The sequence below is a fragment of the Zingiber officinale genome, chromosome 6A (genome assembly GCF_018446385.1).
Source record: "Zingiber officinale cultivar Zhangliang chromosome 6A, Zo_v1.1, whole genome shotgun sequence".
Classification (NCBI taxonomy): domain Eukaryota; kingdom Viridiplantae; phylum Streptophyta; class Magnoliopsida; order Zingiberales; family Zingiberaceae; genus Zingiber; species Zingiber officinale.
This window is the reverse complement of record NC_055997.1, coordinates 138258070-138330158: the sequence shown is the minus strand read 5'-3', so window position 1 is coordinate 138330158 and position 72089 is coordinate 138258070. Positions and strand designations below refer to the sequence as shown.

Genomic DNA, 72089 nt, shown 5'->3' with positions numbered 1-72089 from the left:
GAATGTAGCATGTAGGTACAGCTCAGCTGTGTGCATTCTATATGATTCAGGGTTTCGGTCCTATTAGGAATTATTACCAACTAATTCCCGATTCTGACAGTGAGGGTTGTTGGACTTGAATAAAATAATAGGAGTTATAAAAGACCTTTATTAAATAATTCCACAAATACTAAAACTCTGCTTAAAATTTTAGATGGCAAACACAAGTACCTTATCGTTGCGAAGCATTCTCGAGAAAGAGAATATCCTCCTCGGTTCCAACTACCTAGATTGGTATAGGAAACTAAAAATCGTCTTAAGACATGAGAGAAAAATTTATGTGCTTGAAGACGAACCACTGAAAGAGCCTACACTCGATGCTTCAGAGGAAGATCAGTCATATTATTCTCAGTATATGGAAGATGCACTGGATGTGCAATGCATCATGCTGTCTTCTATGTCTCCCGAGTTACAGAGACAACATGAGAACATGAGTGCTAGGGAGATTGATCAGCACTTGCGTGAGCTCTTCCAAGAGAGTGCGAGAGTAGAGAGGTATGAAACCTCTCGAGCACTGTTTCGTACCATGCTGGAGGAAGGAAACCAAGTTGGGCCTCATGTACTCAAGATGATCGGGTACATAGAGAGGCTCGAGAGCTTAGGTTCCAAGTTAGACCAGGACTTGGCTGTTGACCTAGTCTTATCGTCACTACCTCCATCATTTTCTCAGTTTGTGTTGAACTTCAACATGAACAGCATGGACAAGAGTTTGACTGATTTGATGATAATGTTGAAAACTGCTGAGAAGGATATGAAGGTAAATCCTTCACTGCATGCAATGATGGTCAGAAAGACCAACAAGCGTCCAAGCACCGGGAAGTTCAATCCCAAGGCTAATACAGTGAAGAATCCTAAATATCAAGCTCAGAAGAAGCTTAAGAAAGGGATGCAGGTACCCCAATCTGATGAGAAGGAGGCAATATGCTTCCATTGTGGCAAGAAAGGTCACTGGAAGAAAAACTGCTATATTTTCATGAAGAAGAATGCCAGTGGAGCGGATGCTTCAGGTATCTTTATGATAGAGTGCAATCTTTCTGTTTCTTCATCATGGGTCATAGATTCTGGAAGTAGTTCTCACATTTGTGCGAACATGCAGGGTCTAAGTGACTGCAGACGGTTGTCCAAGGGCGAAATGGACCTACGAGTAGCTAATGGAGCGAGAGTTGCTGCGTTAGCTGTAGGAACATATTCAATAAATTTGCCTAGCGGACTTGTTTTGAACTTAGAAAATTGTTATTTTGTTCCTAGTTTCTCAAAGAATATCATTTCGGTGTCAAGTTTAGACACCAAGGGATTTGTATTTCAATTCAAGGACAAGTTATGTTCCTTTTATTTGAATAATATATTCTATGGGAATGGTTCATTGAATAATGGTCTTTATGTTCTTAACTTAGATGAACCGATCTATTGTATTGAAAGTAAGAAACAGAAATTACATGACTCAAACTTAACATACCTCTGGCACTGTAGACTTGGTCATATAACCCAGAAACGCATCGCTAGACTACTCAATAATGGGTATTTGGACTCTTTTGAATTAGAGCCCATAGATACATGCGAAGCGTGTTTACAAGGAAAAATGACCAAGAAGCCATTCACCAAGATAGGTGAACGGGCAAAGGAACTACTAGAACTCATACATAGTGATGTTTGTGGACCATTGCAAGTTCAAGCTAGAGGAGCGTATACCTACTTCGTGACTTTTACTGACGATTTAAGTAGATATGGATATGTCTACTTAATGAGACATAAGTCTGAAACTCTAGACAAGTTTAAGGAGTTCAAGAATGAGGTAGAAAAACAACTTGGTAAGAAGATTAAGGCCCTTCGGAGTGATCGAGGTGGCGAGTATCTAAGCCAAGAGTTCATTGATTACCTAAAGGAGTGTGGGATAATTTCTCAACTTACACCTCCTAGGACGCCAGAGTGGAATGGTGTTTCGGAAAGGAGGAATCGCACACTCATGGATATGGTTAGATCAATGATGAGTCATGCAAGTCTTCCAATGTCATTTTGGGGCTATGCCTTAGAAACAGCAGCATACACACTTAACCGAGTTCCAACTAAGACAGTAGATAAGACTCCTTATGAGTCATGGTTTGGAAAGAAACCAAATTTGTCTTATCTAAAGATATGGGGTTGTGATGCTTATGTGAAGAATGAAAATTCTAATAAGCTTGCAGCAAGATCCATAAAATGTATGTTTGTAGGTTATCCCAAAGCTACAATGGGATATTATTTTTATCTCCCAAGTGAGCACAAAGTTATTGTTGCTCGGTATGCTACTTTCTTGGAAAAAGAATTTATTTCTAAAGAAAATAGTGGGAGTAAAGTAAGTCTTGAAGAAATTATAGACTCTACAAACAGGTTGGAAGATGAACAGTTGGACAATGAGACAGTGCCACAAGCACAAGTGTCTCCTTCATCCGGGACTGCTCAAGAAACGCGAGATCAACGTAAGTCTACAAGAATACATCGAGAGCCAAACAGATATGGTTGGCTGGTAACCCAAGATGAGGAAGTGCTACTCATCGAAGATGATGAACCGTCGACTTACAAGGAAGCAGTTGCTTCAAATGATTCTGAGAAATGGCTGGAAGCCATGAAATCTGAAATGGACTCCATGTACACGAACCAAGTTTGGGAGTTGGCTGATGTGCCAGTTGGGGTAAAACCCATAGGGTGTAAATGGATTTTCAAGAAAAAGATTGACATGGATGGGAACATAAGTACCTATAAAGCTAGGCTTGTGGCAAAGGGTTTCAATCAACGTCATGGAATTGACTATGATGAAACATTTTCGCCCGTTGCAATGCTTAAGTCCATTAGAATTTTGCTAGCTATAGCAGCTTACAAGGACTACGAGATTTGGCAAATGGATGTTAAAACTGCTTTCCTAAATGGAAGGTTACAGGAGGAAGTATATATGGTACAACCTCCTGGTTTTATAAAATCCGAGAACGCCAATAAAGTATGTAAGCTCAAGAAGTCCATTTATGGACTAAAGCAAGCATCTCGGAGTTGGAATCTGCGATTTGACGAAGCCATTAAAGATTTTTCTTTCGTCAAGAATCCAGAAGAACCTTGCGTTTACAAGAAGGTTAGTGGGAGCAAGATTACGTTCCTAGTGTTGTATGTTGATGATATACTTCTTATAGGCAATGACATCCCTAGCCTAGAATCTACCAAGACTTGGTTGAGAGAGTGTTTCTCAATGAAAGATCTTGGAGATGCAACCTATGTCTTAGGTATTAGAATATACCGAGATAGACAAAGCAGGTTACTAGGGTTGAGTCAAGGTGTATACATTGATAAAATGCTGAATAGATTCGGTATGCAGGACTCCAAAAGAGGATATTTACCAGTGTCACATGGTGTGCATCTTTCCAAAGCTATGTGTCCAGGAACACAAGAGGAAAGAAGTAGAATGGACAAGATACCTTATGCTTCGGCTATAGGGTCCATAATGTATGCTATGATATGCACTCGACCAGATGTCTCGTATGCATTAAGCATGACGAGTAGATATCAGTCAGATCCTGGAGAGGGTCATTGGACTGCGGTAAAGACTATCCTCAAGTATCTTAGAAGAACAAAGAACAAAGAACATGTTCTTAGTTTTTGGAGGAGACGAGGAATTAGTCGTCAGAGGATATACTGACGCAAGTTTTCAGACAGATCGAGATGATCTGAAGTCGCAACAAGGATATGTGTTTTGTCTGAATGGTGCAGCTGTTTGCTAGAGGAGTTCCAAGCAAGAGACAATTGCAGATTCAACAGCTGAGTCCGAGTACATAGCAGCTTCAGAGGCAGCAAAGGAAGCTGTGTGGATTAAGAACTTCATAGCGGACCTTGAAGTGGTTCCTAGCATTGTTGATCCAGTTGTGCTATACTGTGACAATAATGCGGCCATAGCACAAGCAAAGGAGCCAAGGTCTCACCAACGATCCAAGCATGTACTAAGGAAGTATCACCTCCTTAGAGAGATTGTTCAGAGAGGTGATGTGTTGGTTAGCAGAGTAGATACCAGCGAGAATATCGCAGACTCACTTACAAAGGCCTTACCTCTACAGAAACATGAGACCCATGTGAGGAGCCTAGGACTGAGAGTCCGTAGTGTTTGGCAATAGTGCAAGTGGGAGATTGTTAGTGTATGCACTTATGTGCCAAGACACTACTTATGTATTTTGTGGATAAATAGTAATTATTTAATAAAGGCAAGAATTTATCATTAATTATTTACTTTTCTGTACGTATATGATTAATGATAAAGTCCCACAGATTAATGGGTATATTAATCTGAAAGCAGTCCTTGATCGGATAGATATCTAGAGGGGACATGGATATCTAGATCAACGCTCAGTATGACTAGGTCGAGATAGACCGGAGGGATGGATATCCAAGTTGTACTTGGGGGTGCCTTGAGTTTAGAGGTACACTGGACACGATCCGCTCAAGAGGAGACCACATATTATGCATCATTGGTTATTCCTCTTATGAACGAGTGTAACTGATCTTTTGACTTGAGACCTTCATTTATTCTATGCGAGTAGTTATGTGCTTTGACGCCGTTAAAAGCAGTCTTTAATCGGATTGTGATTAATACGGTAGTTGGGTGTATGACAAAACGTAGAGATAATAGTGTTGAGTCAATAGAGGATTCATCGCTCTCTTGGATTAGGAGTTAACATCCTGGCCGCTTGATAGAGATATTAGTGACTCAAAATCCATGGCCATGGGAGGAATGATTTATCATTCAAGAGGAGTCTATTATATCTTGGAAATCAAGTAAAACAATTAATTTGATAATGATGCATAATGTATCGAATTAACTGGGATGTAGGCTTTAGATGAAGAGATTGAATTACACAGTAATCGGTTCATAGTGGTTTACAGTTTATGACTGATATTAATTTTATCGCGTTGGGTGGCTAAAAACTGTTGCTAGACGGTTACCTTAGTCTGTGTATGGATTTACACTGCCTTCGTGTATAAAACCTAGAGGGTCGCACGCATAGCACGTAGACATGAACAAGAGTATCGGAAGCGAGTCGAGATCAAGATCAAATATGGATTTATTTGATACAAAGAAGAGAGAATTCGAATAGCCATAATCATGATGATTAATGGAGAATTCGAAAAGTCATCATAATGATAATTAATGAAGAATTTGAAGAGTCATCATAATGAAGGTCATAAATGAAGAATTTATGGAGTCTATAACTCTTCATCTTCCTTATTAATGAAGATCATAAATGATGAATTAATTGAAGACTTAACTCTTCGTATTCCTTGGAAGCTATAAATAGTCATCCTCGGAAAGATTCAAGGTAAGGATTTCATTCTCTCTGTTTCTCCTTCGTCAACTTCGTCTTCCACCGGAAGAGATCGGTAGTGCTTCCAAGACTTTGTCGATCCAAGTGGCTAGCACCTAACGGATCGTGTCGAGTTCGTGATCTAGTGCGCGTGGATACCGCTAGAGGAGTCACACGTGGGGCTCTTATCTGTCTTATTTGTCTATCTGTCTGTGATATCATTCACACCTATCGAGGACTCGAGGTATGTTTTATATTATTTTTGTGTAAAACTATATGTACCACGAAAAGATCCATGATTTATTATATGTCTTCCGCTGCGCTCCGATCCCAACATATTCTTCCTCCAACCTCCCTTTCCATTTCTTCTTCCATCTCTAGTTCTCATTTCCGGACTTCCAAAACCATCAGGTTTTCCATCCTCAATCTCAGATTTGTTCCACTTTTAACGCCAATCTGTGGTTTTTCCTAATGGATTCGCAGAGCAGCCATGTCGTCGACATCTCCACTGCCGTTATATCTGGCAAAGAGTCGCACAAGCAAGCCAACTCCGGTGAACTAGCGCTGCAGTATCATCCTTTAAACCAGATCGTAGAGAGCCCCGGCCATCTCCTCCTCTTCAAGCTCTGGCAACGAGAGGAGGACCTCCACGGTCGCCGTGCCGCAGCCCTTGAAGCCCGCATGGACGCCGCCAAGCGCGCCGTCTTCCACCTCTCCTGCCTCTTCCTCGCCTTCCACGGCCTCTCCTTCATGCTCCTCTTCAACGCCTCCGTCGCCGGCGCCTCCTGCCACGGCTGGTGGCTCCCCTGCAGCCTCTCCCTGACCACCTCTCTGGCGGTGACTGTCGCAGTGCAGGCCGTCGTGCACACCTACTGGCGGATATCGCGGCGGCTGCAGAGGGAGCGCGAGGACGGGCGAGCTCTCGCGCGGTGTGTGCGGGAGCTGCGGATGAAGGGCGCGGACTTCGACCTCTCCAAGGAGCCACAAAAGAGCTCGAAGCGGATGAAGAGCTCAAGCGTGGAGGTCAAGTGGCGGCCGCTCGCTTGGTGCTCGCGCAACCTCATCACCATTTGCCTCCTTTCCGTCGCCGGAATCCTCTTCCCCGCCTTTCGATTCGTACTCTGCAGTTGATGCTCCATCATAAAGTTGTTCTTTTCCGTGCTCCAGCGCTCTATTTTGCTCGCAACTACGACCATATTTATGCTATGTTGGCAATTTCGATTGTCAACTTGTAATTCTTCAACTGTTCGTTCTCAATTTATGTTCAATTAGACGATCTTATCCAAAAAAACCCCCCTCAAATTTTTATCAATAAATATATTCTTGTTTATCTTCCGCTGTTGCAGAATTGATTATAGATCGAGTCTCTTCTTTGTTGTTCAACAGCAAGCACTGCACACTCCGACAAAAGACATATTGCAGCAATAGAGATTAGAGAAAAAGGTTTTATACTAGAGAAAGTTTTCTATATTTATCTTCTATTAGTATACGAGAACTGATATACAAGATGACCTCTTTCATGTGATCTGAAGATGAACCAACGCATCATAATAAAACAATTCGAAAACAGATGAAATATAGTTAGCAAATATAAAACTTTGATCAAATACTTAACGTAAAACTAAGGAAAGTCAACACAAATCGAAAACGACATCACACTCAGAGATGAACCATCATCTATTGAAACAAATTATGAATCAAACTGAACAAAAATAATAATTAGGAACCAAACTGAAAAAAAAACGGTCTGAAGCTAATATTTACAGCCACCAATATTAAAAGAGAAGTATATTTATTCTTGTAAGCTCCGCCGTGTATTTGAGATGCTGAAATCACTTGCAGTAGGAGAGTCTACACTTAAACATGTAACAGCATGGTTCTGTATATCATGAGTTGAAATATCTTGGCATCATTACCAAACGAGATTTCAGGATTGAGAATAAGATGCACTCACCAAACATCATCTGATTATTTAGTTCCTCTTTAGCTGGTTGTGAAGTGCTAAATCTCATAAACACGGTTTTAATTATCCCACGATCTTACTGGTTGGAATGCGATTGACTTTTTGGATGATCTATTCCTTTCAGCCTCCATAACCTCTGCAGAAACACTTCAGGCATGTCGAACAAAATGGAGTTCCTTGAGATGTATCGACTCATCAATTCCTTGGGGAACCATCTTTAGTTGTGCACAAGATCTGTACATGATCTGAAGGTTCAGCATTGCACCATCCAGGATAACATAGTTCAGGCTGTCTAACTGTTCTAAATCTAGGACCTTAAACCTTTGAAAGCCTCCTTTGCGAACAAACAATTGGACACCAGCATATTCATGAACAAGGATGAGCTCAAGTAGATTTGGAAGGGCTTCAAGAAATCCAAGCGAGTTCTCTGGCAATCTAGACCACCTTAGCCTCAAACTAACGAGGGAGTTTAACGAGCTAATCCAATTTGGTAAACTCTTGGAGGGCCCTCTACAATACAAACGTTCGAGGAAAAGTGGAGGGGACTTCAAAGCCTCCAGATGGAGAAATTCATCCATGTGTAAAGATGTTGCTGAAAATGATTTTAATTGTTTCATTTTCTCCAATGAAGAACAATATTTGCTCCATCCTATCTTCTTAGTTTCACAATGGCCAACCTCTTTACCTGTGTTAGGTTTCCTAGCTCTTTAATTATGCCACCATCTTGATTCATCTCCAAGCATGGCAAGAAGAAACCACAGTCATTGAAGATTCAGGATGGTCTTTGGCAATTCAGTGACATAGGTACCTTTTAGATCTAAAGTTTCTAGGTTCTTGAGCTTTCCCAAAGATTTTGAGAGCTTCTTTATCCTAGTGTTTCTGAAGCTCAAGTACCTCAAATGAGGAAGGTTCCCAAACTCAAATGGGTAGCTTTCGATCGGTGCTCCACTCAAATCCAGAATTTTCAACAACTTGAGTCTATGAAAAAGTTGGCCTGGGAAGAAATAGCAGAAGCATTTTGTCTAAACACAAAAAAAGCACGCAGAAGGGAAGAAAAATATCCTCTTGACTTTCTAGAGGAGACAGGTAAGTTGGGAGCACTCAAGGCATTCTTTACATATGATGAAGGGAAGGATAAGGATGAGTCCTTCACTAACATACAGATATGTATCAGAGGTTGGTTGATTGACAGACTCCTCTACCCCTGTTTCATAGTACAGTTGATGAATGACTAGGTGACAGTAATTAATCCGACTTTTTATAGGAGGTTATTTTTAAGATTCGAACTTATGATTTTTTTAGTCACAAGTAATATTTTTACCGTTGCGCCGCTTCCCTCTAGTAATTAATTAATCCAAGCATGGCTAGTAAAAAAGACTTTGAGTCTTTTATCATCATAGACTTTCCTAACAAGAGTTGTCTTGCCCAAACCACACATGCCCGCCACTGAGATTGCCTGCAGATTTGATTTTCCTTCTAGCCATCTGATGATTTGTTCTCTAGGTTTGCTAATGCCCTCACGTTCAGCTTCATCAGGAAAAGAGCTCCTACATGTCGATCATGCATATAAAATTGAGCAACAAAAACTCTTCCAAACACTCGTATGTTAATTCACCCACCGTTTTCTTGCGATCTGTTAAATCGACTACTGCACAAAAGATCATCAAAGGACAAAACTGAGTTGGGTATCAAGATCTTACACATTAAATTAAGCTGCCACATCATTTTCAGAATGATGCGCCAAAACTGGTCGTGGATAAAGACTGCTTAGGTTAAGCTCCATATCATTTTCAGATTACAGAGAGTGCTTAGATACATAGCGAACAGCTGTCAATGCAAACAAGCTCATTCGCTCATGTCACTTGACAATGAACAACCAGTTCATTCACCATTGGTTGCTTGAATATATAACCATAAACTGAGCCCAAAAAAAGTCAAGTTACTTGTAAAAGACATCCCACCAAGCTTTTTCAGAGAAGCCTCCTTGATTAGCAATGTTAAAGACGAGGCCAAATATGACATCACTGAGCTGTCTGAGCGGAGAGCTTAAAGGTATTGTAAGTTCTGATTTTTCCTAGTTTGCTTCTTCGAACTTTCTTGCATTTATATATATCTTGGTCAATGTTGAGACAAAAGCATCCACCAATCATAAAAACACCACGATAACTCAAATCTTTTATAGAGTATATATAGTCTTCAGTTGTAGGAAAGTAACTTCGAATTCTGGGTAAGCCCTTGGCTTCTGAAACACATCCTTTTCAGTAACTGCAGGTGAAGCCTCATGGATTGAAGTAGACGATAAACCAAAGCCAATTTAAAGGGTTCTAAATCATTTTGGAAGAAGCATCAAAAATTCAACAACTTGAGATGAAGCACCATTGATCCAAGTAGAGGAAAAATTGACACCGGAGAGGATAGTGAGACACTCAAAAAAACGAGAACGCCAAAAAACAAAAAAAAACTCATCAGATTTATTAGAAAAGGAAATTTTATTAATAAAAAATAGATTAATTCTCATAGATAAGTATTTAAATAAACTCTAGATCCTAAGACAAAGAGAGAAAGAAAATCTAAATATATTGACTTTAATTCTAATCTTGTAAAGAAAAAAAATATCTTTTCGAGAAAAGCATTTTTTTTTTTGATAAAAATTAAAATTAATAAAACAAAAACTTGTTATAGACTAATTACGATTCATAATTATCAGAAATACTAAAAATGCCCTAAATATCATAAGAGTATAAATTACTAAAAATAGTAATAAAATCTTTGGAGGCTCAATTGAGGGCCTAAACGGTGAAATTTTGGCCCCAAAATTAACGATTACTGGTACCCCTATAGTAATTGTAAATTTTTAAATTATGCACGCGTGACAATAGACAGAGTATGATTTCGAGTCTCGAGTCAAAAGTTATAACCGTTTGAAGTTCAATAGGTCATGTTAGGTTAATCCTGTATCAGTCTTTCCAGGTTGAAAAGAATTTGACATCGAGTTCATAATAACCTCATCAGCATCCACCGAATAACGAGTCAAGTGCTTCACATTAAAGACATCATACGTTTTCAGATGACTAGGAAGACGCAACCTGTAGGCATTATCGTTGATCTTTTATAATATCTCACACGGTCTAATTTTTCAATCCTTCAACTTATTATACTCGCCAATAGAGAAATGATCATGAGTTAAAATAGCCCAGATAAAATCTTCGACCTCAAAAATCATCTGACGACTATGACTATCAATCCAAGTTCTGTACTTAATATTGATATCCATAATTGTCAGTTTCAATATTCTGAAGATGTTTTACCATTTCATCTACTTTAGGATTAAATCATCCTATACGTGGAACAGGGGCTAAGTTCAAAACCCCCGATGGGTACCGCCCATAGATAATCTCAAAAGGACTCAAAATTGTGGTCCTGTTTCTTGAATTGCTATAGGCAAACTCTACTTGATGTAATGTTAAGTCACATTGCTTTAGCTTAGTTCCTATTAGACACCTCAAAAGATTGCTCATACTTCGATTCACCACCTCAGTCTGACCATCTGTCTAACGGTGATAAGCACTGCTAAAGTTTAATTGTATTCTCAATTCTCCCTATAAGTTTTTCTAGAAATTGCTGATAAACTTGGTGTCACGGTTTGAAGTCATGAATCGAGGTTTGCCATGAAAGCATACAATCTCCTTGAAATAAAGATGGATAATTCGGACAACATCCATAGTCTTCCTGCAAGCTACAAAGTATGTCATCTTTAAAAACCTGTCAACGACAACAAGAATAGAATCTGAGGTTTATTGGGTACGAGGTAATCCCAATACAAAATTCATACTAACATTGAACCAAGGAACTTCAGGGACAGGTCAAGAAGTGTATAAGCCTGTATTGGTGAGCACCCCCTTAGATTGTTGGCATACAGAATATCGGTCCATAAAGTGCGTCACATCGTTGATCAACTTAAGCTAATAAAAATTAACAGAGATGAGGCTCAATGTCTTATCATGTCCAAAGTGCCCTTCATTATGAAGTTGGCTCATGATATGCTACCTCAGAGAGTAAATCTGGAACGTACAACTATAACCCATGAAATAGATAACTATTATGCAAAATAAAATCATGTTGGTGTCCATCATGTACCTCCTGAAATATCCTTCTGAATGATGGGTCAGCTACGTACATATTTGGAAAAACTTCAAAACCCACAACACTGGTACTCATGGTGATGAGTAATGAAGAACGACAACTCAAGGCATCTACGACACGATTCAGACTTCCAGCTTGATGTCTTAGTGTGAAGGTGAACTTCTGTAAATAAGCTACCCACTTGGCACCGCCTGCTAAGTTTGTGTTGACCATTGATACATTTCAATGCTTCATGATCAGTAAATAAGATGAATTCCTTCTGTACTAGGGTAGTGACGCTAATGCTTTAAGGACTGAACAATGGCATAGAACTCCAAATCATAGGTAAAGTGATTCTTCGAGGACCTGAACAGCTTCTCACTGAAGAAAGTAATTGAATGCTCAAACTGACTCAGAACACCTCCTATACCAATATTAGATGCATCATAATTGACCTCGAACACTTGGTCAAATTCAAAAAGTACCAGAACTGGTACATCAGTCATCTTCTGCTTGACTAGTTGAAAACTAGCCTCTACTTCTTCAGACCACTTAAAATCTCGTCCCTTTAGGCACTTGGTGATAGGAGTAATTAGAGTGCTAAAACTTTTTATGAACCAGTGATAAAAAGAAGTCAATCCATGGAAACTTGTGGCGTTGTGCATGGTCCTCGATTGTGGCTAGTCAAAGACCATGTTTATCTTTGCTTGATCTATGTGCACAGCACCAATAGACACAACAAAGCTAAGGAAAGTTATCGATGTAGTAAAGAAAGAACACTTCATCATGTTAATAAATAAACACTCTATCTTTAGCTTTTCAAAAACAACACAGAGGTGATCAAAGTAGGATACTCATGTCAAACTGTAGATGAGAATGTCATCAAATTAGACCGCCATAAACTTTCCCATGAAAGGACGCAGAATATAATTCATAAACCTCATGAAGATGTTAGGTGAATTAGATAATTCAAAAGGCATGGTCATCTACTCATATAGTCCATATTGCATCTTGAATATAGTTTTCCATTTATCTCCAAACCTTATTCTAATCTGGTGTACCAACTTTTAGGGCACAAGTAGGGCTGGAACTATACATGGGCTCATGCTCTCACAGATATAGTCATTCTCCAATAATTCCACCACCTGTCGTTATAATTCTTCAGCTTTCTTGGGACTGAGACGATATTTTAGTTGATTAGGCAAGCTTGGCCCCAAAATAAGGTCAATCTAATGTTGGATATCTTGCATGGATGGTAGCCTAGAAGGAAGATCTTTTGGCACCAGCTTATCATAATCTGCTAGCAGCTGATGTACTTCGGCTGGTAACTCAACACCTGTGGCTACGACTTTGCTTTGTGGCACGGTAGTAAAGTATAAACAACGCCTCCATGCTCCATCTCATCTTAAAAACCTAGATATAGAAAGTAAATTAGTATTCTTGGCTATAGGAATCAGTTTAGTTCCTTTCCATCATGGCGCGAACATAATCTTTTTTCTCTTTACCTAAAGGGTATATGTATTCATCCGCCCATTATAAATAGCACTGTGATTATACTACTAAGGTCATCTCAATAATACATGACATGTGTCCATGGCTAACACATCACACCAAGCATTGTCAAAATATTTTTCAATTGAAAAGGACACGAGACATCATCGATCTATAGTTACCTCACTATCTTTTTTCAGCCAGTATAATTTGTATGGTTTAGGATGATGATCTATTTTCAGCTATAATTTCTGAACAACCTCAACAGAAACTACGTTCTCACAACTACCAATATTGATGATCATCTTACAGACTTTATCGGCGATAGTGCAGGTAGTATGAAAAATATTGATTCTCAACCAATTTTTCTCCGAATCGCTCTTAGAAGTCAGCATACTTTTATGAATGACCAATGTCTCTTGGTCATCACCATAAATCACCTTGTCAGATGCATCATATTCCGAGTCACCATTTGCTTCGGTCTCTTTTTCCATGTCATCCTCGATCAACATATTTTTTTTCCTTTCTAATTAGCAGGAGCAAGTTTCCTGCATCGGTTAGCCTTATATCCCTATTCGCCAGAATGATAATACGTGACAAATTAACCTATGAAGGCTGCTGCGATATAGAATGTGAGCATTAAGAGTGAATTAATATATTGTTTTGGTCGCCTCGCACCACTAACTTCCAATTCTATTATTTTTCAACAACTAGTGTGTACTTGTAGACTTTAGAAACCGTAAAAAAAAAAAGAATGAAGGCTGAAGATATCTTGTAGGGGCTAACACAACCCTTAAGTATCATGTGATTGTCTGCTTCTCCATCTCAGATAGGTCATTTCTAGTGATCAGCTCGTGGAATTCTTCCGTATAATCATAGACCAATCTCGCACCTTGTTGCAATGAGTGAAATCGCTGAAACATAGTTTGGGTGTTGTTGAAAGGTAGAAAGTGACTCCTTATCTTCTTTCTCATCTTCTTCTAATCATTTATTTTGGACTTGCCTTGTTTGTTCCGTGAACGTCGAATCTACTCCCACCACATCGATGCTCACCCTTTGAGCCTGATGACAATTAGCTTCACCTTTATCCGATCTGAAACGTGCTTATATTTAAAGACTCGCTTCACTTCGTTCAACCAATCGATAAAACTCTTTACTTGTAACGTATCAAAAAATTTGGGCAGTTCAACATGAAAACCAAGGTCTTCATAAGGCTCCTCTCGAACACAACATTCTTAGTTAGCAGTCTGACCGTAGTAAAGATTCTCAAAGATAGATTCAGATCCTCGATCTGAAATCTTTCGACCATCAAGATTTCACGCCGCCATGCCACCATTGTTGTCATCTACTGAGTTAACTCTGCAATTTACCTCCATAAATCTTCAATCATCATTATGTTCTAAACGTTATGTCCATGGTGCTTGGCTTCCTCAATCGAAACCTGCATGTTGTTGTGACTGTTACCACAAGCATGACCACAACGACCCTCCATTGTATCTAACGCTCGACTTTCTCAATCGGATAATGCCGACTATGATACCAACTAATGTCGAGCAGGATAGCGATTATCATGCGGACCAACAAGAGAGAAGATTGGAAGAGAAACTCAAGAAGCGAGAACTCCAAAAACAATCTCGTCGAATTTACCAAAAAAGAAAACTTTAATAATAAAAAAGAGATTAATTCTCATACAACTAGACACGTATTTAAATAGACTCTAGATCCTAAGACAAAGAAATAAAAAAAAATTCTAATCTTTTAAATAAAGAAAAATACCTTTCTAAAAAATAAAATCTCTTGACAGATGATGTTATAGAGTAAGTATGACCTAAATTATCAAGAATATCAAAAATACCCTAAACATTATAAAAATACAAATTACTAAAAATAGTAATAAAATTTTTAAAGATTCGGTTGAGGGCATAAATGGTAGAATTTGAACTTGAAATTAATGGCTACGGGTACCGGTAATAATTATAGGTTTTTAAATTCTACACGCATAGGCATGATTTAAGTCTCCAATGAAAAGTTATAATCATTTAAAATTTAAAAAAAAAAACTTATATTAGATTGATCATGTATCAGAAACCAAAGCCAAGCCCAGGGTTCTAAAGTATTTTGGATGAAGCACATCAAATGCTTGCAACTTCTTTTACATGCACAAATATGTCCGGTAAGTACAAACTTCTTTATATTATATATATACTACAGTCTTTTGTTACTGACGTGCTAAATTCAACAATGATCGTCATCGACTATTGGATAGGTAAGAGCCTTTGAGAATTTCTACCAAATTAATAAATTTTATTCTAGTTCTCAACAGTAGATGTAGTAAGTCTGCTTGATCTCTTTCACACATTTAAACTATTTTACAAAAAAGAATTAACATATGTTTTTGTATTTTCCTATCGTTATTTTATTCGTTAGATATCTACTCGCAAATGATTTGCAAGTAGATCTAATAATTTAAAAGAATATTAATTTAAATTTATTCACATACAAATTAATTTTAGATAATTATTTTTTATAAAAATTAAGCATTTTCAATAATTGAATGTAAAATTATTCTAAAACTATACTGAAACATTCATAAAATTAATTTGAGTAAGATGGCATATAAATTGATTATTAATTTTACAATATCTCTTTCAATTTAATTAGACAAATCAAATTTAATTCACCTCATTAATTAAATTATTTAATTACTTAATATTTGATTAATTTTACTTAATATTTGATTAATTTTTTAATTTACTAGAAGTAAATTAAAAATCTCACCACTCAGAGAGTATTTTCGCTAGGGGTGTAATCGAGCCGAGCCGAGCCGAACTCTTAGATGTTTGAGTTTGACTCGTATATAATCGAGCCGAGCTCGAGCTTTATTTAACGAATATATTCATGACTCACATGTTTATTCAAGCTTTTATCGAGCCTAAACGAGCTTAATAAATATAAATTATAAATTTAAATATTCATTAAAAAATAAATTATATATTTTAAAAAAATTATAATATTCTTGTTAAAATTTGTAATTTTATTCTAATAAATAAATTTAATATATTTGTCTATGTTTTTCACAAGTAGAGTGTAAAATCTATAAATTCAATATCAAAACTATTATTTTTTTATTTTAAAGTTGATTCATGAGCTTAACGAATATGTTCACGGGCTAACGAGCCAAATATTATGAAATTTGAGTTTGATTTGTTTATCTTAACAAACCTTATTAAATGAGCTCAAATGAACATTTATCGAATCGAGTTTCGAATAACTCACAACCAACTTGACTTATTTATACTCCTAATTTTCGCATACTTTATTGAGAATCATTACTTTTAATTTGTTATCACCTTAATACGATCACAATTATGTACGCGTTTACCACGCCCTTCCACATGGGTATGTGGGTCGGGCCCACCGGCTCGATGGAAGTGAGTAGCCGCACTTCCCGCCCACTCTCGTGGAATTCCGTGGCGCAAGTTAATGAGCTGTCGCGCGTGCGCCAGCACGGAGAATATCTCGTCGAGCGTGCTTCTCTATGCCTCCCACGTGAGTTAATGAAAGCCCTCGGTCACGACGGGCGCTTCAGTTCCCTAGTCCTGCCCCATCACAGCAGTCCATTCCTACATCAAAATCTCACATATTAACATTCGCATTAATATGTGTTCGTGTTGTATTAATTGGATATCATGATTAACTTTATGTTTACTAATCGATACACTTAAGCTAGTTTGTTTGAAGTGCCAAATGATTAGCTGTTGTTGGAGGACAAAAGATTAGTAAAGAAAGATTGTTTTATTTCTAAAGTGTATAAGCACATTCTTTTTAGAAAAAACACTACAGAAGTTGACAAATAAAAATTGATAATTAGGCAATTTCAAATGAGTTAGTCTGTTTTTGATTATATATTAGCAAGTTTAAGACAAGTGGTAACAATGTAACTTGTAGCTACGGGAAATTATGTTATGAATGTAGAGAGTTAGAGAGAGGTGAATAGTTTCAATCATTTTTTTAAACTTAATGTACTGTGAAAAATTTGAAGCAATGTTGACATCTCTCGTTTTACTTAGTATCGATCTCCTTGAAGTGACTATTTCAAAGTCTACTCCTGACTCTACCAGATGCACTATGAAAACCTCCTTCTCATGGAGAAACCTCGTATAAGCTCATGAATGAGAATACAAAGAGAGAACACGAGAATATAACAAGAACAAAGAAATAAATATAAATACAATGAACACCTTGCTCTTGATCTCTTGTTGTTCGAAAATACCTCTTTTGACTCGAAAATGCAGCAGCATATTACTCCAGAATCACCAAGAATCAGTGTAAGAAATCCTACTTCAAATCTCTCGAAAACCCCTTTTTTAGGGTATTTTGACACCTCTAATTGATTAGGTTTAACCCTAATCGATTGTCACGTCGGCTCGACTATTCAAATCCTGCAAAACAACTCTTTTCTCCCATCAAATTGTTGGTGAGTTATACCAATCGATTTGGTAGCTTCTAATCGATTGCCCCAATCAATTCTCTATTTACGAGAAAAAACTACCTAATTGATTGCTCAATCGATTCCCAAACTCTATGTTCTCTCACGAAAAAGACCCCCAATCGATTAGCTTAATCTATTGGGGAATGCTGAATAGATTGTTGCAATCAATTTACTACCTTTTCTGTGCTCACAATTCACCATCCAATCAATTTACCTCAATCGATTGGGTCATGCTAAATCGATCAGCTTAATCGATTCAACACTTTTTGTTTTTTACAAATCAACTTCCCAAGCCTAATCGATTGGAACATGTCCCAATCAATTAGGCAAATCTGCCTAATCAATTAACCTTGGGCTTAATTGATTGAGCTAATCAATTGCACAACCCTAAACTCTAAACTCGAGTTAAGAATTCCTTTGTCCAACCCTAAAGTCATTCGTGACTCATTGGAATTTTTCGTTGTCTAGTATCTAGTCAACCTTGACTTGCCAAAGCTTTTTCACCAAGTGTCTAATTAATTTTTGACCCACTTAGACTTTTCATCTTGTGTCAACTTCTGTTGGACTTTCAATCACTAAGTGTTCTGTCAATCTTTGTTCCACTTAGATTTTTTCCTTGTTTAGCCCGGTTAACACTTCCATTACATAGTTTCCAACTAGGTTTTCACTATCTAATCCTATTAGGACTTCCATTGCATAGTTTAGTTCTCAACTAGGTCTTTAATGTCTAGCCTCGCTAAGACTTCCACTATCTAGGTTCACTCATTAAGATTTTTTCGTTGCTTAGTTCCTAACCAGATCTTCACTGACTAACTCTACTAGAACTTCCACTACCTAACTTCACTTATTAGGACTTTTTCGTTCATTGCCTAGTTCCCAACTACGTCTTCACCGCCTAACCTTGATAGAATTTCTTGTTACCTAACATCCAGTTAAGACTTCCCGTTGCCTGACCTCCAATTAGGATCTTCTATTACCTAACCTCCAGTTAGGTCTTCCATAGACAAGTATCTGGTCCTTCCTTGGCCTACTTAACTTCTCTCTCACATATTATCAAATATCAAGACTCAAGATTAAGTCAATCCGAATTTAGTCAAACTGGTCAATTTTGAATCGAAGACGATTGTAACAACAAATTACACAAACTAGTTAATCTCTATGAGTTGGATTAGACTGCGAAACTAGTCAATGAAACCCAAGTTAGTAAAAAAAAAAAGTAGTGTGATCTCTTAGGACATCACCAATGCGAGATTTTTAAAGAGGTCAATGAAATAAAAAAATTGAAGAAAAAAACTCTAACCATTATAGATGTAAGATTTAAGGTTTGTAATTTAAGAGCGTGAAATTTTAAATATGTTCTTTCATATCAAAATTAACAATATAGTTTAGACCAATAATTAATGATGTATAAAAAAATTGATAATTTTGGGTCTAAAAAAAAGTTATAGGAAAAATTTTTGATTAGGGAGAGAATGATAAATTATTGTATTTTTGATGTGACACTAAGATGACATAGTGAAGATTAAAAAAAACTTATATAGAGTTCTAACTATTGATATACAAGTTAAAAGAAAGAAAGAAGTCCTACAAGTATAATGTAATTGTAAAATATTTAAGAGAAAAAAAACCTAAGAGAATCAGAATTTGGACAAATATTTTAAAGGTCAGCCTTGCTTCAGATTTACCTAGGCGAATCAATAATGAAAATAGATAGGGACTTACATATAAATATATATATGAAGATTAGCAAAAGCAAAAGATCAAATAAAAATAAAAAATAAAAGTCTCCACTAGAAGAAAATAGAGCATACTATATCATCTGTGAAATAGCAACTTATTTAATTGCTGAAAATGATATCTCACTTTGTTTGTATGAGTTCATTACAATTTCAACTTTCTAAGAACGGCAATCCTCATTATTGTATTTGCATTTCATAAAAACTGCATAATTAATTTAAATATCCGTAAAGGATTCCTCTTCAATTCAATGTTCGAGGAAGCAATTAAACCTGGGACTATGGTGAGAGATTAGAGTTGGGATGCACTCAGAATTTAAATCTAGAAATTTGAAAATTTTGTGATTGAGCAGTCTATCAGGATTTATCTGTGTTTCTTAATTTATGTTGGTGACGGATAGAAAATTTATATGGAATGAAATTAATCACCTCTAGAATTAATTGAATATCTAAATTATAAAAAGAAAAAAATATAAAAAAATTAAAGATCCCAATTAACCATTTGATTTGCCATATAATATGCATATATGAATACCACAAATGAAGCCCTTAGAGGAAGGATGTTATGGTTAGACTCTTGTGATATACTAGATATCAAGAGTTTGAAATTCAGCTGCAGAGTATTACGAAAGATTTTCTTCCTAATGGATAACGAATTTAATTGTTAGGATAGACTTCTATGTGTATTTTTTTTTATTTTATCTACATGATCGATGAAAAATTTTCATAGGACACCCAGGATTAGTTGAGTTAAATGTTTGGAAACCTGGTGCAAGTGAAAAAATTATAACACAAATAAATAATTAATCATCTATGCATATATTAATAATTTATTAATATATGCATAATGCTATGTGATTAATTAATGATTTATTTATATCAAAATTTTAGAACATGTGACATATAAATGATCCCTGTGCTACCTAGCCATTAAAGTGCCTTAAATAAAAATTTTCCAGATATTTTTTAACAAGAAAATTGTGATAAGTTGTTTTGATGATATGACATTAATAAATACCTGAAAGCTAAGGAAAGTTGTGATGATTGGAACATAAAAATGCAGAAACGTAGGGTTAAATTACGCAGCAGTTTGTTGGCAAAACAGTGAAGGAACATTGATTAATATTGCATTGAATAAATTAAATATTCATGTATAAGTTTGATGTCTAATTTGATGATAAGAGTTTATTTATCTTTATTCAATACAATACATATAAATTAATAATTTGTATACTTCTCACTGCCATTTCAATCAAATATCTTTTTAGTTGACCTTCTATTAGCTTGATGGCACGGTAGCTCAACAATTATTTATAATAATTTGTTTTTTTTACAAAATTGCATAAATTAAATGCCAAGTTAACATGAAAAATCCGAGATTGAACCCTCATTATCCCTCAAATAATTAAAAAATAATGATAAAATAAAAAGAATTAAACAGCTTTATCATCCACTAATTAAGAAGTTGGAGCTGTACTGTAGCTCCATTATCTCCACGCCATATGAATCATAGTCTCGTACCAGAACATCAATGAATGGACCTTAAACTGACTGGCTGGCTTAATTATTTTACCTAATTTATTAATGAGGTCCTTTAGAGATATTGTTGGAGATAATGACATCCCATTATTTTAATCCCTTCTTTAATCACTTTCTTAAAGCAAAAGGCGACAAACAGTAGCGCAAGTCACCCCGCACCGCAAGAGGACAACGAGCCCTACGGCATCTCCCAAGCGGCCGGTCAAAAGCGGCAGCGCATACACACACACGTACGTACTTACTTTAGATCTTCCACCAGCCACTCCCTTCCGATCCTCCAGCTAATCCTTCGCCGGCTCACGCCAATCAGTTAACTGCATGCACCTCCAACATTTCCCGTCGCTTTCTTTCTCCGACGACCACCGTGGCCTTAGGTAGCAGGTCCCCCTCAGTGTCCCCACCTAATCACGCTGGATTATGTCCGCCAACACGTGATCTAGATGCGCTGACGTGCGGCAAACTGTTTGGTCGACAGAATCTAAAGCGGTGTGGGGACCGTCGGAGCCGGTGCCGAGGGCGAGCCCGGAAGCCGCGCAGGCAACTTCGATTTGCCGGTCTGGACCGGGTTTCTGGCGTAATTATGGTCGAATTTAGTTGAACCCACCTCACTTAACCCAAAGAAATTACGCGGACACGTCCGAGCTGGATCGTCATAGTCACATCTGAACCGGTTTTGTCTATATCTATCTTGAGCACATTGCATGGCAGGTAGAAAACAGTGACTGGCCTCCACTCGTTCACGAACCTTTGCACTTGCTCCCCTTCTCGCCTTTAGCCGAAACCCTAGGTCAAATCACTAAACCCTAGGCTAACAAATCCTTAACCATGGTTTAAGCCAGATATCAAATCACGGTCGACTTCTCTCTCTTTCTCTATTGCTCTACAAGTTTGTAGTATTTTATGAATTTCTTCAACTCCTAGGCAAGCCCTTTCATCTCTCCTCCTCCTCCTCCTCCTCCTTGTTTTTGGTCTCCTCAATTGGAAAACCCTAACCCTTTCCTCCTTTCTCACAGACTTCATGCCTATTTGCTCGATTCCTTCTTCTCCCTTGATCATAAGAAAAGCTATTTAAATATGGTTCCTCGACTTTGCTTCATTATTTAAACTGGAAGAGATCAGCTTTTTGTGATTATTATTATCTTCGGTATATATCTTACAGTGGTTTTTGTTGGATGAGGTTATGGCTGGGATGGATCTGAGCACCACCACCAGGTACGGTCACCACCTTCATCACCACCCCAACCTCCACCTCTCGCACCAGCACCACCCTAACTCCGATGACGACAACGACGGCAGCGCCAACGGAGACAATCATGACCAATTCAGCGGCGCAGCGGAACACGACGGGTCTCCGTACGCTCCGCAGGGAGGGGACGCGGGATCGCGGCGGCCGCGCGGGCGGCCGCCGGGGTCGAAGAACAAGCCGAAGCCTCCGGTGATCATCACGCGGGAGAGCGCCAACGTGCTGCGCGCCCACATGCTGGAGGTGGGCGCCGGCTGCGACGTCTTCGACTGCATCGCCACCTACGCCCACCGCCGGCAGCGCGGTGTCTGCGTCCTCAGCGGCAGCGGCGTCGTCACCAACGTCACGCTCCGCCAGCCCTCGGGGCCGGCCGCCGGCGGCGGGGTGGTGACGCTGCAGGGCCGGTACGAGATTCTCTTGCTGGCGGGCTCGTTTCTCCCGCCTCCGGCGCCACCGGGGGCCACAAGCCTCTCCATATTCCTCGCCGGCGGGCAGGGTCAGGTGGTTGGGGGGAACGTCGTGGGCGCGCTCTACGCATCGGGGCCGGTCATCATCATCGCCGCCTCGTTCACCAACGTGGCCTACGAGCGGCTGCCGCTGGAAGAGGAGGAAGCACTGCCGCAACAAGGAGGAGATGGAAACAGCGGCGGAAGCGGGAACAGTGCCTTCCCCGACCCCTCCTCCATGCTGCCATTGTTCAATTTGCCGCTGAACAATATGAGCCAGTTGCCGCCGGGAGTGGATGCACACGGTTGGGCCTCCTCCTCTACCGGCCGGCCGGCACTGTTCTGATCAACACCACGCCGATCGAGCTTAGCTTGCTGCACCGGCAAAGGTTAGCCGAATCATGCCATTAACCCGTGCAACTACTCCATGATAGATCTTTTAATTTCCTCCCTCCCTCTTTATTTCTTGATCCCTTTTCTATATCTTTAATCAATAATATTATATTGTCTACTCTTTCTTCTCTTGACAAGAGAATATGTGCTGAGATCGTGTGAAGGAGCCTTTATTTTGTTAATGTTATCAATAATATATCATATTCATTGAGCTTGGATCGATCATGGAAATAATAAGGGTGAGAAAGCAAATGATCATAAATAAATAAAATTATATTGGAATAGGAGCTGAAGGAGTAAATGAAGCTTTTTTACTTTCTCGAAGCAATTCCCAGAGAATCATTAATTTAACCATCTTTGTTGTGTTGATCTATATACATGCATACATAGGGGACGTTTACCATTCAAAGATTCCATAGTTGCACTAAAGTGTAAACGTTCTCCAAAGTCCTTTATATTTCCTCTCTTTAATTACCAATTTTAAGTTTCAGGTTCATGAGCATGCTTGAGAAAATATTATTGGCTTTCTAATTCTATATATTTTGTCTCCAAATTTGATAATTAGGTTGAGGCAATTTACTTGGAGCCAGTTTTGAGCATCATTATGATAAATAACACGCGGGGGTCTTCATTTTCTAGTTCTTTAGTATTCAATAATAGTTTTATTTTGAACCCTAGAAGTTTTATTTTAGAAAAGAAAGATTGATAATATAAAATGGGAAAATTTTATTAGTTGTAATTTGTATATATGTGCAAAGTTTTGGAATCATTTAAATAGTTTACAAACAATAGTTTACATGAGAATTAGAAGTTAGAAAAAGTTTAGGCTCTTTAGGGAAGATATACTTGTTGGTTTCACCTCTCTTGATTTCAATGGGCATATTGATTTCTTACTTAAATAGTCGTTCTAATCACCAATTATTTAAATTTTAGAGAATCAATTTACTTTTAAAAAATGCTACTTGTAGATTTTTCGGAATTTTTTTATAAAGAATTTAAATCGTTTGTCCACTTTTTGTAATACTTATGTATATTTCAAACTTTGTTAATAGCAATATCTTTGCGAAAGAGCTGATCTACAACTTATTCTTCTATCTTTTAGAATTTTATTTTAATCTCTTTATGTGTTATTACTACACTCTAATTGAGAGTGATACTAATGGCGATGCACTTTAATTTTCATTTAACTTGTGCAACAAAATTATCTTCTCGTGATATTTTAGTTGGAACAATCTACTTTTCCCTTATGTCTTCAGCATTTTTCTTAGTCATGTAGTTTGTGTTTATAATAGTTGATGTAGAGCTCTTTTGCTTTTTGAAGTCCAATTTATAGACAAGAAAGTAGTATATATCCTCTTGGTGATGGATGCTTTCCTAGAAAGGATATAGACCTCTACATGAAGATCTACACCAAAATGTTGGTCATTTTGATCACTAAGAGGAGCACCCTTTTCTTGGTATAGAAGGATTATTCACGTATTCATTAGTGATGATTTTTTACTAAGAATAAATTAATCTTCGTGAAGACTACTCATATTGAAGAAATATATAATTTGACATTATTACATAGCAACATCTCGATGATAGCAAGGTCATTACTAAAAGGAAGAGCACAATTTATTTATTGATGTATTTTGAGAAATTATTATATAATTTGATTATTCAAAACCTATATAATGTCTCTTTTTTGCTTGACTAATCGATTGGTAAGCCAAACTAATCGATTTGGCAGCTTCTAATATATTGCCCAATCGATTTAGAAGCTTTCTATTCTTGCAAGAATCTCTCAATTGATTTCCCAATCGATTCCAACACCTATTATGATCTCATGAAGAGACTTCCATCAATTACCCTAATTGATTGGTGAAACATGAATCGATTGCCTTAATCAATTATAAGCCCTTCTATTCTTACACGAAAACACCCTTAATCGATTAACATAAGACCTAATTGATTAGCCAATCAATTCAGAGTTTTATTATACTTCGCAAAAACCTCCCAATCTATTGGAGCAGGTTCCAATAAATTAGGCAGATTGCATAATCAATTAGCCTTAGGCTAATCTATTGAGCTAATCGATTGTCTAACCCTAAACTTTGAACTTGAGTTTAGGATTCCTTTACTCGACACTAAAGCCATCTATGACTCATTGGGACTTCTCCTTGCCTAGTATTCAGTCACCCTTGATTGACCATGAGTTCTTCACCAAGTGTCTGGTCAATCTTTATTCTACTTGGATCTTTCATCTCGTGTTAACTCCCATTGGACTTGCAATCACTAAGTGTCAGATTAACTTTTGACCCACTTGAACTTTTCCTTACCTAGCCTCGTCAGGACTTCCACTGCCTAGTTCCCAACTAGGTTTCCACCGCTTAGCCCTACTAGTATTTTCATTGCCTGGTTCCCAATTAGGTATTCATTGCCTAGCTTGGCTAGAACTTCAATTGCATAGTTCCCAACTAGATCTTCACTGTCTAGCCCCGCTAGGACCTCCACTGCCTAGTTTCACTTACTAGAACTTTTTCGTTGTCTAACCTCCAGTTAGGACTTTCCAGACAATTTTCCAGACAAGTATCCGATTATTCCTTGACCTACTTGACTTCTCTCTCACATATTGTCAAACAACTCGAGTTAACTCGAACTTAGTCAAATTGGTCAACCTTGACCCAAGGATGATTGTACCAACAATCTCCCCTTTTTTGATATTTGATAATAAAAATAAATTGCTCCCAAGTCAAAGGTATTTTTAATTAGAAAATAAATTGTTTAAATAAAAATGGTTCAAAGGTCTTTTAAAGATTATGTTGCTCCCAAGTCAACAAAAGAATTGGGTTCCATTGTGCCACCAAAAATTCATGCTCCCGTTTTTATTCTTGATCCAGCCTTTATCTCCAAAATTCACGAAGATCAGTTTGGAGGGTTAGATTCAAAATCCTTAATTACATCTAATGGAATTCTATAGTTATTGTAACACATTGAAGTATGAAGGGGTCCCTATTGATTTAATTTTGCTGATAGTTTTTCCTTTTAGCCTCAGAGATGCTGCAAAAGTTCAGTTAAATACTCTGCAACCCAAAAGAATTAAGACTTGAGATGAATTAGAGAAGAAGTTTTTGAACAAGTATTTTCCCCCAAGAAAGATCACTCATATGAGGAATCAAATCATGAACTTTAAACAAAAAGGAGAGACGTTATGCCAAGTATAGAATAGATTCATAACTCTTTTATATCAATGTCCATATCATAGGATCGAGGACTGACTGATCATCCATATATTTTATATAGGGATATCTTTTCAAAATAAGAATTAGTTGGATTCATTTGCTGGATGTTCTTTACTGAACAAAAATTTGAATGAACATATAAATTAATTGGTCAACTATAACGAATCTTAATGAATGGTCGGGGGAAAACTTAACGATTCTGCCATTAAGAATTCCAAAGGTAAAAAACTTAGAAGTGGAGTTGATTAAAAAAGGAGAACAAAGTCAAGAGAGTGGTGGAGTTTGAAATTTTTCAGAGGAAGATATTCATTTACATCATGAAGATTTTATGGAATTGTTTCCTTGGTGCAATGGAACTCTAACACAGATGTTAGATGGTGTGACTTCTTCAATTGAAACAATTATGGATAAGAATTATAGAGACGTCATATGCAAAGATGGATATAGTTGTGGTGATTTGCTCTTACCAACACTCAAAGACCCTTTAGAGGAAAGTCTGAATTGTGGAGAAATGGTGGAACATGTGCAAAAGATTGGATAAAGCTCCTGAACTAACACTAGAATAGGAGAAAATCAAGACACGTGAGCAAAATTCAATTGTAACTGAAATTTCATCACCTTAAGTAGAACTCAAATCTTTGTCTACTAATCTCATATATGAAGTTCTTGGACTAAATTCTACATTTCCTGTGATAATAAATACGAATCTAACAGAATTGGAGACCAAAAAATTAATTAGAGAGTTGAGCTTGCACAGGAAAGTGATATGATATACCATTGATGATATCAAAAGAATTAGTTTTTCTTTATGCATGCATAGAATTTTACTTTTAGATGACCACAAAAGCTTAGTTGAACATCAAAGGAGGCTAAATCTTAATATGAAAGAGGTAGTTAGAAAAAGGTACTCAAGCTACTAGATGCGGGATCATATATCCTATTTCTGATAGTGAGTGGATAAGTTTAGTGCATGTGGCTCCAAAAAAGGAAGGAATGATAGTAATTAGAAATGAGAGCAACGAATTGATCTCAACTAGAATAGTTACCGGATGACGGATGTGTATTGATTATCAGAACTTAAATAAAAAAACTAGAAAGGATCATTTCCCTCTTCCCTTTATTGACCAAATGCTTGAGAGACTGGCCAAACATTCTTATTTCTGCTACTTAATGGATATTCTGGGTTTTATTAAATTCCAATACACCCCCACGATCAAGAAAAAATCTACTTTTACATGGCCTTATGGAACTTTTATTTATCAATGAATGGCTTTTGGTTTATGTAATGCCCTTGCCACTTTCCAACGTTGTATGATTGTTATTTTTTCAGATTTAATAGAAGATATAATGAAAGTATTTATGGAAGATTTCTTAGTATATGAACTAACTTTGACATATGTTTGCTAAATCTTTCAAGAGTCATTCAGAGATGTGAAGAAGTGAATTTGATTTTCAATTGGAAAAAGTGTCATTTCATGGTAAAAGAGGGAATTATTTTGGGACATAAAATTTGGAAGCATGGAATTGAGGTTGATCAGGCAAAGGTACAAGCAATTGTGAAACTTCCCCCACCAATCAATGTGAGGAAGTAAGAAGATTCTTGGGATATGTCGAATTCTATCGGCGATTTATAAAGGACTTCTAAAAAATTTACAAACCAATGACCAATCTTCTAATTAAGGATACAGAATTCTGTTTCGATAAAAATTGCTTGGGAGCTTTTAAGAAAATCAAAAGTGCCCTCATTACCACCCTAGTAATTCAAACACAAGATTGGGAACTTTCGTTCAAAATTATGTGTTATGCCAGTGATTTCGTAGTAAGAGCAATATTGGGGCAAAGGAAAGATAAAAAGCTACATGTTATCCACTATGCTAGTAAGACTTTAGATGATGCCTAGATAAATTATGCTACTACAGAAAAAGAATTATTAGGGGTAGTCTTTGTATTCGATAAATTTATATCATACTTTGTCAGTTCGAAAGTGATAGCCTATACAGATCATGCGGTCATATGGTATTTGCTTAGTAAGAAAGATTTCAAACCATGACTCATTAGATGGATATTGTTTCTTCAAGAATTTAATTTAGAAATCAGAGATAAGAAAGGAGCAGAAAATGTGGTGGCAGATCACTTATCTTGAATTGGCCAAGATGGACGAAGAAATTCAGAAAATGATTTACCCATTAACGATTCTTTTTCAAACGAATGTCTTTTATCCATATCTAGTGCAAATGTACCATGGTATGCGGATATCACAAACTACCTTGCCAGCAGGGTTATTCCACTGAATCTTACTTTCCAACAAAAAAAGAAAATTTTCACTAGCGTCAAGTATTATGTATAAGCTGAACCACTCCTTTACAAAAAGTGTGGCGGTGCAATATATCGAAGATGTGTATCCAAGGAAGAAACTAAAGATATTTTGTATCATTGTAATTCATCATCTTATGGAGGACACCTTGGGATTTTAAGCACAGTTATGAAGATTTTACAAGTTGGATTCTTTTGGTTGTACCTATTTAAAGATGCAAGGGAATATGTTCAATCTTGTGATTGATCTCAGAAGACTGGAAACATCACCAAGTGACATGAGATGGCACTGAATTATATTATTGAAATTGAATTATTCGATTTTGGGGAGTAGACTTCATGAGACCCTTTTCTTCGTCATGCGATAATAATTACATTCTAGTTGCAGTTTACTATGTGTCTAAATAGGTGGAAGCTATAGCTTCCCATACCTATGATGATAGAATTGTTATCAAATTATTCAAGAAGATAATCTTTCCTCGATTTAGAGTCTCCAGAGTAGTCATTAGCGATGGGAAGCCTTATTTTTTTGAAAGACAGTTTGAGAACCTACTCAAGAAATATAGGGCTAGTTACAAAGTTAAAACGCCATATCATCCGCAGATTAATGAGCAAGTTGAAATTTCTAATAGAGAGATCAAAACGATATTAGAGAAGATAGTATCTACAACTCAAAAGAATTGGTCCCTAAAATTAGATGATGCTTTATGGGCATATCGCATTGACTACAAGACTCCAATTGGAATGACTCAATTTCGGTTAGTCTATGAAAAGTGTTGTCATCTCCCAGTTGAATTGGAGTACAAGACTTATTGGACGATTCAATGCCTCAATTTTGATTTGAAGGCAGCTGTAGAAAAATGAAACTCCAACTTAATAAACTTGATGAATTAAGAATACGTACAAACATGTTAAGTTTTATAAAGAAAGAACTAAGAAATGATATGATCGCCACATTTTATGATAGAAATTCAAAGAAAAAGACTTAGTTGTAACGCCCAGCCCTTCTAGCCTTACCTTACAGGACAAACGTTACTCCTTTCATATCTAAAGTTTGACATTCTTACATATTATATACTGCTCAGTTCAGAGATCTACTCTAAACTTGTTTCGACTGATCGGACGTGACTTGGAGCTAAGCAGAGCTGGAAGGGATTCTAGAGTTTCTAGCGGGTCTGGGTCATGTGGCCCTGACTGGCCGTGTAGTCTTGCCCGAGAAGGAACATGACATGGTCGTGTGGCGATGACCGGCCGTGTAGCCTTACTGAGGTCACAATTTGGCACGACCGTGTGTGCCACACGATCGTGTAAGGTATTCCCAACTAGCGCAGGGCACGACTATGTAAGGGTCACATGGCCGTTTCCCCTTGGCCGGAAGGAAGAGGTGCACAACCATGTGAATCCACACAGTCGTGTCACCTTGGCCGAGAGGAAGAGGTGCACGGCCGTGTGAATACACACACCCGTGCCCCCTTGGCCAAGAGGAATAGGTGCATGGTCATGTGAACCCACACGATCGTGTCACCTTGGCCGAGAGAAACAGGTGCACGACCGTGTGAATACACACGGTCGTGTCTCCTTAGCCGAGAGGAATAGGTACACGGCCGTGTGAATCCACACGACCATATCACCTTGGCCGAGAAGAAGAGGCCCGAGGCCGTGTGAATCCATATGGTCGTGTCACGAGCCCTGTGGGGGGTCACACCCTACTCTACAAAAAGGGGTTGTTCTCCCCTTGGTACTTATCTTTGGTTTAGGGTTCTCTTCCATTGCTTGAAGAGGGGTCCTCCCCTTTGGGGAGACCTTAGATCTTCCCTCTTTGCTACTTTAGTTACTGTCAAACTGATAAATTCATCATAAGTAACTAGTGATAGTATTTCATGTAGAGCGGAGAGAAGTAAATACTTTAGCATCCAGTTCTAACATACTCCATACAATAACAAGTTCCCAGATATCCTTCCATTGTTCCGTCACACACACACAAAACACCCCTCCTGATGCCTCCTCCTACTCGAACTTTTCTTTACCTTTATCTGTAGTATAAGGAAATGTAAATCTATAAGAGAATGCTTAGTAAGTACCATCTACTCACAAAACAAGTATTAAAAGAAAGAACATGCTTTCAAAATGACTTAGGGAAAAATACAAAACTCGTACTTGACAGTAATTCACGCTAAAACGCATAATTCAGAAATCTATACATGACATGCATTTTTAAATAGGTTTATCATGCAAAACATCAACTTAAAACCATGCTAGCAATGTAAACATGCAATGGAAACATAAATCTTGCCATACCATAGAGTTCATCCATGCTACACTTCATAACTCAAGTTCTCAAACTTAAGAAGCTAAGGCTTCGATTAAGGCAAACAATAAAGTTTGAAAATTTTATATTACATAACTAGTGAAAATTATAATAAACTTGCTTGGGCCCGACATTGTGCCACTTTACGCGCATCCTTAATAACATCCGAGATAGCTAATCTCGAACCTATTAAGGTACTACTAGGCGATCTAAAGCCTAGGGACGATCTAGGAGCCCACCCATGGACCTTGTGTCCAGTACATGCCACTTTAAAGTAAAATACTTTCTTTAAACATTCCTTTCTTATACTTGCACTTACTTGTCATTTAAACAAGCACCTTATGTGCGCTTAATCCCCCATACTTATAGGGAAGCACTTTAGGGTACCTGAATATGCTTCTTAGCCTCAAAACTAAATGGGAAGCAAATCAAGATACTCTAAACATGCTCTTAATCCCAAAACTTTAGAGGGCATCTTACATATCATAACATGTATCTTCTTTAACATGCATAAAACATAACACAACATATATCTTCTTTAACATGCATAAAATACATCATAACATGTATCATTGAAACAACTTATACTGCAGGTGAGTAGTACTTACATTCTTTCGCTAGATCTTACTATTATAGGGTGTAGGAAAAATAATCCTCTCTTGTACGCCTTAATCTCTAAGTCACCCTTCCCGCACGTACTAATCCTTGTGAAAACTCTCCTCTTAGATTCTCCTCTTGAAGAACTTAGAATTTAGAACCCTAGGTTCTTGGCCGAAAACTAAAAAGAGGAGAAGAGGAATTTTGGCTAGGGAGGAGAAGAGGAAATCAAAAATTAGGTTTTTGGTCTCTTCTATTCCCTTTTATACTAAGTGGAAGTTGAAGTATCTCTTCACACATAGCCTACATATAATGAATAGTTTCCTATTTCCAATGTATGTTTTACCATCACCTAATGGCTACTTAAATTACTCTTAAATCAAGGGCCAGGGTTCAAATCCCAGCCTGGGTCATTTATATATATATTTATTTATTTATTTTCTCTTCTTCTATTTCTTTTTGCTCTTTTGGAAGAGAGAAAAATTACGAGTGTTACTTTAGTATTATTATTCAACTCAATATTGAAATTTTTCCCTGAGAAGTTAAAATCACGGCGGACGGGATCATTCAAAGTTTAAAAGGTATATTCATATGAAGCAGTTGATATATGGAGTAAGGAGTTTGGAAAGTAGTAAATGGATAGCAATTAAAGAGTTATTACTTGGAATGCCAATTAATGGAGACAAAAGGATATCTTTGTCTGAACCTCGACCTCTAGAATGAACATAATAGGGAGCAAGCTCGTGACCTTAAATGAGTGCTGCTTGAAAGGCAACCCAATGGTTTCTTCATTTTTTTTTCTTTTTCATCCTAGTTGTTAGCTTTTTTCAAGTCTAATTCATATTTAGTTCCATTTTCAAGATTATAAAGAATAAAGATCTCTAGAGAGGGAGAACATCTACCGGGGTTGTGCTCTTTGGCCAAAGCTAACACGGGGTGACCGTGTGGAATGACACAGTCATGTGAACTCACCCGATATCAACACAGTATGGTCGTGTAGAATGATACAATCATGCCTTTCTAATCGAATCCAACACGGTATGGTCGTGTAGAATGACACGGTTGTGCCTTCCCAACCGAAACCAACATGGTATGGTTGTGTTGTTTAACACTGTTATGCCACTTAATGTTACATGACCCAGCCCAATTTAACCATTGCTAGGGCACAACCATGTGCGGTTGTGCTTCTTGGGAGGTAACCCAATGGTTTCTTCATTTTTATTTTCCTTTTCATCCTAGTTGTTAGCTTTTTTTTTAGTCTAATTCATATTTAGTTCTATTTTCAGGATTGTAAAGAATAAAGATCTGTAGAGGGGTAGAACATCTACCGGGGTTGTGTCTCTTTGGCCAAAACCAACATGGGGTGACCGTGTGGAATGACACGACCATGTGAACTCACCCGATAGCAACACGGTATGGCCGTGTAGAATGACATGATCATGCCTTCCCAACCGAATCCAACACAGTATGACCCTGTAGAATGACACAGTCGTGCCTTCCCAACCGAAACCAACGCGGTATGACAGTGTTGTTTAACACGGTTGTGCCACTTACTGCTACATGGCCCAAGCCCAATTTAACACGGCTATATGCTAATAGGCAGATAACATATGAAGGAAAAATAAGTTTTGATAGTCTTAGGATTGTCTAGTTCTGACTTTCGGATTTCTTGGATTTCTTGGAAATCGTAGGTCGAACTGACGCCTATTGTTCTCTCTTTCGGGGAATGCATCCTCACCTACTACTCTCAAGAGAGTTTACCTTTTGCCAGACCTGTCTTCTAGACCTTATGGACTTTTGCTCAGCGTTCGAGACTTCAGGTCTTCATGCTAAATATTTGCTCCATGACCCGTCTAGAATTCCACCTGGTCCGCAACCATCAGGATTTTCACCTAGAATCCTCAACTCTAAAATTTCGCCCAAAGTGCTTGACTCGCTAAAACTTTGCCCAACGCCCCGAACCAGGTCTTGTTACCCAACCGCAGCCAAGACTTTCCATCTACCTAGAATCCACTAGGACTTTTGCCTAAGAACACTTAAGACTTTCCTGTAAGTTCATTCACACTTATTAGATAACAAGACATCTTAACTTTTGAACCCTTTGCCATAATCAAAATATAGATTTGATCGTCTGGTGCTCCCTACACCAACACAAAGGTTTATCTAATAAGTTAGATATTATTTTTGATAATGATAATTAAAAACATCGATATGATTCATTATTGAAATGTTCTATTTTATGCACTAAACATTTGGACTATGAAACCTTAGATGTTCTAGGTTTCAAGAATAATGTTGATTGGCTTCTTGGGAGAATATGATGGAATAACTTTATGTGCATGAGATATCCAACATATCCTAAGATAGTTTTAGAAATTTTAAGCTTCATTAATTTCCAAAATGCTCGGGGAGGGGGAAATTACATTTTGATTGTTTAATGATAACTATGAATGGTCCATTGATGATTTTAATACATGTTTTGAATTTCCATGTGATGAAACACAAATAATACTTCCTATGTTCAATAGTTCAAATGTATGGGGATCAATTAGTGGTAAATCTATTTTTGATCCATACTCTTCGAAGGCTACTAATATCACTAATCCAATTTTTCATTATCTTCATTTGGTTATAAGGAATATAATATTTGGACAAGATGATAGTGAAGGAATAATAAAACTATTTGAATTATATTATTTATAAGCAATGGTGGAAAATATTCCGATTAACACGGGATTTCATTTTTTGAAGCACCTTATGAAATTAAGAAAAATTCCTGCCACTAGTCCTATTATTTTAGGAGGGTTGCTCACTTACATTACAGTAGTACTAGGTTGTGATCTTGAATGTCTAGAAATGGTGGATAATGCCCCCTGGGTTGATTTAAACACATGTTTGATAATACATATGATACGACAAGATGGTTATGGCTATTGTATTATTTTGAAAAATAATTTCCCTTTATGATTTCCAAATCCTGATTTAACCACCATTCGCATTAAAGAAAATTGGCTTTTGTCTAATGCCAATAAACAATCCATTCCCTCTCCTATACTAGCCTCCATAGATATTCCTTCAAGTAGTCGGGATCTCACTAGATTTAGTTTCTATAAGTTTCACCCTATCTTAGACACCCTTTATTATGATCTTGCTTTACATAATGATCTGTTGAAGAGATAAAAATATCTTTCGGATGAATAATTTTAATATTTGCGAGACTATTTTAAGAATGAGAAGGAATTGTTTACGAAAATAACTGATTATATGTATGCCCAGAGGGGGAAAATGAAGTTAAATGAGGATTTTAGGAGAGTTATAAGACAAATTCACATTAAAATCGATACCATGTATAAGTATCATAAGTTCTTGAGCAATAGAAAGAAGTGGTTTATTGAATCTTTTTCTACCCTTCCAGACTTCCCCGATTACCCCCCCCCCCCCTCTTCCACCATATTGATTTCATCGGGATGATGAAAAGTTTAAATATGGGGAAGTTGTACATATACTTACTTTCTTTGCATGTTAGTTCATTTCAATTACATTTTGCTTGTTTTCATGTTAGTTTTCATTTTGATTGTAGTTTTCTTCAATTACTTTGGTTGTTTCGCTTGTTTAAAATAGTTGTCTCTGTCACATGTAAGAACATCAATCTTCACTTTATTGTTGACTTCTCTGATAAGAAAATTGTTAACACGTTCATTTCTATAGTTGTGAGAAATAGTGTAGCATGAAGTGAGTATTGTGCTGTATTAAGAAAAAAAATTGAGTATTGGCCTAATTTTAAGGATTTTATTTCACTTTGCCTAAGTTGAATAATAGATAATTCCGAAACTAGTCATAATTCATCAAACTTATTTAATACTTAGATTTTCATGGTGATTTCTTAAACTACATATTGGTTTCTAGATGATGCTCGAGTCATATAAGCTCGCTTGGAAAAATTAAAACATCCCTACAATTGTTAGTGCTGTTGGTGCAACCTTAGGTCAAGGTTGACCTGGTTGACCCGACTCGAGTTGACGTGACTCGAGTTGTATTTTGATGTTTGACTTGGGAAGATTGTCGGTGCAACCTTAGGTCAAGGTTGACCTAGTTGTGTTGCATGTTGATGTTTGACACTCGTGAGAGAGTTCTATTCTTGATGTGGGACAAGAATAGATGTTTGGGAGATTATTGGTGCAACCGTAGGTCAAGGTTGACCTGGTTGACCTGATTCGGGAAAAATCCAAGTATGAAGACTTGGCACGGAAAAGTCCAAGCAGGGAGCTTGGCACTGGAAAAGTCCAAGTATGGAGACTTGGCACGGAAAAGTCCAAGCAGGGAGCTTGGCACGCGAAAAGTCCAAGTATGGAGACTTGGCACTGGAAAAGTCCAAACAGGGAGTTTGGCACGGGGAAAAATCCTAGTGAGTGAAGCTAGGTGAAGGTGAAAGTCCTGGTGAGTGAAGCCAGGCATTCGGGAAATCCTGGTGAGTGAAGCCAGGTGAAAATCCTAGTGAGTGAAGCTAGGTGAATGAAAAAGTCCTAACTGGGATGTTAGGCAGTGTGGAAAGTCCTGGTGAGTGAAGCCAGGTGGGAAAGTCCTGGTGAGTGAAGCCAGGAGAAAGTCCTAACTGGATGTTAGGCGTATGGAAATCCTGAGTGAGGCAGGTGAAAGTCCCGTGAGTGAAGCCGCAAGGGAAAATCCAGATGAATCAGGGATGATCGGACTTCTGGTGTTGGAAAGTCCAAGTAGGTCAAAGGGATTGACCGGACACTTGGCAGGGAGTTCTAGCAGGTCAAGGGAGTGACCAGATGCTAGGGATGAAGTACCAATAGGTCAAGGTTGACCGGATATTGGTTTGGAAGTCTTGGGACTTGGTTTGGGCAAAACCAAGCTCGGATCGGTCACCGACCGATCCAGGATACTTTTTTCTCGATCGGTCCGTGACCGATCGACATCGGTCAGAAGTTTCGATCGATCGGTCCGTGACCGATCGCCAGTTAACAGGCGAAAGAAAGGCGGTGATCCATCCACGCATCGATCAAAGATGTCCGATCGGCGTGGACCGATCGAGACGAGCATCGCGAGAAGGGAAGGAAGGGATCGGTCGCGAACCGATCCACCTCCTCTCGATCGGTCCACGATCGATCGAGACGATCCATTCTTCCCCGATCGGTCGCAGACGATCGAGTTCTAGCTGCTACGCTAGTTTCTTCACCGCTTCTTCGCAGTATAAAGGGGAGGGCTTCACAGGTTGCTTCTTCCTCTTCTTCGCCATCGAGCCGGTGTGCTCTTGAGCTTTCTGAGCTCTCATCGCCAAGCTCGCGTGAGTTTCCGCCGGTGTTCTAGCTGTTGGATCCGAGAAGCCGCTTCATCAAGGTTCCAGTCGACAACAAGAGGCAAGCAAGTGTTTTACAATTTCTGTTGTTCTTGTTTGTTGTCTCTATTGTTGTACTCCTTTGTTTGCTGTTGCAAAAGACTGTGGCGAGGTTTCTCCACCCACAAGGAGTATTTATTAGCCGGGTTTCCGGGGATTCATCCACCGACGGATTGACAGGGCTTGTCCACCTTACGGACACGCCGAGGAGTAGGAGCCCTAATCTCCGAACCTCGTTACATCCTTGTGTTAAGGTTTGAGTTTCTTCTCTTTCGTTTCTTTGTTGTATTTTCCGCTGCGCTAACCCTAGTTTGTAGAAAGAAACGCGAGCGATTTGGGGTCGGCTATTCACACCCTCTCTCTAGCCATATGAAGGATCCTAACAAGTGCTACATCTAAAGCACCAGAAAAAAAAAGATCAAGTGTTGCACAATACAATTATTTTGCAAGAAAAAATAGAATAAGGGATATAAAAAATAGTTTCATTAGTGAAAACTAGCAAGTTATCCCTTTGAAACTGAGTTAGATTACTGGAAAATAACTACTATGTTTCCTTTGATACCAAGTATACCTTTAAGACCTTAGCAAGTTATCCTTTTGAGACTGAGTTAGATTACTGGAGAAATAACTGCTATGTTGCTTTTGATATCAAGTACACCTTTAAAACCTTAGGTAGATTGAGAAAAATGAATCAATTGTGTGGCAGGTAAGTGTCTATCACCAGGAACATAAGGAATTTAGTTAAATGATGACTTAACTAAGATTAGAGATTGAAACTTGAAAAGCTTAGGTCACTCATCGCGTTGTGCACAAGAACTTATATTTAGGCTATACTTAGGTTACTTTATGATCATGCTCAAATGAAACTAATTGATTGAGTTGGATTGATTCACTAGAGATTATGCTGTACTATATTAGCACATGAGTCTAGATTGTAGAATTTTTCTTAAGGACAAGCAAAGGTTTAAGGTTAGGGTGTGATGTGCGAAGATTACATATACTTTTATGCATGTTTTGACGCACATTCACTTATATTCTTTGAGTATGTTCTATGCTATTATACTATTCTTTATCATATTTTCAGCATAATTAGTCTCTTTGTTGGAGAACCGCTTGTATTTGTTTTTTTCTTGACATGATGCATTTTTAGAGTGAAAATAAAACTAAGGCGTGCTTCAGAGCAATCCTAGAAGAGAAGTAGAGCTTTGTCATGTCCCTTGGCACGGTCATATCCCCTCACCCGAGAGCAATCAAAGCTCAGTCGTGCCTTGAGACACGGTAGTGCCCCTTCACTAAAGAGCATTCCAGGGCAGGCCATATGAAATCACATGACTGTATCCCCCATCCAGAGAATATTCATAGGGTGGTCATGTAAAATCACACGGTCGTACCTCTCCATTAAAGCCCCTTCACACTCTGGTCATGCCTAGAGGCATGACCGTGACACGACCCGAGCAAGGGTCGTGCCCTGCTTATAAAAAGGGTGTTCTTCCCCCTTTCAAAGGGGAGGAAGTTTTTCCCTTTAGGGGAGACTGATTTTGATCGAGATTTGCTCATCATCTGCACTCCTATTGACAATCTGAAGTTGTTTCCACCCTCTCCTTCATCTTCAAAAGCATATGATTGTATTCGAAGACCTTTCGTTGCATTGGCTAAGCTTTCTTCCTTCTTCTTCTTAGATTTGGATTTAAAGCTTACAATTATCATGTATTTGGATTCATCTCCTCTTAGTATGGAGTAGATTCATTTGTTTAAGATTAAGAGAGTAGTTGTGATGTGTAATTGATGTAACCTCTTTAAATTTGCTAATTTCCTATCCATATGACATGTTTTTGCCTTGTATCTATTTGATTAAATGTGTGTGTGAACAATTTATGCTTAAATCTTATGTTTGATTGAATGATTATATTGATTTATTCATCCCATAGAAGCGATACTCTAGATTATATGATCGAGGGTTTTAGTGACGAGGGTATCCCTTTTAACCAGATATTTAAAGTATCACTTTGAAAGGGAGGACAATTTTCAATAAGCAAACATCTAATTATGCTTAATGGATTTTCTTTAATTCTATATTAATAAGTGTCCTGTGTAATCTAAAAAATGTATGACCAGGGGTTCTAATGACAAGGGTATCCGTTTAACCGACCTTCGTAGATTACCTCTTCTACTTAGTTGTATCAGATGCTAATAAGGATATCACTTCGACATGACCGTTGTAGGATAATGTCGGTATTTAGTTAGACTTCCTACGTACGCATAAGGATAGAGGATGGGAGATGGACAATTCTTAGTACATTAATTAGTGTCACAACGAAACTGAACTCCTAGAATACTTTCCTTGACCAATTTTCTCAACCAATTCTTCTTCCTAATTCTCTTCTCTCTTTATTTTAGTGTATCAATTCATAACAATCGATTGTTTAGCTAATTCACCATGATAAGTCTCTAGTCTTAACTCAATCCCTGTAAGTTCAATATCTTTTATTACTGACAACATAACCGTGCACTTATGGTACCGTAACTTCTAGTTAGGACTTTTCACTGCCTAACCTACAGTTATGATTTCTCATTGTCTAACCTCCAGTTAGGATTTTCTGTTGTCTAATCTCTCGTTAGGACTTCTCGTTACCTAACCTCTAGTTAAGACTTCCTGGCTAAGTATCCAGTCCTTTCTTAACCTACTTAACTTGACATACTTGATTTCCTAGATAAATAGTTAGTCATCTCATGTTAAACATTACCTAACGTAGTTAAATTTTTTTTTGTTTTAGAAGAGATATAGGAGTTTGAGCCCTCCTCCCCTCCCTGACCCATACAAATAGTAGCAAATGACAATGTTAAAAAAAACAATAAATAAATAGTGGTAGAACACTTCAGGGATCAAATAACGTAAGGTTTGAATTTCAATGGGGATAGATATTTTGGAAGTCAACTTGTAAGTGTGCATAATCTATTGTACTTTGAATTTATCTCAATAGGCGAACAAAAAATGAAGACAGCCCACATTCAATATTAATTAGACAAAACTCAAACACTTGAAATAAATAATAATAATAATAAGTGCAACAACTTAGGAGTGTCGAATGACACTCCTTTGGGTTTAACACGGTTCAAACTTCGTTCATCCTTGATTTTAAATTAACAATAATTAGGGGCATATTTGAAAAGCCAAATGAGCTTAGTTCAAGTCTTTTCCACCACTTAAGGATACCCCTTAATCCCCTAAAAAAAAAAAAATCTAAAATCTCACTCTCAACTCACTCAACTTTCAAGTGATCGATCATCTTCAACTCTTATCCTTCATTTCTCCTCTTTAAGAGTTTCAAGCCATTAAAAGTTTACGTGAACTCAAAATTTAAAGTGTTTTTATCGTGAATTAAAAGTCATTATATCCTAAAAAATGATTGTTGATAAATAATTTACTTCAAATAGTAGGCATTCCTAAGGGCATCTATAACGCTACATTGTTATAACATTTATTACCTCATCAAAAAGCATGAGGTCTACTGCCACATACTCATTATAACAACATTTTTCTTTCATCCATATTCCTTTTAATATTAACATGCACTCAATCATCTTAAAATTATATTATATTAAATAAATATATTTTAAATATGTTTTACAATATTTAAATTATTATTATTTTTAAGAATAAACTTACATTTTTAAAATTTATAATTTTTTAATAAATAAAATTTAAAAACTAAAAAAAAATATATACATATGGGATGAGCCAGTTAGGGGTTGACCCAACCCATCTTTGCTTGTATAAAATATAGAAAATGCAAGCTATATATTCAAATAATAGAAGCTATATAATTTAGAATATTCTATTTTAGGTAATCTAGAATATACTATAATATTATTTCTTGTAAGATAAGAAACCCTCTTGTATATGTACTCATTTGATGAGATGAATCGTTATGGAAAAACAATATTACCTTCTACATGGTATCAAAGTCCCAAATCCCAAGTTCAATTCTTTGAACTTGTTTTGAATTTTTTTTCCCCTTTTTTCTTTTCCCTAATCCCCAAATCCTTGAATCTCAAACAATTTCTCAATGGATGGATCTGTAATTGATGATACTCAATCATCCTCACAAGTCATTCATCACTACACCCAACTAGACAATTCTGCGTTTCCAAAAACTATTTTGTTGGATGAATCCAACTACACCATATGGTCTCCCCTCACGTGGTGTGTATTGGAGCACGAGGAAAGATAGGTTATTTAGCTGGAAAAAAATCTAAACCCCATATGAATTCTCCAAGATATGAAGTTTGGGCGACATATAATGAAAAGGTAAAAAGCTGGTTTATTGATTCCATTGAGACCTCTCTTATGAACCAATATATCCGTCTTCCTACTATATTCGTCTTCCTACTGCAAAAGATATTTGGGAAGCTGTGGAGAAAACGTTTTATGATGATTCTGACGAAACTCGAATCTTTGAATTGAACAAGAAGTGCTTTGAAGCAAAGTAGAATGGTCGACCTATTCCCACCTACTTCGAATTGGTGACCATGTTTCAGGAGATTGATCAAATGATGGTCTCTTAGAATAATGATGTTGCAGCTGTAGTCCATGAGACTTCAATGTTGTCTCGATTGCATGTTCATATGTTTTTGAGTGGACTAGATTCGGAATATGATCAGGTGCGTGGAGAGATCCTACGCAAGGAATCTAAATTCTCCCTGAAGCAGAGTTATGCTTACATTCGCAAGGTGTAATATGAGAAACAAGCTATGGGACGTCCGACATCTACTGAATCCTCTGTTTTTTATGTTCAGAGAAGAGAAGTTGCTCCACCAATTTTTTTTGGTCCTCCTCGTCGTCCTATAGGTAAATCAAATCCATATGCAAATAAGAAGTGTAATGTTTGTGGAGAATTATGCCATAGCAAGGAAAGATGTTATGAAGTGATTGGGTATCCTGATTGGCGGGACTTCACCAAGAAGCCATGAAAGAATATCAACAAGGTGGCTATTGCTACTATTGGGAATGAACATCTTGATAGTGCTTCTGCTAATATAGCACAATCAGGTATGAATGATACAGTTATTTCGAATACTACATGGATAATTGATTCAGGTGCATCTGATCATATGACAAACAACCCGAACCTTGTGAAAAATTTTAGAGTTCCCCCTCAAAATTCTGTCTCTACTATTGATGGTACTCTAACTCTTGTTAGCAGAGAAGGTTTTATTGAGTTATCTGATACCCTAACTCTTGAATCTGTTTTAGTTGTTCCATCTCTATCTTATAACCTATTGTCTGTCTGTCAAATTATTCTAAAACTTGCATGTATTATGACATTTTATCCATCTTTCTGTGTGTTTCAGGACATTCTGACTTGAAAGATTCTTGATTATGGTGTTAGAAGGGGGAAATTGTACTACTTAGATCTAATTGAGACTGGGAGAACTACAAGCATCTTTTGGGACAAGCTAATCATATCATAATGGTCGATAATGAAAAGGAAATGGTGTGGTTATGACATTGCCGTTTAGGACATTTGTCCTTTAGCTATCTTAAGAAGTTACAACCCCATTTGTTTTCAGCTGTTAATGATTCAGAATTTCATTATGACATTTGTGAATTGGCTAAAAGCCACCGTATTTCATATTCACCAAGTATTAATAGATGTCCTATTCCATTTATGAAAATTTACTTTGATGTTTGAGGACCTGCAAAAATTTCTTCATTTTTTGGAGCTCAGTATTATGTAACATTTATTGATGATTGCACTTGCATGACCTGGGTGTCATTACTTAAACGTAAGAGTGATGTATTTGAGATATTTACTAAGTTTTACAAGATGGTGGTGATATAGTACCAATAATTCATCAGAGTTTTTCAATCTGACAATGGTGGAGAGTTTGTGAATAGCCTTATGACTGAGTTTTGCTGATCGAATGGAATTCATGATCAAACCTTCAATTCTGGTACTCCTCAATAGAATGGTTTAGCGGAACGAAAGAACAGACAATTGTTAGAAGTTGTTCGTGCTTCCCTGTTTGGTATGAATGTACCTCAATCGTATTGGGGTGAAGCAGTGAAATCAGCAGCATATGTTATTAACTGTACCTCCCTCACGAGTAATTGAGTTCAAGAATCCTCATCAGAAGCTTCATACACTTTTGACCATCCCTTTTATGCCTAATTTGGAGCCTTGAGTGTTTGGGTGCACCGCTTATGTACACATACCAAAATCACAACGAAGTAAGCTTGATCCTTGTGTGAAGAAATATATTTTTGTGGGTTATGTAGAGTTCCAAAAAGGGTACAGATGTTACGATCCACTCACTGACAAAATGCACATCTCTCTTGATGTCTCATTTCATGAATCTGAGTCATATTACGCAGGGGAGTTTCCAAGTCTTCTCTTCAAGGGGAGGGCGATAATGAAGGGAATCCTTGTCATATTTCTAATATTGATGTCTTTGAAGAATTGGAATACTTGGAGGAATAATTTGAAGTTCCTGCAATAGCTGAGACTGTTCTAGTAGCAGTAGAGAATGACTTATCTCGAGAGATAAATAAGTCCAATGAGCAGACAATCGATTACTTGGTTCCTGACAATCAATTCCCTCATGAGACAGAAACAAATGATCAGGATATATTTGAAACTCATGACATCCCCCCTTCTATATCAATAACTGAAAATCTTACTCAAAATTATCCACCTCAGGTACCTTTAATCTTTAATAAGTCTTCTAGGTTAGAAAGTGTTGAACCTAGGAAATCACAAAGGGTTACTAAGGGAGTTCTAAAAAGCAATATGAACCAGACATCAAAGCCCAAGCTAAATACCCTATAGCTAACTTTATATCTCGTCATAGACTTTCTAAGTCACATGCACTTGTTATTAATCAATTATCTACTGTATCTATGCCTAGTAACGTGCATGATGCATTGAAGGATCCAAAATGAACAACAACAATGAATGAAAAATTAGAGGCTCTTCAAAGGAATGTTACATGGGAGGTAGTAGACAAACTTGTTGGAAAGAAGACTGTAGGATGTCGTTGGGTGTTTAATGTGAAGCTTTATGCAGATGGAACAATTGATAGATATAAAGCAAGATTGGTTGGCAAGGGGTATACACAGCGCTATGGAATTGATTATGAGGAGCCTTTCACACCTGTAGTGAAAATCAATACTGTCCAAATTTTAATTTCACTTGCAGCAAATAAAAGATTGGCCTTTGCACCAGCTTGATGTGAAAAATGCATTTCTCAATGGAGATTTGGAGGAAGAAGTATACATGGATATACCCCCTGGCATGAAGAATAAGACAAGAGAAGTTTGTAAGGTGTGCAAATTGAAGAAGTCCTTGTATGGCCTGAAACAGTCTCCCAGAGCTTGGTTTGGAAGATTTTCGAAGTCCATGAGAGCCTTTGGGTACAAATAAAGCAATTCTCACAATACCTTGTTTATCAAACACAAGAATGGTAAGATTACAATTCTAATTGTGTATGTTGATGACATGATCGTTATAGGAGATGATTCAAAAGAAATAAATGATTTGAAGAAAAAATTGTCGAAATAATTTGAAATGCATGATCTCGGACAATTGAAGTATTTTCTGGGTATTGAAGTTGCAAGGTCGATAGAAGGAATTTCACTTTCACAAAGGAAGTATGTTCTTGATCTACTCACTAAAACAGGGATGTTGGACTGCAAACCGATGGAGACGCCTATTGAGGTGAATCATGGACTCACTATTCTCCCTGATCAAGTTCCTACCGATAAAGGAAGGTATCAACGTCTTGTAGGAAGGTTAATTTATCTTTCTTATACGAGACCTGATATTGCTTACGCTGTAAGTGTTGTTAGTCAGTTTATGCATTGTCCGAGTGAAGAGCATATGGATGCCGTCTTTCGTATCTTGAGATATTTGAAGATGGCACCTGGTAAAGGATTTTTATTTAGAAAAAATGAAACATTGGAAGTTGTTGGTACATAGATGCAAATTGGGCCAGTGATAAAACTGATAGATGCTCTATATCAGGTTACTTCACTTTTGTGGATGGGAACCTTGTAACTTGGCGTAGTAAAAAATAAAAAATTATTGCTAGATCAAGTGCAGAAGCCGAATTTTGAGGTATGACTCATGGAGTTTGTGAAATGTTGTGGATTCGTAATGTCCTTAAGGAATTGGGTTTTAAGCTTCAAAGGTCTATGGATCTAAATTGTGATAATACAGCTGCTATTCAAATTGCACATAACCCAGTTCAGCATGATCGAACAAAGCATGTGGAGGTTGACCTCCATTTTATTAAAGAAAATCTTGACAAAAAAGCTATTCGTTTTCCATTCGTAATTTCAAAGGAGCAATTAGCTGATGTTCACACTAAAAGGGTATCTTAAAAAGTGTTTGACAATTCAGTTGACAAGTTGGGCATGATAGACATCTATGCACCAACTTGAGGGGGAGTATAGAATATAGAAAATGCAAGCTGTATATTCAAATTATAGAAGCTGTATAATTTAGAATATTCTATTTTAGGTAATTTAGAATATACTATAATATTATTTCTTGTAAGACAAGAAACTCTCTTGTATATGTACTCATTTGATGGGATGAATCGTTATAGAAAAACGGTATTACCTTCTACAGCTTGAACATGTTCAAAGTCTTGAATGCGTTCAAGCAAAGGGTGTTATAACACCCCCTTCCTAATACTTTTAACAGTAAGAGGGTTGTTATAACACCCTTTAATATTTACATTGTAGATGCTCTTAGGGGTGACTAGATAAATGGATGATCGTACGCCAATGATAGTAACTCGAAGGAATGCATCAGCCAACCCAAAAAGGTACAAGAACTATATAATTCGTCATCTCAACCCTTCTAGGTGGTTGCAATGAGATACCACCAATGTAGAAAGATTTCAAAAAAAATAAATAAATAAACACAAAGATATTTTCACACATCTATAAACAAAATTAAATATTACTTCACACATATATTTTATTTAATTTTAATCAACTCAAATCATTACAAGTCTGACTATATGTACTGGTTGATATTTTCAATTGACCTAACTCCATTCTAGTTTGACCCAAATTTATTCTTAATATTTTTAATTAACTAAAAATAATGCTAAATTCAATTAACCTTATTGACTAGTTCTGAGATGACTAACTTAGTTCCATTGAATTTTTTCATCGACCACCGAGTAACTTGGGAAGCGTACAGTGGGCAGCCCAGAAGCCCAGTATCCATTGATTGCACGTCCTATTTTGAGGAAAACTTTTTATAAAAATGTCATAATTGAAGATTGAACCACATATACTTAAGTGACAACCTGAATATTGTACCACAGTACCATAGCTAATATTTTCAATTAACTAGTAATAGTGATCCACATCAGTAAACCTATAATCTTGCCGCACTAAGGGCATCTTCAATATAACGTAAGACTTTGAAAAGTTTGTAAAATGAAACAAACATGAATTATTATGAATGCTAGGTTTGATGTTTTATTTTAACGACAGTAGTAAAATTTTAAACTTAATTTTTACAAAATTAGTAATGTGGATGAGATCATTCAAAATAAAGATGTGTGAGTTGATAATATGGTTCGTAACAAAATTATAAATTATAGATAGATTTTTTTTAAAATAGTAGGAGTAGTAAGTTTTTATATTTTTAATATGATATTGATGTGATATATTAAAAACTATTATAAAAAAAACATTTAGATCTCTGATAATTGAAGATGCCCAAAGCTACTAATAATAGACGAAAAACTACATCGAGAGACCATTCTTCAACAAGACAGAGTTAATGCTCAGTGTAATTCCACCTTTACTCAATAGTCTCACAATTCCTTCTGAGAGGCATTACAACAAGTTGTCTATGGAGATTCTATTGCAACCTTATGGGTGTTAATATTATTATATACTTCATACAAATATTTTGTCATCTCCAGTTTTTCCATCAGATCACCATCATCACATTCTCTTCCGAGAACCATAAGTTGGGTTCTTCTCCACTTGCTTGCCTACAAATCGGGGTCACCGTTCCATCGGAGGCTTCAGCACCTGTTTTCAGAGGATATCAGTAACTAGAAAAACCATTTCCAACTGATAAACACTATTAAATGAAGAAAGACGATATGGACTTAATACCAATTCCACTGGACGATGCACTCAGATAGTTTGCTGAATCCAATCTGAGGCTCTGAAAGGTGATGTCTTCCCAACTCGTGAAACATGGCAAATATTTGGCGCCATGGTCACCGGGAAATAAAGCTCCATCTATGTGATCGATTCGAGATGGAACTGCGAGCTGATTAAATGATGGGCCTGCTGCTTGTGGACTCTGGAACTGATCACAAAAGCTTGGCGATTTGAGACAAGAAACTGTTCCACTGCTTCTCTGAAAAGGATCAAGAGATGAGCTCTCTTCCGTGCAATCATAAACCTCTTCCAAGTTTCTTTTGTGTTTGAAGTCGGAGTACATGGCAGGAGAGTTGCATCTTCCATTTCTCTTCATCACCCGGCACAAGGCAAAATCTCCCTAGTAAGATGAGAACAATTAGTGACTGCAGAATCATGCGATATCTTATTCATTGTTTTACCACAAAATTAGTAGTTCCATTGGGAAGATCTTCGCAAAGGCGGTGCTCGTGCATGATCCAGTCAGTTCTTTCTCCCCCGGGAGCTCGCCCCAGATAGAAAACAAGAGTCTTCCTCAGCCCAAACACACAAGATTCGCAGCTTATCTTTCTGTCTTTCCCAGTGGCCTTCCAGTACCCAGAAACTGTAGCTCTGTTGGTGCGGGAACCATTTGGGTATTTGCGGTTGCGTGGATAAAAGAAGAACCATTCCATGTCTTTTCTAGGGAGAAACGATTTATCTGAAAATGATGAAATCAAGCACACTGAAATTGAAACAACCCAAGTGAAAGCATGCAGTCATCAGTAAATTACCTGGTAGCTCCCATGGATCAAACTTGCATAAATCAATCACTGGAATAACTTCAAGCTCGATCTTAAGCCCATTCACTTTCCTCTTCAGATAGTAATCGATCAACTCTTCGTCTGTTGGATGGAATCGAAAACCGGGTGGCAGCAACATAGAACTCATTTTGTGCAGTTATGAAGATGATAAAACAAAGCACTCTTTAAAAATTCGATTATATGATAAAATTGATCAGAAAACGAAGATTTGCTTCCCTCAAAAACATGGAAGCCGGATCGCCCTTGACGAAGTGTACCTATTTAAAGTGTTGAATATCCAAAAATAAAACCTTTTCTCTGAACACAGCTTCCAAAGTGTAGAACTCTTATAGGTCAAAATCATTGATCTTCTCATAAACCTCTGATAATTGTTCTTAGAAATCTGCAACAGACGGTTTTCTATTTCAAGCTACAAGTTCAATGGGATGCCAAAACGGAGAGGACTTATCAGATAGGTGGAACTTATCAGAGAGTAGAGTGGAAGAACAGAGACGAGATGTCTATTTATAGAGGAAGGAAGGAGAAGCAATGAAGCAAGTAAAGGTTGAGATTGTCTTTGTATGCATGAAGTTATTCCAAACATTTAAAGAATTTGTGGTCTCTTTTCCGTTTGACTATTCACACGCAAAATTGCGAGTCGAGTTTATACTTCAATAGCTTTATATTGTCACCGTTCATGATAAAATTCTGTTGCTGTCAGCAACTCAGCATGTCCGAAAGTCCCCTTTGTTTAATCCTCTTCGGCTTATTCATAAAGTGACAAGGATGGACGCATTAACTTTGGATGACTTTGTAGACAAACATTCATGAGCGTTCACATCGAGTTTCTTCCTCCCTTTTCCAAAGGCTTGTATTTTATTACCTAAAGTATGCGATCGTTGATGGAGATCTGCATGGAGGATGCCTGGAGGAAAGAAAATTTGCAGGCTAATGGCTCCATGGGAATGTACTAAAAGATCACTGACAAAATTCTTATAAAAGCTAAAACATTCTCACCAGTGCTTATCATTGCACATATTTTTAATTCACCAGAACTTATTCCCTGCCAGCGAAAAGTGATCAAGTCTTGTTGATCATGTATACAGTCATCATTAAGAAAATGAATGACTGAGGGAACAAAAACACAATGATTCGCGCACTGTTCTTCTGGTAGTGATTCATATGATCGGATCACCTACGTCGGCAGCAGCAGTTGGAGCATGCTTTTTTGGACTCAGATGGCGGCTTCGTCATCAACTTTAATCGAAGACGAGGAAGGAGTAGGAAAGGGCATAAAGCGAACGACTGTGGGGAGCGGACGCTGCATTTTTCAACAATGCTCCGATCGTTTACTTTGAGTTACAGGAAGCAAAGAAGGAGAAGAAGCTAAGAAGGCAAAAATTAATGGCGAAAGAGACAAATTAAGTTGCCGAAAGTGGTAGTCGCTACTTTTGAGGATAAGATAACGAGGAAGAAGTGATGGAACACCCAACGCATTTCGGTTGTTTTTCACGTGGGTAAATTCAGTAGCGCGAACGGCTCCATTCTTTGTAGTCAAAGTTCTAGTATGACCTTCCGACTTAAAAAAATTAATTCAAATACCCCGCAGGTAAAAATCGATCCATAAATACCTGTAATTACCATAATATTTTTCCGTTGCACCCTAACGGGGTCCATCTTCTTTTCTCATAATCAGTCAATCGGAATTAGGAGTAATCAGTTTGGTAATATGATCAGGGTTATATTATAAAATTAATTATTTTATTTAGTATAAATAATTTTAAAACTATAATAAAATGTAATGTAATCATAATTATAAAAGATAATAAATTTTTATAATATGAATTACAAAGTTAAAAACACATGTAATACAGGTATCATTGGGATGTTATAACATCTCTTTACTATTCAAGGTATTGCAAAAAGTTATTATAATACCTCTTTACTTGAATGCATTCAAGTAAAGTAATAAAATTTATAACTTTTTTATTTTATTTATTAAAAAGTTACAAATTTTAAATTTTAAAATTGAATAAAACGGTTTATTTTTTAACTACTATTTTTAACGGTTAGTTCGAAATTTCATCTATAAATACCTACTAATGTGTACATATATTTTCATTCCAACTCATTAGACTTTTCAATTCTATTCTCTAATATTCTCTCCATATATATTTTTTAAAAAATAAAATTATTATTAAAAAATAATAATAATTTTTTTTAAAAAAATATTTTTAAAATATATTTATTTAATATGATATCATTTTAAGATGATTAAGTAAAATGTGAGACTCATCAATGATGAGTGTTAATATTAAAAGGAATATGAATGAAAGAGATATGTTGTTATAACGGTGATGCGATATTGGACTCCATGATGGCCAAAGACGAATACACTCGCCCCCAGCGCCCCCCCCCAACCCGTCCTAGGGCTAACACGGAGGAGGTGACCCCATTGTAGCAAAAAGATGAATACGCTCGCCCCCAGCGCCCCCGCCAATCCATCCCAGGGGCAACACGGAGACGGAGGAGGTGATCCCATATTTTTTGATAAGATGATAGGTGTTATAACGATGATGCATTATGAATACTCTAATAACATATAATCTGAATTATATTTCAATTCTATGATTTAATATGTCAAATATACCCTAATTTAATCAATTGTTATCGCTAATTATCATTGTCGGCAGTCACTATCGACCATCCATCGCTGATAGAAATCATATGATATTTATGTGGCTTTATAATAATATGAAACTATATTCCTTATAAAATATAATCAACATTCAATAAACGAATATAAACAACTTTATAATTAAAAATTATATGCACAATTCTTCCATCAAATGTAAGGGGTTACGACTTAGTTGACTCCATCATAATTTTATTATTTTTAATCAATAAGTTTATGGGATGAAAAATTAGTGTTTTAATTTTTTTTGGTTATAAAGCCATGAGTTTTTATTGACGAAGCTGCATTGATTAAAATTGTTTAATAAATCAATTAAAATGACAAATATGTTTGAATTTCTCACTCTATTATGAATATATATTTAGTTTAATTTTTTATTTGGACTGGCATGAGACTGTGGCACATATATTTTACTATTGATTTTTTTTCTTCTAAATTTTATAGTATAAACTTTCACAAATAAGATATTATTGAATTCTAAAATAGAAATCAATCTATGTATCTATTTTATTTTTATTTTTTAAAGTTAAAATAAACATTTAATCTATCAAGTCCCATTATTTTGGCCAAAATTATTTGATAAACTGAAACATTTTAAGATCAATTTGTTCTTAAAGGGGTGACAAAAGTTGACACGACCTGCTTCCACAATATGATCCAACCTAAGATTTTGCAACTTCGTATTTGAGCTAAACAATTAGGTTCATAAAGGGTTCGACCCATTTATGAACCTTTATGAACCTACTTTTTTGCAAGTCCCTATTTCATTTTCCTGTACACTGCCCCAGATTTTTGTGATGCCTGATGGTTTTTGATCGTGTGGCATCCGATCCACTATCAACTTCAATCCCTAATTTCTAAAACCTTCCTCCCTCATCGCTGCCTGCCATCGAAATGGCCGCCTCTTTGCTTCCCGAGGTTTCGCCGAAGATCTTCACCGCAGAAACCCTCCGCGCCGCAGCCAAGCAATCTCAGGGAATCCATCTCATACCTGTCTCCCTCCGCCGCACCATCAAGAAATTCCTCCGAGGTATTCGACATTCCTCGTAAAACTGTTCATTATTGCCGTATTCAGTTTTTTATTCTGTTGAACCCGAGCAGAGAGGAAGAATGGCCATATGAATCGAAAGGTGCTGCTTCTCTCGCAGTCTTTCAACAAGATCAAGTACGCCAACCTCCAGCTCACTGCCTCCGCTTCTCGTGACCTTGTTGAAAACCCGTTCAGGCCCGTCGTGCTTCGTTCTGGTCGGTGGAAGATTCAGTCTGCTTATGGGGACATTGGTGTCAAGTATAGTGAAGATGAGACCGTCGCGTACGTCGCCTCCCGCATGCCTGCCATATACTCTGCATGCCACCGGGTCCTCCGGGAGGTCCAAAGCTTCTGCATTCATCAAAATTCTCTTTCTTTTTTTTTCTCGGCAGGTAACCTTCCTTTTGTTTCCATTTGCCTTTGAATTGTGGGTTTGTGATTGTAGGTTCGCAGGAGGGTGCCAGAGTTTTCTCCATCCAAAGTTCTGGACTTTGGTGCTGGTCCAGGCTCAGCTCTTTGGTAAACTCATTCTTTATTCAGTTCACATGTCCACAAAAATTATCGTCTTTCTTAATGAAGCGGAAGAGTGTTAGTTGTTTCTAATCTTTTGAACTTCTTAGGGCAATGCGCGAGGTTTGGCCTCGTTCTTTAGACAGAGTTAATTTGGTAGAACCATCCAAATCGATGCAAAGAGCTGCTCAGAGCCTTTTGCAAGGTAAGTCGATATGATGTTTCCCTTTTGTGCTATTATGTTCACAACTTCTGATAGGATTCTCTGATAATGCTTAAATGATTATCTAATTTTTTGCACTTAAGTTGGGTACTACTCATTGTGCTTTCCAATTCCTCCAATTGGTATGGTCTTGGGTTGACAACAAGTGTCATATTAGTTGATTTCATAATTCGGTTATGCCATTTTGTTTCAATATAAAATTATGTAAAACAATGTTAAACAAGTTAAAATATTATGAAAATAATAGAATATACATAAAAAAGTTCCAGCAAACAGGCAGATTCATCGGTGTTATAGATTTGAAAGGGCTGCCAGTAATCCTCAATGTTAAACATATTTGAGGAGATGTGCTAGCAACTTGATATCAAAATTCCAGTAAGGCAGATTCACACCATATTTTGGAATACAATATATTAGATTACTCTACTTATTGTTCATCGGTGTTATAGATTTGAAAGGGCTGCCAGTAATCCACAGTTATGATAGCATTCAAGCCCTAAATCGCAGCCTGGATAAGCATGACAGAAGACACGATCTTGTGATTTCTGTAAGATCTCCAAACTTTTGTTTTTCCCAAATTCACAATTATATTGTCCAAGTAATATTGTATTATAATTTTGTAGAACACTATACTTCCTCTTTTATATTCTCTCCATGATGGGTTATGTAGGATAATCCAACCAATATTACAGTGTTAGATCCCTAGTCAATGTGGGACTATCCTTCATAAGATCTTCTCATGTGAAATTGAAATCCTGTGGACCCTTCTGCTAGCGTTGACTTGATGGCAATGCAATAAGATCATCCTCGCAATTGCGAAAATGGAGTATAACCTGGCATTACATCTAGGTTGGCAAGATGGAAAACAAATTTCCTTGTGCTTCTTTTTAGATGTATATTTTGGCGTTCCTACTCTTGGCTTGGGGTAACACATAAGCTTATCTAGTCATGTAGCTTTGTTCCTTTCCAATCATCATCATTCGTAGTTTGGGTGTGCTGAATCTCCCACAACTCTAACCCACCAAACTTGACCATATTTAGTGCAATTCGGGCAAATGCCATCCAACTTTAACCCAATTCAATTAGATTCTTCCCAACTAATGTTCTTTAGCCATGTTCTAGTCAAGGCTGGAGCTAAAACTTGAGGCTAGGGCTGTTAATGATCCGAACATTTGTGAGAAAGATTGTTGTTTGGTTTGGTAAGAGCTTATTTATGTCCGTTAAATATACACAAGGTCAATTAAATGAGCAAGTTTGAACAGCACATTAAACTAAATGAACAAGGTTGAACACATGTGTGTTTCGCTTATTAATGTTCATGAAAAGAGATTAACAATGCCCACAAACAAAACTTGTGAACTATGTTCATCAACAAATCTTTTATCAAATTTATAAAAAAATAAAAAAGCTCTCAAAATAAATAAACAAGCTTGTAATATCAAGCTTACTAACCCACCAAACAAACTTGAACATGTAAAAGTTTCAAACAATCATACAAACTTCAATTAAGAGTTTGATAACATCTAAATGAACCAAGCTCAAGCTCAAGTTTGAAAAAAAAAACCAAGCTAAGCTTGAACAACCATTTCAATGGCTTGGTTCATTTTTAGTTTGGGCTTGATTTGGCTCAATTACCTTCTCAAACAAACTTGAACAACACAAAGCTTGGCTTGTTTACAACCATACTTCAAACTAGCAAACTTTTGTAATCCATTACAAGTTTTTTCCATAACAAATTTGACATTCCTTGTCGGAAAATAGGGATAGGCATGGAGTTGAAGGAGGAAGACAAATGATGCTAAAATTTCTGTTTTCGCTGGTCAAGAAGATGCCGTAAGCAAAATAAGAGCAAGTGACCTTTCCTTTATAAATGAAAAAAATTGTCTGGTTTTGGGTAATATGTGTCAAGGTGCCAAGTAACTTAATTGTGAACGATAAAGACACAAAGGAATTAGTAAATTCACAATTTTGAATAATATTGAGGAGGATGGAATGATTGTTCCTTGGATTTTCTATAGGAAAAGGAAAAGTTGAGCATAGGAGTAGGGGTTTTAGTGGAATTGGGAGAACGTTACAATGTGGAGGAAGTTATGGAGGAATTGAAACATCCAAGTAAGAAGAAGGGATTTTAGAGGGTAAAGTTAGAGCAATTTTGCAGAGATTATGAACTAAAAGGGAAGATCTGATAAAGTTTGAATTGAGGAGGCTTGAGATCCAAGTTACGTTCACTTTGGAGATACAGGATGAGATGATACCAAAAAACTCTTGAGTTCTATGCATGAACACATACAAATAGAGCACACGTCCATTGGACACAATTACAGAATGTCCTTGTATGGAGTTTTGTATGCATTTGTGTCAGGTTTTCCCAAAAACTCTGAGGCGAGTAGCACATCAATGGTGGTGAAAATTGTCCTTAGAAGACATCATGTTTTAGAGAGTTTGCTTGAAATAAAGTCTACTTTGTGGGAAGTAGTGGAATTACTTGGAGTTTGGCTAGTATAATGATTTTAAAGCTAGCTGGAGCCTTGCATGGTTATTGAAAAGGTTTATTGAAGTAGCAAAGCAAGTTTCACAACTTGAACCCTGCTCTCCTAGTGTGACCTTAAGTATGAAAATCTACCAAAGCATTATGCTGAGATGTTAGAGAGGGTGACTAGGTTTGCAAGAGTAATTGATGTCATAAAGTTAAAGCAGCAAAGTTGAATCCTAGAAGGTTTGAAGAGTTAATAAGGATTGTGTGCAAGACAAATACCTGAGAAATTTAGATTGTTTGTATCACTGGGGGCATACATATGAGGATCCTACTTGGAGAACTAATGAGGGTCTTTTTGCAGTCTGCTGAAACTAGAAAAGTTGAGGAGCTGAAGGAAGCATCTGTGACTCTAGAAGCAATTCAACCTGATGATTCAGTGGCTAGTGTTTGGTAGTGAGAGTGGCAAGTTGAAGTCATGCATGGAGGACATCTTCTTATGCATGGAAGATGTCTTCATGTTGTGCTTTCCATGTGAAATTGGAGTACAATTAGAGGTTTCTAGGGGAATTAAGGAAGATCAAGCAGGATGCTGGTGATTCAAGTTCAAAATTACTAATTGCTTACATATGGTGCTTACCATGATGCTTCTGTCAAAATGGGATATCCTCTAGCATATTGAGAGGGGGAAGCACGAACTTAACTAGCTTCACTAGGAATCATGGTTTAACAACTTATGTTGTGATGGGTGGTGTTGTGGCGGGACTTAAACACCATTTTTAGGAAATTATCAAAAATCGATACCAACTGACGTGAGCATTCTCTTCCATGTCAATCATGTCACTCTTATGGATAAGTATTGTACTATATGGACACTCAACACATCTGCATGCTTCAACATGTTTTTGCACGCTTCATCACATGTCAACACGTGATGAGATGACTTGGCATGGATTCAATTAATGCTTGTTATTTTATTTATTCATTTGTTTTTTCTGTAACTTGTTTTTTTTTTTTATTTTCTAATCTATTAATATGTCATTTTTCTTATTATCAAAAGTAAACAAGTTAAATGTAAAAAAGACTTAACGTGAAAACTTATTTAAATTTATGTCAACTCATGTTGAAATAAATAGAAAAAAAATTATATTTAATTGAATTATTTTTGATATGGTCTTATTTACAGAGTAAAATTTTTTATTTAGAATTAAATGAGTAAAATTCATTTTAATTTAATTTTAATTAATTGTAATCTTATTTTTAAAAGTATATAAACTATGTGAAAAGGGTTTAAAGGAGTAGAACTTGTTTAAATTCATCTTAGCACACTTTTGCATGCCAAAGTGTGCCAAGTGTCTGATAAGATACTAAACTAAAGGTGTACTATTTCGGATGAGGAGCACCTCAGTACAATACTTAAAATATGCTTGGAATAGAATTAAAATGCCAGGAATAATAAGCAATTGTAACATTAGGTGAGGTGTCATGTGTCTGAACGGTGCTGATGAAGTTTCTAGCGGTGGATTTGTCTTTTGTGCACTATGCAATTTGGTTCAACTTTAAGCAAGATAAGATTGTGGTGTCAATTTACCACTTAACCATGAAATTCTTGACTCAAAATGGGGTGCAAATGGTTAAATGAATCCGGTGGAGTCTAAGAGCTGTTACAAGCACTTGTTGGACATCAGTCAAGGTCATTGGATTTTATCTCTTATTGTTATTCTTTAGAAAATAGTTTAAGGTTTTTTGGCTTTTCTAAAAGGTGATTTAGGTCTGGATAATTTTTTTTTTTGTCTCTAATATGAGTACTGAAGTGCTGACTTATCCTACTCTACCTAGCATAACAAGTTTTTGCTGCTAGTGTCTGTCATTTTGGTTATAGTTTTTGCTCAAACTATTGATTTAGTTTCTGTGGGGGTACAATAGGTTATTGTAAAACTAATCCAATAAAACTCATAGATTTCTGAGTCAGAAGATAAGGTCTGCCAAAGTGATTAAGTTGATCAAGAAGTTCAAACCATAATAGATATCAATGGAGTTGACTAAAGTGAATAGTGTAATCCTAAAAGCAAGGTTTAAAATCTCGACCCGTACCGATATTTGGGTCCCAGACCGGAACGATACAGTTTCGGTATTGTATCGTGTCGATACGGTTTTGGTATATAATAATAATAATAATAATATATTTATTGTGTATAATTTAAAAATAAGTTGTATATTGATTTTATATAAGTTCTCCATTATTAAACAACTTAATATTGTTAGAAAAAATAATTAAATATATATTTTTTTAAAATAAAATTGATTTATCAATAACTCGAATTAAAATTAATACATCATAGTATGTTATCTTACTAATTTTAAAAAGAGTGGCGTGAATTAGATGGAAGCATTGGTTTTTGTAATATTTTGCTTAGGCAATTTTTATAGTTTTCCAATGTCTAGATTAAATAATCATAATTATATAAATTAATGAAAAATACTATTTTATATTTAATAATTATATAAATTAACTATTTGTTTATTTATTTAATTAATTAATAATTTAAATAATATATATCTAAAATAGTAAAAAAAAAGAATATCACGGAAACATTAAAATAGTAAACAAATAAAAAATAATTAAAAAAATCAGAATATAAATTTGATGTATTAGAATTTTTATAAATTTTTTTTATTTTTTTAAAAAAAATTTTAGAATTTTTTAAATATTTTCAGAATTTTTAAGTAAAATTTAAAACATAAAAACAATTTCAGAATATTATTTAATAGAATTTATTATTTTTTAAAATTTAAAATATATTGTTTATATTTTATTGGGATAATTTGATTAGCGCAAATGAAAGTCTCTTTTAAATATCACACTTAAATAGGAAATGTTTGATTTATTTAAATTGGAATATTAATTTTGCACAGTAACTAAACTCTAAACGCCTTGATGCCCATGTGCGCATGCGCCCGCGACACCTCCAACGCCCTGTGGACGTCGCCGGTGGCACCGAAAGCATTCGGTGACGTCGCCGGTGGCATCGGAAGCGTCCGGTGACGTCGGCGGTGGCGCCGGAAGTGTTCCGCGACGCTTCTGGCAGCGCTAGAAACGTCGCACCATGATGCCTCCGGCGCCCGCTATCTTTTCAGGCGCCCCACGACGCTCTGGCGGCACTGGAAGCGTCCAGCGACACACCTTGCTGCTCGAGACGATTGCCCATGACGTGCCGGTTCGCTCCTAGCGGAACGGTAAAAACCATTCGTGCCAGGTGGCACGGAACGGTATTTCATTCGCTGCCTAAAAGTCTAAATACTATAGGTCTCACATTGTAATTAATAATTTATCCCAATGATTCGTTGGCAAATGTGTCACGAAGATTGTAATTACACGGCTTAATAGTATCAAAAAATTGCATTCTAACTGTGAAGATGGACTATAATATAGAAATTTGCATTATTTTTTCGATGATTAATACCACTAATCTGTCTTTTTATGGAGAAAATTAATCCTAATGTTATTCACTAGATCTTCCAAACAAATTAAATCATTAACATTGTATTTTTAAGCTCTAAGAATATGCTATCTCACAAAGTAGATTGTCTGTCTCTGTTCTCTTTTGCTGACCTTTCTTTTGGAGGTTATAATAATCTTGGTAGAATTGACAATTCCAACACTTTCCCTGTTGACTAGATATCAACATCTCTTCATGTTTTAGGTTCACTTAAGACAAAGTTAAGGTAAATGTAATGTACATATCGTCTCTTTTTAAAGTCTTTTGCAGGCTACCTTGCCCAATGGAATGGACTACCTAGTGTGCAGTTCACTTTTGACAAAGAAATGATCTCTCTCTCTCTCTCTCTCTTTTAACAATTTTCTGTATTAGATTAAGGTTCTGAATAAAAACTTATTAGAGTTGGAGTCCACTTTACTGGGGAATAATGATGTGGAGACACTTTCCAGATTTAAACTTTTTTGAGATGAATTAATTAGGAAAATGGTTCCTTTTATTTTATAAGTGAAAAGTGGATATATGCTTGTATATAAAGTCTTACCAAGTTGTGGTCATGGTTTAAAGTCTTGTCTCACTTGTAATGGATGAGAGGACTCACATTGAGATGAGACACATCAATCGAGCGTGAAACTGTTATTCTCACATCCACGGCATCTTCTTCAACACTTCATTGGAAAACCCTGACTATAGTACCCTCAGGCTCCTCCTCTTGCTAGGCGGGGCTTCTCCTCGGGCTGAAACCAGTTCCATCACTGAGATTTCAAGACTTGATTATGGTTATCGTATAGTTTTATTCTTCTTCTTGGTATTCCTTGTTCTTTCTTATTGATGTTGGATTTATATTCCTTTGGTATTGTATATAGTATTTCAAACACATGATTAATTTTCTGTTGGCTAATTGTTTTCTACATTTTATTTACTAATCCATCAAAGTCCTATGCTCTTGGAGAGATACCATCACTAAGTGACAGAATTACAATCCTGCGCCAGCTTTGGGACCTTACACAAGATGTTTTGGTATGCCATACATTCCCTTGCATTGTAAATCCAGATTTTTTTTTTTTTTACTTTATCAGTAATGTTCCATTACTCAGATGAATATTTGTTCCATATCTTATTTTTTTCACCTTGATAATCATATCCATCTGTCACTTATATATTTAACATTTACTTTCCTTAATCTAATGTGCATGAGCACCTCTGATATATGTCTGAAAGAAAGGAAGATTTAATTGATGGCTTAGCTAAAAGTGTCTGTTACAATTTTCTAAGCTGTAAAATACTCTATTTTTCTATGATAAAATGCATAATTTTTGGAAACTAACGAAAAATTTCTTGCTACTTTCTGATCCTCTAATTTCTTTCAGATACATTCTTTCTGTTTATTCTTTATAACTATTTCCTTCAAATGGAATGCTCAAATCAGATAATATTTACAAATTAGTTGAATGGGCAAACTATAGTTGAATCTTTGTGACACCATGTTCTTCCTCATGTGGAAGCACTACTGTTTTTAGTTGGCCTCATGTATTTAGCAAATATAAATTTGTCTTATGCAACCTGAGATTAAACTAGATTTGGTGGGTAGAAAAGAGGATGTATATCTAGCATACATCCTAGGTGGTTAACGAAGCTGATAAGGATTCTTAAACACAACACATCTACACTAAATTTTATAATCTGTAACAGATATTGCCTTCTAGTAGAAATCAATTAAGTTGCTACTGACTTGATAGGATGTAGTAATACATCAGCAAATAAACTAATAAAATAATTTAACCTCTCTTTAATATTTCCCCATTTCTCCTACTCACTTGGCACCCTCACTTCTACATGAGGTAGGCAAGGTAGAGCAGGCGAGAGTGATGAAGATATTTAGGGAAGCTGGTAATCTGAGAGAGGTTCACAGGTTCAGTTGGAGTTGTCTCCTACTCAGTTTAGATCTGCATGGAAGGAAAGTCCCTGAAATTGAGAATACAACATGGTCCTTGTTTTCTGGGTGGACCCTGCCTGAAAAGTGTGGACAACCTCAGTTGTCTGGATCAGCTTTGCCTTCCTCTTCCTTGAATTGGTATGGATTTGTTTAGGGTTGCCATTACATTACTTCCATGGTGTTTAGGCCACAAATAGGAATCTAATAAAAAGGTGGAATTTGCACTTGCGCACACAAACACACACTAGCCTTAGATGATTAGGAATTAACTAGTAGCAGGTAAATGCCTATGTTTAGTCCAACTTGCTGAAAGTTATAATTAATTTTATTGTACATATCAAAATATGATTTTAGGTGCTTTCTTTGTAGATTCATGGTATTACCTTTTAAAAACCATGACAATTAGATATTTCCTAGGGTCATTGGCTTCAGTTGTAGTTTCTGTATTAACAGTAATATCTTTGTGCCCTTTTTTGGGTTAGTCATTTAGTTTTGATGTTTAGCTTGTTTGACTTTTGATCCATCTCTTTATACCATTTTATCTGAGAAAAAAGGTGGTTTGGGCTAGGTTTTGTTGGAACCTGGAACTCCACATGGATCCAAAATTATAACCCAAATGCGTTCATATATCCTCTGGATGGAGAACAGGGTAAGCTGACTGGTCCGATTAGTCACTTGTTTTTTATGTCTCACTTTTTTCTAATTTGATAAAGGCTTTGATATACTTTATAATTGATTCTCTTTTCTGCATCACTTGCTTGTGAAGAAATGCCGCAAGAAGCTTGGACTATCAAATTCCATTTCTAGTGATGTGAAAAGCATTGTTAGACAAGATGACATGCTGAAAGATGGTGCATTTGTGGTTGCCCCTGTGAGCTTCTTTGACTGTTTCTGGAATATTTTTGATTAAACTTTTTGTAATTATTTTCCTGTGACTTGCTTATTCTTTTTTCAGTGCCCTCATGACGGACGCTGTCCTCTGGAGAATACTGGTAAATACTGTCATTTTGTTCAACGACTTGAGAGAACAACATCACAACGTGCATACAAGGTAATTGCTTGTGGGCTTTGTCAGTATTTGGGCTTAGTTCAATTATCAGAGTCGAATTGGTTTATGAAGTAGGAAAGTTAGTTGAGCAGATTTTACAGATTTCGCTATGACCTTTATTTGATATTAGATTAGATTAATGTCATAGTGTAGAGAGTTTAGTCAAACATATTTCTATAGAGTAATTCCACCTTCATCTATAGAATGCATTAGTATTATCTATAAATATTAATTGGTACCTCTGCCATAAATCCCTAAAATAAATAATTAAAATATATTAGAAATTCCTAACGGTTCTAATTGGAGAAGTCAAAGGTCACAAAATAAGGAACTTTGACATTCACCAAGCAACTATTACCACTAAATAAATCTGCAGTAAAATGAAATTAGGAATGTGGTACCAAATATTGTGACAGTTAATCTGGAAACGTGATGATCCTTTCTGACTTATTGAGTTCACTCTGCAGGTTTAGGTATCAATATTTGCTTCTTTTGATTCTTGAACATATTAAACTGTATACTAATATTTTGGTGAAGCATCACTTTAAGGCTTTCTGAAAGTCTAGTGCCATGCAGTTGTCTCTGTGCATCTTTGACAATTGGCAAGCATCTTTCATTCAGGACGTTCAAAATGTTATGTTTATTTTTAAATTATCAATGGGAATTCATCTTCTGTTGACTAATTATTTGATTTTTTTTGAATGTATCTCCAGAGATCGAAAGGCGAGCCACTACGTGGTTTTGAGGATGAGAAATTCTGCTTTGTCGCTTTAAGACGTGGCAGCAGACCACAGTAAGAACCCATAAAAGAAACATAGTAGAAAGTATTCTCATTAACGTAGAGGCTATTGACTCATTGTGATATAAAGTATACCTTTTAAACTATGCATATGATATAGGTGGCTAAATCCATGGATATAATCTCTTCATCTCTAAGCTATTTTTTTTTAAAGTTTGGTTGGTTTCAAGTTTACAAAAATGTTCTATCCAGATCCATCTGTTAGAGCTAATGACTATAAGTTGCTGACATGATAGCAAAGCACCCATATCATGTCCATGATAGCACAAACAACAATGTTGGTTGGTACATCAGCAATCATCATTATTATTATGATGTAGATGTTGCACTTAGTGTCTAATCACACGGTGGTTGATTGCACTTACAATTAGATAGGTACACTACCTTTATCATGTTTCTTCTCTTGAAATTTTTTTTCTTATGCATGTTGATACCACCATCACCCTTTTGTAGTTTGTCTACCATTGCTTGATTATTAGTTGCACTTGTCCTAATGATGAAATCTCAATTAAATTATTTCTTTGGTTAAACACCTTTTTTTCTAATATAAACTTTGTTATATATGTTTTGTATCTCAATTTTCTTGGTAAAGAAAATCGCTTTAATGCTCTCTCAATTTGAATACTTCAGATGATGTAAATAACTCTGATTCTTTATCTTCCTTTTGTCTTGGACAGAGCTGGATGGCCACTCGATGGTATGGAATTTGAGACACTTAAAGAGCGACTGGCTAAGAGAAACCCTGAGGATCTTATCATTGACTTCGGTTAGCCATCCTTTGCCGTCTTAATTTTAAACAGCCAACTCATTCAAAGAAATGGGTTGATCTAATGTTTGATTAATAGACAGATATATCATTTTTCTTTGTTATTTGAAACCGTGCTATCTAATCAACTTAACAACTTTTCAAAATTTTGATTGCAGAAATCCCGAACATGGGTAAAGCTGATTGATTGTCATTTTGATTATAGATAAATTGAATAGACTTACTATGATATGATTAGCACAATTTACTCTAATTATTTTATTTTTTATGCTAAAAATAACAGTTGACTGCTTGAATTTCGGGCAAAACCAAATCAACCCTTCTGCTCATGCAAACTGCTGTCTTTTTTTATTATTTTTGTGTAATCATATGAAATCCTTCTTGGATATTTTAGTACTTCAGGGAAGATTCTGCTAATGACAATAATTTTTGTATATATCTTGTTGGCAGAGGATCAGTTTCCAACAAGGAATGATGAAGAGAGTTCATTTGAAAATGCACTAGTTCCATATGCTTCTGATACTGCAGAAACCAACTTGTTCCATCAAAATGACAAGGAAGACTATGATGAAGACGTCCATGCTAATCTTGGGAGCGGTTGGGGTCGGATCATTTACCCTCCGGTACGGAGGGGAAGGCAAGTACAAATGGATGTATGTAAATCAACAAAAAGGGATGGCTCTGAGGGTGCATTTGAGCATGTGGTAGTCACACAAAGGAAGAACCCCGATCTACACCGTCAGGCTCGGAGGTCTCATTGGGGCGATCTTTGGCCATGTTAGATACGCTTGAAAACTCAAGCCCAGAGTCATTGCTTCCAGACCAAGGTTAAATTACGGCTCCTTTTCAGGATGGAATACCAACTGGAGACCAAATAGATGGGTGATTCAGTTACATGCTTTCTTCCTTGGCCTTTTCGAATCAAAGAATGTGAGCACAAATAGGATCAACAGATATTTCTTCCAAGTTAAGATTTCATATTGTTCCATTAAAAATAGACATTAAAATACAATAATCTATTAGTTTAATCTCGAACATTTTGTAAGATTGTACTGCTAATAATATTTGGATATTGTAAATTTATTGTAATTATTTTCTTAAGTAGAATTTTACCCACATTTTTTTCTTTCTATCTTTGATATCTTGCGCTCATGAGCATAGCGCAGTTGGTTCTCGGGTGGTGATTTGTCGTGAGGGGTCAATTTTTGAGGTCGCTCTGTGTTATGATTTAATATTGGGTTATTTAGAATGCGCAAAATCATTTTTTTATCTATCATGATTTAATATTGGGTTATTTAGGACGAGCAAAATTATATTTTTGTCGCATTTGATATCTTTCAATTCTGTCCAAATCAACCTATCTAATTGTATAATTTATTAATTACTTTCTTTGTGTTCTCGCTGTATTTGTCCCTTTTAGTGATTCTTTCATTTGTTTTTTTGGTTGTTGCTCTCAATTATGGCATTGTTACTATCATTAACTTTGAATACTAGCCACATTAACGGAAAGTGGATGAATGTAGCTGGTGAATTTCCATTAAAACAGCATATAAGAATTATTTACCATCAATGTGTAAATTAAATAAATATGCATCCGATAAGTGTGCCTACTGTTACAAGCCCATCTCCTTACCAATACTGTATATGAATTTATTTCACTTAGTGGTACATTTTATGTGAAAAATATAAAATGCTTTGTATCTAGTCTTAATTCTTGCATAAATTATTCACTCAAACTTGTCTCTTAATATTCATTTTAGACAAGAATGGATATTAATTGATGATTCGTATTAATGAACAAGGGCAACAATTGAACACCACTAGGAGAGCATCTCTAATGCTCATCTCTATTGCTGACCAAGGCCTGGAGTTTTAGAGATCATGAATACAAATAAATCAGACATCATGTTTTTACCTCAATTCGGTTTTCGCTGGTGGCATATCCTGCTCGAGTACCACTCAATTCGGCTTTCGCATTGTATGCACATCAGGTGGATCCACCTTGCTACCTCACAATTATTTCTTACTCTATCAAACAACCTCATCTACTCAATTTTCATTTGTAGTTTTTGATGTTCTGTGCTATGTACATGATTCATGAATTTAAGTATAATTGATAGCAAAAGAAAGTTTTGTATTTTTTAAAAGAAAAAGATTGAAGAAAAGGAACTCAAAAGAAGCTTTCTTTGTCGCATGCGTCAAGCTCTTTCCCCAAACAACTTGACACATCTCTTTTTTCTATTGTAACTACTGTCAATAAATATTATCATCGAATAATTATTTTCAAATGCAATAACACAAAATGTCATTTTCTAGTAAAGTTTTTTAAATATACTATCGTAATACTAATGCCATTTTCAAATGTTAATTAAAAAGCTAAAAACATATATAATTTTAAAATGATATTCTAAAAACTTACATTACCTAATAGTAAATTAGTAATGCCCTTCATTATTAAATGCCATATTTTTAATTCTTTTAACATGATAATTTATGCTTTCTTTATATTCTTTTACTTTATAATAATTTGTTCAATTAACTATAATATAAAAGGGTGTCTCTTTAATAATCCAAATATTCAAATTTTGCCTCGTTAATTCTAAAGGCAGATGACTTTTCTCCTGATTCGTCTAGTTCTTTTTTATTAGTCTTTGTATTTTAGACTCTTCTAATTACATTGATAAATTATGTATTGTTAGAAATTTAGTATGAGAAGAATCATTTATCCTAATGTAGTTTTTCTTTCCACTTGAAATTACCCTTCACTTGAGCTCTCATTATCTTTGTTGATCATGATTTTGTGTGGTTGATATAAGGAAATGATATGGATTTGTTTCTTTTATTCCTACAACATTTTGATTTCTGAATATTTATTTTAGTTCCCATACAAATGCATATGAAGCACATAATGTTCTTCTTCGGTCATTCTTCATGGTTTAATATTTAAGAATTTGAATTCTTGTCTTGATAGTGTCAATGAAAGCATGATGGTTGGGGGTGGATTTAGTGCTTGAAGAGATTGATGCTTCACTATCTAAGGAGTTAGAGGAGGGATGATGGACTATCATATTCATCATTTGTTGTGCTTCTACAATTGAGCATTGTCCATCTGTGAATGATTTCCAGCCATGCTAGCACACCTTGGTGTGCCTAGTGCATCACTAGGCAGTCTAGGCACTGTAATAAGTCTTTAATATTAGGGATATATAACATCTCCATGTCCAGAACTTTGACCTTGTACCAATGGGATTTTCACAAACTCACAACAAGTTTAATCATAATTAAAATTTCTCATAACAAACATCATTTATCCTCATTAACTTCTCTCTCTCTCTCTCTCCCCCCATTTGGGCAGTTTCATCAATGTTTTCTTTTTCTCATCTCCTATTTATTTGAAAGGAAGAAAAGAGAGGATGATAGAATTTAATTCTACCTCCATATTCTATTTTATTTTCAGTAAGTTGTATGTATAAAATTTGAACCTTTAGCAAACATAATATAAGTCAATGGAATTAATTGATTTCAAGATTTCATCCAAATAAATAAATTATGCCAGGGAAAGTAAAAATAATAGAAATTAATGCTCTTTTTCTTCATTTCTTTTTCTTGAGGGGGTGAGGAGTTGTGTTTCTTTGAGCAAGAGAATTAAGCCGGTTGGTGTTCACTAGATAAAGAAACAACTAGTGATAAATCATTTGAGAAGACTAAATTTTCATTACAAATAGAAATATATCAATAAATTGAAGAGAAAATAAGATAAGTCAACTAGAAAAAAATCCATCCAAATAAAAAAAAGGAGCAACCTCAATCACATTTAAGAAGATAAGAAAAAATAGGGAAAGTTAGATTCCAAGTATGAAAATGTTGGACTCACTAAGGCAGAGTAAGTAAAAGAATTTGATAAAGAATGAAGTATATGTCGAAATTGAAAATCAAATTGTAGACATATTTACTACAAGACTTAATGGTGCAAAGTTCAAAAACTTCAAAATACAACTTGGAATGATAAGCAAAATAACTACGAAAAAATAGTCGATGAGGAAAAGTATTGACGAATCAATGTGATCTCTTTCTTTATTTTTAGGGATAAGTAGAGTTCCATTGAAATAAATGTTAGAAAAGATAAATTATAATTTTTGTTAGATAACTAAAGGTTCACTTATTTTTTTAGGAAAATCCTTATAGAGTTTAGTTTGAGTGATAAAAAGAAGTTAGAAGAGGGTTTTTTTTTAATTGAAGGAGTTTTCGAGTTCTAGTAATTTTTTTGGAGTGATTTTTTTATGATTAAATATATTTGTACAAATCGCTATTTATTATAATACGAGTTCTGTTTTTTCCAACTTCCACTACTTAATTCACATGAGGCCGACCGCTCGACAAATTAGAAAATGGAATTGAAGGCAATACTTCTTTTGTATTCGGCTCTCCTTTCTTCTCTTAATTAAACCCTAATGCCATAATATAACCCTCATAAACTCGAAAATATGCATGCTATGAAATTCCATACAATAACAGAGAGACCAAGATTGAATCTATTAAGAAAAAATTCTGAGATACACATTTAAGATAGTATGAATATATACTTAGACAATCAATAAATGCTTACATTAGAAGATGTGAAATTATGACAACTATGCATATTAAATGAGAAAGAGGAAGATTAAAAAGATTTGATGTGTAATAATAAAATAAGATAAAATTTATTTAAATATAAATAATGATATCGTAAGGGACAAAGTCCAATGACGTATAAGTCAACCCTTTCTAATGGGATAAGAATTGATTATTGTTGTTATTGATCTTGCATGGTATGTATATATATATATCTGTATGATTCATAGTATATAAACTAATTAATTAGTTAAATCAGTGCAGCAATCCAAGTTGAGTCTATAATAAATAATTAATGGTGCAAATGGTTGTAACTATTCACCTATATTTCATTCAGCTTTTCAAAGCTTGGTAAACAAGATCTGGAGATACAAACTAGAAGAACAGTTTTAGGAGATCTATAAGGATGAAATCATATGACAGATAGAAGAAAGATTTTTTGATAAAAAAGTACCTAACTGTGACAAAAAAGGAGGTGAGCATTTAGATCTAGAAGTAATGACAGCATAATGTTGTAACCTTTTCCAGCTCAAAAAATCTTGTCAGAGAAGAAGAAGAAGAGCAAGAGATAGCTAGATATGGTCAAGAAACATCATCATATCACCAATGATTAGTAATCTTCCTTAATCATAAACAAGGAAACAAGTTAGTAGTAATCATGCATCATCAACTAAATTTATAAGTAACTAATGCAAAAAACAAAAGATCAAAAGAACCTGAGATCAGACGTGTATATATATATTATACATGTGGAAGCAAAGATTGGGAGGAATGAAGCCTGGTCCGAGATCTTGATCGAACTAGAGTAAGAGATTCCCCGAGCCAGACAACATTCCCCTCAAAGCAAAAGCTTCCTCTCTCACAATTTCCTTTCCTTCTACTTATTCCTAATTGAGAGAGTGGATGATGAGTGCTACGCATGATAGGTGAAATGATTACATTACAAGAGAGTGGATGGTGTTGGTGTGTTTGGGAAGACGGGAAGTTAAAGAGCAATAAAGAGTGGGTGAGAGTTGAGAGGGGCGAAGAAGACAAAGTTTATAAAGATCTACAGCTGCGTTTTTGTTCCGTTCATTGACCCCGAGGGAGATTTATTGCGTCAAATCCTTGAGATGTGGGAAACAGATTCATGGACTGCATGCGTCAATAAAAGCCTGCAGCAAATGAGCAGATATCTGGGAATTGGTCTCCCCCCAAGTCAATTGTAGCAGCTAACAACTGCTATTTGAGATTTGAAAAGCAATAAAATGAGTGTTAAATGATTAGAGCATCTACAATGGAGCTTTTTTAATAGATTTGTAAAGTTAAAAAAGCTCAACAAAAAAATTCTAATAAGTGGAGACATAAATTTTGAGATTTTTATTTTAAGAGCAGATTTGATATTTCAAACCTACTTTTTTCTCTTGAAGATGGAGCCATTAATCATTGAAAAATTAATATTGTATGTTTGATTTTTTTAAAATCATTAAATATTTTATTTAATAGTTAAATTATACATTTTTCTTTTGAAAATAAATATATTTGGTAAGTTAAAAAAAATACAAATGACTATAATTAAATTTAAATTCATAAGTTAATTAAATATTAAATAAAAATTACAAATTAAATTAAATTAAAAATCATAAGTTTATTAATTTATTAATTAAAAATTACAAATAAATTAATTTAAAGATGAGAATTAAATAAAATATTAAGTAAAAATTATATAGAGATATTAAATGAAAAAATAAAAATAAAGATGTATGATTTATAATGTAGGACCCACAAAAAAAGTTGTATGGAGGTTTTTTTATTGTGGAGAGAATAGTAAATTTTTCTATTTTTGATGTGACATTGATATGACATATTAAAAACTAGAAAAAAATTTACGAAGAGATTTAATTATTGAAGATGCCCTTAGAATCTGAGGGTCAGAATGAATGTTTTTTAAATTTTAGGATCATGATGTCTAAATAATATCATATTCCATCTATTTTTATATTTAATTTTTAAAAAATTATCTCTTTATATTAATAATTAATTGTATTTTGATTATTGAGGTTTATCAAAAAATAAAATAGTATTTGGTGGAAGAAAATTATGTGCATGGAAAAAAAAAAGGAATAGTGAGTGTCGGTTTCTGGAAATCCTTAAAAAACTTTAGAAGGGAATGTAAATGTTAGTGAGTTAGTCAATGTAAGATTTTTAAAAAGTTTGTAAAATCACAAAAGTTTAATAAAATAATTAATAATAAAACAATATTACCTATTTAACTCTTTTAAAATTATTATGAAACATTTAATTATAATGAAATATGAAATTATTTTTTTATTTGATTATAATATTTTATTTCATGAATAATTTATAAGGATTTTTTCTATCCACAGATGTACCTCTTTTGTCATTTATGCTCCGTATCATTACTGAAGTTGTTGAAGGAGAACGCTATTGTAATTGACCCATCAATGGGAAACCAATCAGTTTTCACAAGAGACTTCAAGGGAATATTCCCCGATAATTATGACAGGATGTCAAAACATTGTCTGTTGTTTGCCTACTGAATACATCTTAGTCACTCTATCAGGCCGACCACACCACTTATTATTGTATTAATATGCTCAATCATACATTAAATACTACAAAAACTTATTCATAAACTAATATAATACCCTTATTATGTCATAAGTTCACTTGAGGAGTCATATAATGAAGCATATATGTTAGAACTATCTTTTAGGGGTAGTTTAAACTTGTCCGACCTTTAACAAGCCAAACATATATAGAGAGTCATATGTTCAATCTATCCTTATCCGAATGATAATGTATGTATAAAGAGTTTTATAAGGCGACATATTTGTTGGTGTAGCGGCGGGGCCTGTGAGAGGATGCAACGTCTGTAAAGAAAATAAAAAACCTTTCTTTGTTTTTCAACTATGATTAGTAGGACTATCACAATAATTATAATCTTAAAAATGAACAACTAATAAAAGTAAGAGGCAAACGGATTTGACTTGGTTACAACTTAGGTGGTTGTTAATCCAAGGAGGTTGCAAAACTCTACTAGAAAAATCTCCTTCTTTGAAGACAAAGAAACTTCTTACACTCTTTGAAAAGCTTAGAAAAGGCTAGGAAATAATTACAGTAGTTGTTCTTAAGTTGTTGTCCTATTTCCTAGCTCTAGGGGTATTTTTATAGCTCCTGAAAATCCTATCCTAAGCTTGAGGGCGCTCCAGCAAGGCAACAGCGGATAAGACTTTATTCGCTGCCAACGGTTAGTTTGACTGGCTGAAGGTAACTTCCATAGCCTTGGAAGGCGCCTTCGCACTGTTCATCGAAGGTGCCTTCCAGCCATGGAAGGCGCCTTCCATATAAGGCGTGGAGGCGCCTTCAATAGCCTTTGAAGGCACCTCCAGCAACACTTACAGCTCCACTTTACTCCTTTACTGCTGCGATTTCTTGGATGATTTCGACCACCGGAATAGAGCTCACCCAAACCCAATTTCTGACCTTCTCCTCGAGCAGGTTTCCGCTCCGACTTCTCATCCCTCGAACATCGCGTACATTCTTTTCATCCACCGGTGTACTTTTCCACAACCCTTTCATCCCTCGGATGCACTGAGTCTGTCACGCCCCAGAGGAGTCTGGACCTGGAAAGTTTCCCCGTGTTGAGAGCTTTTCTACAAGATTTCATACCTATAGGCTGGAATAATAACAATAAAAGAAAACAAACACCACGATTAATATCAAATTCGACACCACCACGCAGCTTAAAATAAAGCACCTACTGCAAAACCAAAACACAAACCGCTAGCTTGGCTTACAACCAATAACAAATACAAAATACCACATAACGACATCAACACTCCAAAACAAACCGGAGTACAGAAAACTGACACATAAACAAACAAACATACGTGAAATCGATAAGTCCTCCGATGTGACGTGGGGACCAAGCAGACAGATGCTCCAAGCGACACCATAAATAACTTGCACGAAAAATATAGAGTCCACGGGGTGAGTTCAACAACTCAATGAATACCAATAGACACGCCTAGTAAGATATATCTAACAATAAACATGGAAATACAACTTCCTAATCATATATCTAGGAAAGATGACTGAAAGGTAACTAAGGAAGTTGTACTCACCAGAACTCTATCCAAACAAAAGGGTCACAAACCGAAAGTGCCTAAATCTGTATGATGCAAACATATGATTCAACCAAACGCAGAATAAACGCAGAAACACAATCACAAGAAATAAATGCATCAATGCATATGATGTCAATGATGCGTCTGGTCACCCCTGACGCCGTCAGCCATCACACATGACGGCGAGACCGAGTGGGTAGGGCTACCTGTCGTCACTGCTCTCGATGAGTGACCGAGTGGACGAGATCTTGTCGGAGTACTCCTGTCTGTGACCCCAAATCATAAATGGGGAGCTCAATGCTCTCAACTCCCAGACACGATGACGGGAGGAATCCGCCGGCTAACACGTTGTCACACTACCCACGGCGGACCAACGTAGCAAACAAAGTCCTACACACGCTCGAATCGATCACTAACCCATGGTGGTGGTGTGCAGATCCATGATGGCGATGTGCTCAACGACAATGGAGTCGATTATCGCAGGATGCAATCATGATGCATGACACTAAGCATGGCAAAACCGATCAACATAACCATATCCATACATACAAAATGGGTACTATAAAAGCGATGGTCACATATCAAGATCTAGAGTACATAGGTCAGATAGAATATCAATAACCCTATGTCCTGAACATAATAAGTATGGAATATCCTGATCAGCATAGAAAAATCCATATATACATAATATGGGTACCACAGTATCAGTAAGTCAAATCCACGGATCTAGGGTATACAAGTCCTCTAAGGTATAACAACCTAGACCCAAATCATATCCCTCTTCCATAGCATATGTACCAACAATATACACAGATCAAAGAATCAGGGT

At 36.1% G+C, this 72089-nt stretch overlaps 3 protein-coding genes across 4 annotated transcripts; 2 read left to right on the top strand and 1 right to left on the bottom strand.

Moving 5' to 3' along the window:
* Positions 1-21582: 21582 nt before the first annotated feature.
* Positions 21583-22990, top strand: LOC121998303 (AT-hook motif nuclear-localized protein 23-like). The gene has a single exon (XM_042553157.1). The coding sequence runs from the start codon at positions 21878-21880 to the stop codon at positions 22730-22732; it is 855 nt and encodes a 284-aa protein (XP_042409091.1). The 5' UTR covers positions 21583-21877; the 3' UTR covers positions 22733-22990.
* Positions 22991-46332: 23342 nt separating this feature from the next.
* LOC121994481 (NAC domain-containing protein 71-like) lies at positions 46333-48098 on the bottom strand. Of its 2 annotated transcripts, XM_042548496.1 has the most exons (5): positions 47821-48096; positions 47534-47685; positions 47183-47460; positions 46731-47121; positions 46333-46643 (listed from the first exon to the last, which is right to left on the bottom strand). In XM_042548496.1, exons 1-5 carry the CDS (start codon positions 47916-47918, stop codon positions 46540-46542), a joined length of 1023 nt encoding a protein of 340 aa, XP_042404430.1. In that variant the 5' UTR covers positions 47919-48096; the 3' UTR covers positions 46333-46539. The 2 variants fall into 2 exon arrangements, with proteins under 2 accessions (XP_042404430.1, XP_042404431.1); XM_042548497.1 differs by having other exon boundaries at positions 47534-48098.
* Positions 48099-51059: 2961 nt separating this feature from the next.
* LOC121998302 (methyltransferase-like protein 17, mitochondrial) lies at positions 51060-63626 on the top strand. Its single transcript, XM_042553156.1, has 12 exons — positions 51060-51267; positions 51339-51607; positions 51713-51786; positions 51888-51982; positions 52450-52547; positions 58907-58990; positions 60475-60555; positions 60673-60777; positions 60862-60957; positions 61668-61747; positions 62431-62519; positions 62970-63626. The coding sequence occupies exons 1-12, from the start codon at positions 51132-51134 to the stop codon at positions 63299-63301; spliced, it is 1539 nt and encodes a 512-aa protein (XP_042409090.1). The 5' UTR covers positions 51060-51131; the 3' UTR covers positions 63302-63626.
* Positions 63627-72089: the final 8463 nt, after the last annotated feature.

What these genes read in the sequence shown, in the direction of transcription:
- LOC121998303 (XM_042553157.1), top strand. Translation starts at nt 21,878, where the DNA reads ATGGCTGGGATGGATCTGAGCACCACCACCAGGTACGGTCACCACCTT.
- LOC121994481 (XM_042548496.1), bottom strand. Translation starts at nt 47,918, where the DNA reads ATGAGAAGATCAATGATTTTGACCTATAAGAGTTCTACACTTTGGAAG. An exon ending in TGATCCATGGGAGCTACCAG is followed by an intron (nt 47,461 to 47,533) that starts GTAATTTACTGA and finishes CATCATTTTCAG; the next exon opens with ATAAATCGTTTCTCCCTAGA. An exon ending in TGCATCGTCCAGTGGAATTG is followed by an intron (nt 46,644 to 46,730) that starts GTATTAAGTCCA and finishes CTCTGAAAACAG; the next exon opens with GTGCTGAAGCCTCCGATGGA.
- LOC121998302 (XM_042553156.1), top strand. Translation starts at nt 51,132, where the DNA reads ATGGCCGCCTCTTTGCTTCCCGAGGTTTCGCCGAAGATCTTCACCGCA. An exon ending in TGCTCAGAGCCTTTTGCAAG is followed by an intron (nt 51,983 to 52,449) that starts GTAAGTCGATAT and finishes TCGGTGTTATAG; the next exon opens with ATTTGAAAGGGCTGCCAGTA. An exon ending in GTGCATTTGTGGTTGCCCCT is followed by an intron (nt 60,778 to 60,861) that starts GTGAGCTTCTTT and finishes TTCTTTTTTCAG; the next exon opens with TGCCCTCATGACGGACGCTG.